The sequence below is a fragment of the Polyodon spathula genome, chromosome 5 (assembly GCF_017654505.1).
Source record: "Polyodon spathula isolate WHYD16114869_AA chromosome 5, ASM1765450v1, whole genome shotgun sequence".
NCBI classification, from domain to species: domain Eukaryota; kingdom Metazoa; phylum Chordata; class Actinopteri; order Acipenseriformes; family Polyodontidae; genus Polyodon; species Polyodon spathula.
The window spans coordinates 63,501,370-63,552,563 of record NC_054538.1 but is presented as its reverse complement, the minus strand read 5'-3'; the positions used below and the strand labels follow the sequence as shown (position 1 = coordinate 63,552,563).

General features: G+C 36.3%; 1 protein-coding gene across 2 annotated transcripts; it reads right to left on the bottom strand.

The window, feature by feature from the left end:
- Positions 1 to 13,198: 13,198 nt before the first annotated feature.
- On the bottom strand, positions 13,199 to 45,921 carry LOC121316146 (EGF-containing fibulin-like extracellular matrix protein 1). 2 transcript variants are annotated; one of them, XM_041250968.1, is made up of 9 exons: positions 45,826 to 45,921; positions 44,715 to 44,805; positions 43,904 to 43,952; positions 40,747 to 41,019; positions 18,683 to 18,802; positions 17,918 to 18,037; positions 17,502 to 17,628; positions 16,982 to 17,177; positions 13,199 to 16,338 (listed from the first exon to the last, which is right to left on the bottom strand). In XM_041250968.1, exons 2-9 carry the CDS (start codon positions 44,793 to 44,795, stop codon positions 16,177 to 16,179), a joined length of 1,128 nt encoding a protein of 375 aa, XP_041106902.1. In that variant the 5' UTR covers positions 44,796 to 44,805; positions 45,826 to 45,921; the 3' UTR covers positions 13,199 to 16,176. The 2 variants fall into 2 exon arrangements, with proteins under 2 accessions (XP_041106902.1, XP_041106903.1); XM_041250969.1 differs by having other exon boundaries at positions 43,904 to 43,949.
- Positions 45,922 to 51,194: the final 5,273 nt, after the last annotated feature.

Sequence of the window (51,194 nt, the reverse complement as noted above, 5' to 3'; positions counted from 1 at the left end):
GAGATGCCCTGTAACATCAAAAAACAATAAAAAACTTTTCAATGTTCACTGTAAAAGCATGTACTTTATAACAGCAATATGACTAAAAGCCACTGGGGTCTAAAATGTTTATCTAAATGTGGTAGATCTAAATTTAGCCATAATATCATTCCTAACAGTATGTGTTCTACTGGCATTTGAGTCTGTAAAAGTAAGTGAAATGCCTAAATAAGTGAATACACTGGCAACATGTACATCCTCCCCCTGTTGAATTAATTGAAAAACGCAGTGTCTTGGCTAACATTTAAAGGTAGAAGACAGGCCTTGTTTCAGTAAAATACTGATGCAATACTGGTGAAATGTGGGACTGTAATGACCTTATTTACTTAAGTTAAATTAAGAGAGGCTCTGAAAGCAGGGTGATTAGTCATTAATCATGGGTTATCTTATTAAGAAAAATAGAGTCTATTGTAGGTTGTATGCAAATGTTTTTTTTTTTTTTTTTTTTTTTATTATAATAGGCCACAACACTAATTAATAATTAGTTATTGACAGGTTTAGTGTTTTGTTTTCACCCAAACAATCAGTGGCCCCTGAAGTATCATGAATGCCTCACTTTGTAGTCAGAATGGCTTTTATTGCATAAACCCCCCTCCAATTAGATCAGGAGGCATAGGCAGTAACACTACACAGAACCAACACAATGCTGCAGAATCCAAACAGCATGTTAGCTTTTTTATTTTTGGTCGATTAACATATGTGAGATGAAAAGTTATGATATGACATTATTATTTTTTTGCCTTTATTTGTCCAGTTGACTTTGATTTTATTGGTTGCCTTAATATTAATGAACTTTCCAGAAATTGTTACTGTTCTTTCACACACATAATCTAGTGCTATTTTCTTATTTATATGAACCGGTGATTCATATGAATTTATTGGGTGTAACAATACATATTTAATAACATATAAACAAGGACATTGACTGCCACCTTACTGAAAAAAAGAATTGGAAGAATGTAGAAGGAATCTAGCCTTTAGATGCAGTAATGACTTAAACATGACAGTGAATAAAGCAGGGACTGTACAGCTGTGGCCAAACGTTTCGCATCCCCTAGAATTTTATGACTGAGACATAATTAAAAAATAAGTAAATAAATAAAATACGAACAGGATTTAAATATTTTATTTAACATCATGTAATCAAAGAACTACAAAATGATATTGCAAACGTCTACTGGAAGCAATAATAGTAGCACAGTATTTCATGTTAGATTTCAAAATGTCACATCTTTCAATTTTTGTCAGTTTTTCGTTAAGTATTCTTTCTGTGTGCTTAAATTAAAAACTAAGCTTAAAATAATAAAAAATAAACATAGCAAATCATTTAAAACAGAATAAACGATTGAGTATTCACTGTGAATTCGCCAGGTTTTAACCATGTGAACAATTTCTTCTTGAATTATTGAATCATAAAAATCCATCTATTCATTGCACACCACAATTCGATGTTATTTACTTGCTAATGCAGTGTAAACTTTTACAGTCTTCTCTAGTATATGATATTGATGAGTTCATGTCCATCTGAAGACTTTAGGATCACAATGTTCCTCCTATCCATACCACACTAATGTGGAGCCAGCAAAAACCCAATAAGGACACTCTGCTGTAGCTTGTCGCTGACTCTACCCCCCACGAGGGTCCCAGTCCCCTACTCTAAACTGAACCATCACATTCATAATGTCATCAAACTCAGCACCACTGTGTTATCCCCCTAGCCTCACTGTAAATAAATATCATAATATAAATAAAAGTGCCACAAAATTACTAGAAACTTCAAATTATCAAGCTTTACAATCCCACATAATCTGTAATTTCAACAATGTACATATAGATCTGAGTATTTCTGGTGTTAAAGTGAGGCAGACTGCAGTTGTGTATAATTGCTTGGCTGGGTGCATCTGCATATGGTGGACAGGAGAAAGGCAACTGGTTTATAATGGGGCACATCACTTCATTGACATTATAATATGGCTGTATAACGAGTAAGGACTGTAACTGACCGACCAGTGACACTTTTGTGCATTACGGTATTTTCTTCATTATGTTAGAATTAAGTCTTGTGTTCCCATTCATATAGGGCCAGGCAGTGTTTTTTTTTCTCAAAGCAAAAAGTCTGGCACAGGTATATCTTTAATATCGGAATGAAAAGAACCTCTGTGTGGTATGATAATATCTTGTTCTGGAAGAGAAATGACAGTATTTCATACCATTTCCTGAATTCCTGGAAATACTAGCATTTTGTTGAACACTTGCATGCTGTAATTTAGTATCCCTCCTGCTCAGCATAGCAGAACAAGAGCTGAATTCTTTCCATTGTGATTGAGGATAATGTTACTGATCTAGTGGCTTAACGTTATGTACTGACAGCAGAATACTAAGAAATTATAATACCCTGACACTGCAGAAATGTCACGATCGTGCCAACATTTTTGGTGTGGGCTCTACAACTAAAGGCTTAAACAATCTTTACAGACAACATCTTAATCAGTAACACATTTGGCTAAATTTTTGGCCAATTTTGTCCTGTTTTATTTGGTCTTCCATCACTGGATTCCATGGATATGATTCGCCAGTAGACACACCCACATGCAAGAGGTAGGACAGGAGCAGGCGAAAGATCCCCACAACCTCCAACTGTAATAAACCTTCTCCGGGTTTAATCTCTGTCAGTTTGTAATATACACAAAGAGGCAGTAACAGCCTGCTGTCACCATATCATACCTCAGATCAACCCTCTTGTTTCCAGGGCAGAAAATAGAAGAAAATAGTTATCCTAATATAATGTGAAAGCAAACAATCATGTATTCAACAGAATGAACACTGAATTTGCAGAATTTAAAAAATAAAAATAAATATCAATCCTCATTTTCTCTCTTTAGTGCAAGAATATATACAGTAATTCTTTGCTAAAAGCTCTGTGACATACACCTGAAAATGCAAGGACCCCTGGAGGCTGCTGAGGGAACAGCAGGTTCCAGGTGTTCTGGTTGCTTGCTATATTTAATGTAGGTTTTATCAGTCAATGTCTTGTTACATTAGTAAACACCAGGACTGCATTGGTTTTAACTAAGGTATTTGGATACATTTATAAAATCCACTATAACTATACTGCCTCTTTTCAAAAGTCACATTACTAAACAGCTTGAAAAGGGGGTTATACTGTTTATGAAACTGAATTTTACTGTTTGACAGCCATTTGTTTCCATACTAAACAAAACTTAAGTCCTGTAAAGTAGTATCGTATTTTTCAAATCGCCTAATGTAGCGATCAAATGGCACAGTTTAAGCTAGTTTATACTGTAGCGACAAGTTAATACACTCATTGGGATGCTATGCATTTTTGATATTGAGATATATGAGAGAAGAACGTAATTATATTGGGGGCTAAATCCACAATTTGCTTTGTTTTCCACATGGCATTTGAGCGCTGTTCCACACACACACCCTAGTTTACTGAATATTTCATGTGCAAGTGATTGCTCAAGATGTTCCCACACTTGGATGTAAAAACACAGAAGAAATTGTTTCTCTGAGGTTGCAACATAAGAATCTAAAGGGCATGAAAAGTAGTAAATCCTAAGGCAGCAGCCTTAAATACGAGACAGATGTGAAATGTATTGCAGAGGGAAAATCACAGATGTTTAACTGAATCTAGTAGACTCTAATGACAATATAATGGTTATTATGACAGTGCTTTGTGTGAGTGTGTTTGTTTTAGGTCTGTGATTTCATAGTATTCCTTGTGGGCGACTCATTGATATCCATGGATATAAAATTTGCAGAACACGCTTTATTCGCACCTTATTTCCTAGGATGGTTTTGAACAACTGTTTAGATTTGATAGTTGCAATATCTGAAAACCTTAAAGCTGCAGTGTCCCTGTGAACTGTGCGAGTGGTGTGGTGAATAAAATAATGTCCAAACAGTTCTTTTTCCCACAAATGTCTGTGTTTTTAATAAAAGAACAAAAAGAACCACCCCTCTACTAGCAATGGTATCGGGTGGGAACACTGCTGGTTGGCAGTCCCAAATAATAAACACAACACTCCACAATAATCCTGTGCACGAAAGTGTGCTTTTAATCAGCCGGGTGGTGCTGGTGTCGTGTGGTGAGGGTAGTGGCTGCAGCCGCTGGCTCCGTATTTCTCCTCTGCAGACAACAAACAAACACGTAACAAAACAAACACGTATCACAACAAATGCAGTCCTCCGGCCGGTAGTTTACATTCTCAGCGCAAAGCAGCGTACCGACGTAGCTGCAAACAACCTGTCACCATGGTTTCTCCAATAGAGGGCCGTCCCGCAGCTCCTTGCAATGGAGTCATTCTGGGTAGTTGCAACTCTGTGCCCCTCCTACTATGGTTACCTTCCGATTTCCACCTACCATCAAGGCGGTCCATCTAGGAGGCAGCGTACCGCTGTCCTTACACGCCGTCCTTTCTGGTTGGGAGGGAGATTTGCAACATCGATTTCTTTTTCTATCACAGTCCCCCAACCCTGTTCAATTTTATACAATTTTTTTTTTGTCTGTTTCTTACATTCTTCCAGTTCAGCCTTCTGTTTTCATCAAAAATTTGTTAGAGACACAGGATTCCTGTCTCTTGAAAGAAAGTATGCTCCTGCTAATACTATTACTTCGAATCATTGTCAGTTCTCAGGAAGCTAAGCAGAAAAGTAATTGTGTTAGAAAAGTAGTTATAGAACATCTTATAAAATATCTAAAATGAATTAAAATGTAACGGTATGCTTCCTACGAGAAACAACTTATACCACGTTTCCATCTGAACCAGTCTGTAAAACTCAATCTCATTTCAGTCGAATAACAAACTAGCCATAGACGTAATTTACACAGGGGTTGTGGGGGACATGCCCCCCCTCACTTTTCCAGTGATGGGGAAATGTCTCCCTCACATTGCAAGAGTACTAAAACTTTTATTTCGTAATCATTTATTGGTATAATCACTAGTCAGTATAGAAGTCAGTGGGAAGAAAAATGTGATTGGATCCGGGATCACTGGAGCCAGATCATGAGATGGTGTTTTACTACAAGGATCTGGATCAGGCTCCACTGATCCGTAATGTTGATCCGATCCTGGAGCTACACACGCCTTAACTCAGGAAACTGACCAATGAGAAGTGGACATACATGACGCGTACTTTAAAGACCCCGGCTGACACATTTGTATACAACGTGAGATCACAGTAATGTTGGGGGAAAATGGCAAACGGGGTGGGCAAAGATAGAGGAGTTTACACTACGTTGCTGTATCCAAAACACAGGAACATGGTTTACGTTTTTACTCACCATAGCTTGTGTTATTTACTAATGTAATCAGACTGAGGTTTCCTTCTTACAGTTTAACTTTTCATTTTAAATTGAAACAGTAAACTTAAAACAGCAAAATGTCCTTTGTGCAAATAAATATAGTCATCAATAACAACTAAATACATTACCTGATAAGGTTTTACACAATTATTATACCACATTTATTACAATATATTACTGATTCTAAATTATTTTGTGTTTAAATACATTGCACAGACTGTAGCATCTATATGGATCAATGTTCCAAAAACTCACTCTTGGTCACTGTGGAAGGGTGTGGGTATTCACTGACACGGGAGACAGAAGTGTATTTGCAAACACCGCACAGGTGCCCAGTTTTATTTGTTTCTCTTTCTATTCTTTTTGCAAGGATTTATTTCAGCCCGCAGAGGGCACTGTTGTCCATGGCCTGAATACCACCGATGGTAGACAGGTCCACGGGAATACCAACACAGGTAGACAGTTCAGTGCTGGTGCACTCACAGATGCTCAAAAAGAATAATGAAAACAAAAGGCAAAAGAAAAAGGGAAAATAAAACACAGTAATAAAACTACAGAGCAAAAGTGCTGCTTACGTTGTGCCCCCACTGCCTTTATGCTGGTCAGCTCAGGTCTCCAACCTACACTTCGCTGTGCACTAAACACTGGGGTGGCCAAGGTTTCCCTATCACTACACACGTTATAGTTTTGTGGGGGTATAATTACCATTTATAAATTAATTCACTTAAATCCAAAATTCTCAACCCTCCTTTAATTTTTTTACATTTTAAAATGCGTCTCCTTTGCCTTAGACACTCATTATCTAAGTTCCTCCATCAGTATGACTGATTGAGTTTATCCATGCCACAGTCCTAATGGGCTGATAAGAGTCCTAATTGAAATCAGTTTGATATTGCTGATGATGGCACTGAACAGGACTGATTAAATGGCTTTCAGATTCCTGTGGGAACATGGGATTCATTGTAAGAGCAATTCCTTTAGTGTTGTGAGTAGTTTCTTTCTAGCTTCATAACATTCAAAGTGTTGTATTTCTTTCAAATAATCTGCCTTGGCCTTTGTACTTTATTTAAAACAGTTCCCTTACGGTCATAAAATTAAAGAAAATGTAACAGGCGTTTACATTTAAGGAAATTAATTTTTCTGAAAAGGCTTCAGAGGTCACGTGGGTTGAGAAAAAAAAAATTCCACAGTCAGATGTTTTTGGGATTAATACTTCCTATTTTGATCCTACTAAATATTTGGGGGTATTTTTTGCAAATCTGTGGCTGTTTACTTATTCATACAGCACTTATTCCACTTTCTGTTTTCACTGAGTTTTTAATCCTCTCTTCAGCTGTTTGTGGATTTATAAAACATGCATTTTGAGTATTCCAAACGAACAAAGTTGTATAAAACATGCCAGGATTTTCAAACAATATTAGAACAATATTCATGTTCCGAGCAGAAATCAAAAATGGACAGGAAGGATAACCCCAATCCCGACAGTATGAGGAAATTAAGTGGGTACCTAAATAACATACCCCCCATGCAAAAATCTAAAGGTTTGATGTGCTCAGAATGAGTATTTTCCCTCTAAAATGGTTCCGCCTGTTTCAAAGAATTCTAATGGAGATGGGAACCTATTTCAAACAGGCTCCATCTGTTTGGACCTAACAGAAGAGCAAGTGCTACGAAGATATCAAATGCAAAACATTGTATTTATGTGATGACGTTAAAGAAGGGTAATTCTTTGCCACGGTTATTTGTATGATATTCTATTATACACTCACGTGTTAGTAATTTTCATATGAGCAGCTGGGTGTGGAGGATATTTTATGACAAAATGAAAAATAAATAAATAAGCAAACAAATAAATGCATATCTATATATTTATTTATGTATTTCTATATTTATGAAATTGTTTCATTTATTCATTTATTTTTCATTTTGGCATAAAATATCTGCCAAAACCAGGTACATGAAACTATAATTGTATTAATACAGAACATATGTTCAAAATTAGACTACATTAAAATGAGCTCTATAAGTTTCCTTTTTTTCCTCTGTCCTGATGCACCTGCATTATTATTATAGTCTATTAAATGTATCTTCTCTTGTTTCTCCATATCTCCTGAAACACATGTCTGTTTTGTTTTTCTCCGCCATTACTACCTTTCAGTCCCACCTGTCCATTAATCAAATTCTGAAATGAAGTAAAAACTCTCACTGGCGTCATTAACATATAGGTTTCTCATTTAAATACTTAATAGTTATTCCGCCACCTTTATGTAAATTGCACCCATCCCACCTGTTGGAAAACAGTAGAAAACTGTTTAATTTTGTAATGGAAACAACGTTCAAGATAAGAGTCGGGTTAAAACAAACAGAGGCAGCACGTTTCCGACTGTCGGAAGACACCTGATATTCAGGGCCACTCATTCAGCTAGCATAACATTTTGATTGGCCCAAACCGACATTGGTCTGCACCAATCAGCATAAACCAAGTCTTCAGCAAGGGGCCCTTTTAAGAGCATTCGATTGGCTGAGCGGTTTAGTTCAGCCAATAGAGGAAGCCCCCATAAAACAAGGGTTTTTGTTGCAGTATTCTGCTTTTGCATAGTATGTATTTGACAAAATGCTTATTACCTTGAAATAAGTAACAAACAAACAAACACAAAAAAAGCAGAAGGCGTGTTTTGTGTACATGTAGGTGTTGTATCAGTAGTCTGTCATGTTAATGCCTTTACTACCTCAATAGAAAGAGTGAAGTAACAGTATCAGCAACCAATCACATATTTGAAAAGACTACACAGTTCCTCTTTTTTTTTTTTTTTAGCATTTTTTAATTTTAATTTATATTTTTAACAATACAGAAATTACAATACAGAATAGGGACATAGTGGAACGGAACATGAGAACAAAGAAATACAGTAGGCATTGATACATTACATTCAGATTGCATAAATGTTAGGGAGATGAATAACATGCAGAAGCTGTAAACTGTTTAACCTCATTAAACAAGGAGGCATTGGGTTATCAAATCATGTGATTTACATGCTAGTTTAGAATTTACCATTTTTAGAGATAAATTACTTAAAATGTTATCTCATGAGTAAAGGCTATGACCAAAAGCTTCAAGCCTCCCCATTTACATTTGTGAATAAAAAAATTGCTTTCAAAATAATTTTTTTAATGATTTACAATAAATAAAATCTCACTATTATAGGTTGCATTAAAGTACCATATCATGTCACCATACAGTATTCATTTGTTACATATGTATAATGGGGATTGATAGTATTCTTAATACAAGGACGGTAAAATGCAACTGACGTGTATCTGAGTGTTGCATATCCGAGTGCTGACTGTAGTTTTAAGTATTACTATATTAATCATAAATCACGGTTTTCCTTGATCTCCTGTTAGTTCATAGTAATGTTATTTGTAAAAAAAAAAAGTTTGCTTCAATGCTGAGTGGGGAGCAAATTCAATTCAACTGGAAACCATTTCTTTGGCCATATAATATCATATTATGGTGGACCTCATTGAAAATAGCACTTCTGCTGCCATACACTGTGGCAAAGAACAAAAATCCCTGACTCGCTGCAACCCAGAATAAATAATTGAGGGAGAAACTAATGATGTGCCACAGTGGAAAAATGTTTAAGGAATCCTGATGATTGCTGAAGTAATATTGAATTAACAGTACCGCATAACTGTGCAGAACGGCACATGGCCTTAGTATGAGGATGTGTGCGTGTACACATGGCAACTGCATTGGTTTGTATTTTTTTAGAAAAGAGAAAGAGCAAAGTAAAAATCTATTAGAAATTCACTTTCAAGGCTTTAATTTGGTCTTTTATAAACCAAACCTGGCATGCTTTTGTAAAGTAATGCCCCTGCGTCCTGTATTTGCTCTCATCTTCAGCCATTATACTGATGTAAGGGCTCATATATGAAACCAAATGAGTGACTGCATTTTACCACAAAGCAGCATATACCCAAGTATAAGCACTTGCACCTGTAAATACGATAACAGTACTGGAATGGCTTTACAATCATATGGAATATCAATAGTGTTTGATTAGATTTAAAAACAGTACTGTTTTACTCTCAGAAATTTTGAGAGCCCATCATTTCATAGGATTGTGAAAATCTCAAAACATCCAACAACCGAACGGTCTGCAATAACAGGTAAAAGCTGACGACCACGAGTGAAAGCAATCAATCAAATCTAATCTTAATATTGAGGTAATGAAATAATTCCAGTCTTCCTCATTGAGGAGATCATGTGAAGTAACCTACCAATTGCAGAGACATTGAAAGCAGTTGAGTCAGAGGAAAAGCAATGGTCGGTTACTGAGAAGAGCAGACAAACCGTTGAATAGCTGCAATGGCTTCTGGGAGGAAGTGTCTGTAACCAATCACCACATATCTTTTGTGACACATGCTTCCAATGTCTCTGCACTAAATTGATCTCAAGTAGGAAGACTGCGATACGAACTGGAAGGGATTGCGTTTAGCTTCATGTCCTTTTAATACAGGTAGCGAGCAAGCTGTATTTGACTGAAGAGCATGCAGGGAGTTTTTCCAGTACTGCACAGTACAGTGATTTTACTTTAAGTTTATATTTTGCATGTCAATTCATAGGTTTGCTAAAAAGCAACACCAGAGTTGTATTGCCATTGGCAGCATGTTAATTCATTGGTGTGGTTTCTTTGCATGAGGCTGAATTGCACAGCTGTCCACTGTATATTTAGTTAAATTTGGTTTGAAATGATTGTATGTTCTGCATAGTCTCATCATTTCAGTCCTTACCATATATTTTTTATATTTCTATATATTTATTGTTGACATATTTTCCGTTTGAAACAACTCTTTTTGAGCTAAGCTAAAGGCAGAGTTAGGTCTTAAGCTGGAAGTTGTGATGTATGGATTTTTCTTTCTGGCTGCAATTGAAATGTATACAGCTTGCACAGGCAGACAGCTGAAAGGATAAACACCAGTGTTTTCTCTACCTGAATAAACAAGCTTGCAGACGATGCACTCTTTCAGACTGATATGACACCTTTGCTGCAAAGAATCTGCAGGCCAGATGAGAGTGGGAACTGCCCCTTACTGTATTAGAACTATATTCTGGTTTTTACCCCACAGGCTTTCCCCAGGGTGAATGTAATGGAACACTGACACTGAGAGAGAAAAGATTTAAAAAGGTTATAAAAATTTTTTTTAAAAAAATCCTATGACAACAATGGGTTTTGTCTCTGGTGGGCTCCATATGCCTAGCACATGACAAGTCCCAATGCAGCTGCTCTGCACTTTTAACAAATTGGCTGTTAAGTTATAAATATGCAGGAAAGTTGAACACATAAACAGCACTTGCAGTCATGCAAATAGGATTGTACAGTAAATTGTTATTTGTGGCCCCATACGTAAATAAACTCAGCCTTGAGGTGGTCTCTATGACCTCAGTCAACTTTGTTCTGCGCTTCTTTTAGGAGATCCCTAGATGTCCACTATCCTGCTGGTTTTTAGTAGTCTAACTGAGATTGCTAAGGAGGAAAGCCTGGACATTTGTAACATTTCGATCTCTTGGATACAAGGCAATAACTAAACTCAGCTCAGTAACTCAATAACAACATCCCATAATTTGAGGTCTCCGTCCATTCATGAAAGAAAGAAAAAAAATCTTGACCCTGTAGTAAACTTTTACGTGCTTCAAGCTGACATGGTTTGTATTTTTTTAATTTCAAAAAACAGTTCAAATGGATCCAAATCCTTACATCTAAACTGAACATTGTGAGGAATCAGACTTAAGCTTTATGTTGCAGTTTCACAGTTTCAAGCTTTTGAATGGCGAAGGGGAAGCATCCTGGGTTTTGTTAAGTTCCCACATGTTTCCGTAGGATCAGACATGTTCTGTAGGATTTCTCACCGGACACCCTGCTGTGGTTGAGGCAGTCCTTTGTAAAGTGTCAGTGCTTGAATAACAGTGCTCTTCAGTGAACTGGGCTCACTTTGAACATTTGTGAATCAAAACCTATTTTGCTAACTAAGTTATTCTTGAAATAGATGATGGGATTGGCTTACCTAAAAAGCCAAAAACAAACACACATAAAAAAAAAAAGTTACAAAGTTATATTTCTTATAACATTTAAAGAATAGGATGTGCAGGTACATTAGGAACACTTTTACATCCAAGAACAGAAATCATTTTAGCAGAACCACAATATCTGATAACTGATGTTGTTTTCAAGATGGTCATAACAAGAGTTAAATACCTTAATCCTGTATACTGTTTCAGCAGTTTTTGCATTAAGAAACTCCCTTGCCGCGTGCATTAACTAAGGTGCCAAAAGCGCAGTCTATATATCTGGCATGTCAAGAATTAAACGAAGTGCAATATTTTACTAACAGCTTGTTGAAAAGTAAATCATCAGCTACTAATAAAATAACCCAAACGCCCTGTGTTTCAAAAAACTGTTTAGCAGAGAGTTTCGAACAGGGACTAGCCTGGCATCCTTTGAACAGGAAAAATGGAGGAGCAGATTTGGGTGAAATATTAACCCCTAACATCATTTTAAATAAAAAAGTGCTGTGCTGTCTCACAGGGAAACGAGCAAAAATCACATGGTGTATACATGCACTGATCGACACCTGAAACGTTTCTTCATTTACCACATTTCGACTTTAATCTCCGTTTAATGCAGTATGTCTGCTCTCATAATGTTACATTTAGCAGCTATGCCCCTCTTTTTTATGGGGGCATACTTGAGCCACTGTATTGGGTTTTCACCTTACATTGGCATAGCAATTTCCACTCCTCTCCTCACAACAAAAATCACAGATGATTCCAAACTTCCCTTCCTGTGCTACAAGAAACGAATTCCTTTTGAATGGAATCTGTTGCATTAGAACATGGCTCTTCGATGGAACCAGATTCAGCTATGATGTGTTTCCCAACTGATGATATAATAATAATAATAATCTTTATTTTTATATAGCGCCTTTCATAGCGGACCTCCATTACAAAGCGCTTTACAAGATACGAGACTAGGGTGTGTGAACTATGCATCAGCTGCAGAGTCACTAACAACAACGTCTCACCCGAAAGACAGGTGAGACGTTGTTGTATATAGATGAGCTAATAGGTTGGAAATCCGATGACATGCATACTCTTGTGTTTTGGATGGAAGGGATACATTTTGAAGTTGCCCATTGTGATCAAATTGAAGTGCACGAAACAGTTATCAATCTAGAACCATTGTTTTTGGTGAGAGACTGATTCTGAACAAAGGGGCTAAATATGAGTCCCTGGTAAACTGTGGATGTAAGAAACATCTGACTGGGTTATCCATGATAAGGTCAAAACCCTGCCAGGACTGCAGCCATATGGTTAAGCACTGCTGGAATATGTAGTGGCCCAGAATGGATTTCATTGTCACACACACACATTTTTTAATTGGTCCGGTGAACTGCTTATCAAATTGTCATGAAGCTTGGTGATTCTTATTCTTTACTATTCTGTACATGGTGATGATCAACTTTTTCATCATACCAATAGCTCATACTTGCTGTATAAGTCATCTCATGCTGTTTGAGCTCTGTCTGCCCAAACTCTGAAATGGTGTCTTTCATAATAAAAGACACCCTACACGTGACATATTAACTTATTATAAATCACAAAAGAGATCTTGTAGCCAGGAACTACTATTAAAAAAAAAGCTGTTTTAACTTTGAATTTTCAGTATGTTATATGCACGGGATGACTCCTGTTCACAGGGTAAAGGTACTGGAATTTTGACAGAACCTGAATAATGATTCAGAACACAAATAAATCCAAACAGTAAGTTTCAAGTAAGATTTACATTTTATTTAACGATGAAATAACTTTGTACATCAGAGTAGAAAGTTTTCAATATCAGACAAGAAAAAAGAAAAAAAAAGTTTTAAATATTATGAGGGAATGTATACGCCACTTATTTATCATAAGACAATCTGTAGATTCACAAACATTTAGTACTTTTCATAAAGAAAAATAGTTATTATTTGTTATAAATAGCTCCAAGCTATTACTGTAAAACAAAACACAAAAAGAGCACAGCAATCAATATACGATTATGTAATGGGATGGCATTAAATCTCTGCTTTATGTATGTGTCGACCCTGGGATAAGTTGGCTCTGGAAACATTTTGAAGTTGGGGTTGGACAGAGGGGGACTGGGGAGTTAATAGCTGCTGTTCAAAGATTTGCCCTATTCACAAAACTTGTAATGAATGTTCTGAGGAAATGTAATCGCTTAAGAGAATGTTTGCAAACACTTTAAAAAAAAAGTCCTTAAAATATTCTAAAAGTCCATAAAGAATGATTTTTTTTAGTCTGTACTATATTTAAAATCTCTTGCCGGGTTTACTAACATTTATGTTAATCAAAAGAAGAGGAAATTAAGTTCTAACGCAAGTGCTTATTTTCTTGACTGTGAAACCAAAAGAGAAATTATACAATCATAATCAAAAAGATCAAAATGTTCTCAAAGAAATTAGTCTGGTTTCAGCCAACAGTACCTTGACTCATAATTGGAAAGGTAAACTATATGCATCTGTTTAAATGTAAAGAACGACAAAATATACAGTATTAAAAGACTGCTCTTTAATTCACCTTTAGTTTTATTTCATATTCTATCGCACTCGTAATGTGCTGTCATAGGCAAACGTGAAACTAGGGTTATGTCATGACCCGCTTAATATCACAAATTAGACTGTGAAGTTATACAATCATTATCAAAAAGACTAAAATGTTCTCAAAGAAATTAGTCTGGTTTCAGTCTATGTACCTTGACTTATAATCGGCAAGAAATTCTGCCTTCCATTGAACAGGTTTTGGATTTCTGTTTCTCCGACTCTAGGGATATTTCTTTAACACTGCTCCAGGGTAAGAAACACTTTCAGTTTGCTTTTTTTATTTTTTGCTTCCACGTTGACTTCTTTAAGCTTTAAACTGTAACTTACAGTAGTACCTTTTATTTCAACACGTTCACATCTTCAACACGACGTTCACAAATTCAAGTTTCGGTTCCGGTTCATGTTGGGTATGAAGCCATATAATGCAGAATATTTAGCTGGAAACTTCAAAGAAACAAGGACAGAGAAGCGGAGATTGGTTTCTCCTACAGGTTCGTTTTTATGGATGTTAGTAAGAAAATATGGTCGCTGGTTGCAGATGACAGGTGGTCAATCTTCACAGTTAAATTATAATGGAAAAACATTCCATGGCCTATGCAAGCAGTCGCTTGTGACAGGTGTCTCTCTTCAGAGGTGGTCGCTAAGGCAGGTTTTACTGTATTCTCAGATACCTTAGGGACTGGGGATGTGACATGCTTAGCATGAGGAAATGTAGGTTGGATTAGTTGTGGCCTGCCAAAAAGGTTTATGAAATTAGAAACAGAATTGTTGTAGATATTGTAATATTATGTGTGTCCCCCATATTATTAATTGTGAGGGTACCTTTATGTTAGTTGTTTGATAATGATAGCTCCCTTACCGTTTAATGGTCCTGATGCTATTTGACAAATGCATGATGAGAGAGATGTCTTCCTAATGCTCTTGATGAGTTTATGTTTTTTTTTTTTTTTTTTATTATTATTTTTTTTAATATAGTTTATTGACCATTAGCTGGGGTAAATCCAAAGTGCTATCACATTAGCTTTGAACAGAATGCAAGGCCAGCGTGGCTGTAGAATGTTCATGCAGCATTTCCTTAGGGCAGAGCAGGGATTCAAGGAATATTTAATTCTGTTAATGGTTTGGGAAAATCAAGTGCTCTGATTGACTGATAAAGATTCCAACCCAGTGCATCACACAGTAATATACACGTCACACTAATTTATTTTTAGTATATATATATATATATATATAATTGATCTGTCATTGTATACGCACAGCAATGCACTTGCAGTTGTACTGAGCCTTCTTTTTTTAAATGTTGCATAATTGTTCATTATACAGAATCTTGCGTGATGGTACAGTGCTGCAGTTGGCATTCACTTAGAGAAACTTTCTCACATTCACGCTGTACTTCAGTACCAATGGAAGTGTTTTAAGGAATGTTTTGTTAAAGACGATTATGAATTATTAAATCCAATTAACAATACCCTTTATTAAACCCTATTTTAAGTTTCTTCAAATTTTTCAAGCACTGTTTTTAAAAAATACTCCTAAATAAAACACTCCTGAAAACAGTCTGTAATGTTTTAGGAATAGAGTTCCCAGTGACTCAAGCCAAATATGCTAGTAGGGTTCATATGAAATACTGTGAGTTTCTACATCTCAAAAGACCTTACTTGGTCTAAATAAAAAAAGTGTTAAGACAAAACTAACAGATCAGCGAAACAAGTTCAACAAAAAAACACATTTTGGAAAACCTCGCTGCCAGGAACAATCTACCGTCTATATACATTAAAGGTTATTACTGGATTAAACATGTACAGCACTGCCTACTAAATGCGGTTACCAGTCTATAACATTTTATTCGCTAATAGCAGCTTGGTATCTGATCTGGTTTGCCAAACTGTTGATAAGTTCAGTGTCTGATCTCCTTGTTAAGATGAGATGGATGTGCTTGAATTTAAGATTTACTGAACTGACAGGTGTTCAAACTCTTTGCCTAGTATAAGTGTTAGTGTTTTATTATGACAAACCTTCCACTTGCCCTTAAACCAACTGTTCTCTTTTGCAATCATTGTATTGAATGGCTATATTGGCAGACTCTTAAGAAAATTAAGCAAAATAAAATAAAGAAGTGCTTTTTATGTTCTTAGAGTGCAGACTGGCTAAAAAGGATAAGGTCCCACTATTATTGTCAGCCTTAACAAGGAGCTTGAGCGATAGTTCAATACGGTGTTGACTGTAATCATCTCCAGGTCTACGATGTACTCTCTAGGTCCTGATACAGGATTCGTCAGGACAAGCATTGCACTGACATTACTGGATTGCTGTGAAGAGACAGAGACCACACATCGGCATGGGTTATTTCTGTGCCAAGATCATTAACACTTACTGACAGTATACAAAGTACATGTTGCTCAGAATTCATGGAGCACAACCTCCTTGGCATCTGGATCTAAACACAGAATGTTCCAGATGCACTGGCCAGTGTTATAAAAACACTGAGACTCGACAGAGGATCGTGCAAATAGCAACACTTTATGGCTGTACAGCTGAAGACATGTCCTATATTGTAGTGGTTCTGGTGTCTGCCAGCAGGAGGCGATAACGGGTAACCCTGTTAAGTGAATGCACTGCTGTCTGCTGTAAGATTTGATTTCCTGTCTAGTCCCATACCCCCCCCCCCCCCCTCCCCCGACCTACAATTTAACAGGAACACTTAATACAGAAAAAACATTTCAGCCTAGTACCACCCTTGTTCACTAAGACTATCGTTTGTTACTACTGCAGTATTAAAGTATCTATTATCTGCACCATGTGAAATACATGTAGTGCAACTGCTATAAAACCATTACCAACAAACATCACAGACAGTAGTTTTAGGGAAGAAAGCCATTAAAAGCATATCCCCTGATGTTTGATTAGCAAGCATGGTGTTACTGAAACAACAACAACAACAAAACCCCTTACCCTCAGGAAGAACTCTCCTCCTTCGTTTCCGGATTTGATCCGGAAGGTGTTGATGGTGTTGGCATAGATGTTGGTTGCCTGAATCTGGAAGATGTCAGCTGGTATAGACCTATCTGAAGGGATGCTCATGTATTTGTAGACAATTGAATGTGACAGGGCTCTGCAAACTGGATTGCCTGATGGACAGACACAGCGACTGTGCACAACAACAGAAGCGTCATGAGTAGTGCTTTGTTTTTTTTTGTTTTTTTTTGGAAACTGCAACAACAACAACAAAAGTTACATAATCCCTATTTTTATCGTGTAGATACTTGCATGTTTAGTTATATGAATCCAACACAAACAGACAGTGGTCCAGGATAGAAACGATTTACTGAATGCCACTATTTCCTTATACAAGTTTACTATTGTATACCATGGTAAAAGTATAACAAAGCATAAGAAAAAAAATTAAGTGCAAATGCACAGTGAAAATGTATAGAGGTCACCATGTCTTAAGTCTTTTTCAGTGTTAACTTACTTTTCAGATGTCTGAATGTAAGGCTCCTGACAGGGGTTCCTAGGATAACATCTGAATCCGCCATAGTAATTCCAGCACATCTCATCTTCTCTGCAATTATCAGTCCCGGTTTCACATTCATTTATATCTGCCCATTAAGAGCAAAGTTGCTACAGTTACTTTCAAATGCATTTTAAACCACATGACCAAAAAATGACAACGGAGAACATGGTAAAGGTTATCTAGTTTATTTGACCTAACAGTGCTTAACATTTTGCTCATGAAAGCTTGTCCAATTTCCACAATATATCTTAGTTTTATTGAAACTGAAAGGAGAGAGAATGCATCCTCCTCCCTTTTTGGAACAAACTATGGACATCGGAAGGATTTAATCAGATTTGATTTTTGCACTATTTCAACCCAAAGAAGAACCTCACCTTGACACATTCTTGTACCCTGCAGCTGGTATCCATCAGGGCAGACACAGGAGTACTTCCCTGGTTCATTTACACACTGATACTGGCACATGTAGTTGGAGAAACTGCACTCATCAATATCTGTTTTAAAAAAAGATGACAATATAAGATATGGTACTTTAAATAAAAGCAGGGTACACATGAAGGCACACTACACTATAAAACATAATAATATTATCTTAATAAATAATAATATGTGTTCAATCTGCTTGTTTGTGGAGTTAGAATGGAATCAGTTGAAAGACATCATGCCATTAAAAGACTGGATCCTTCAATAACCTGACTAAGGGGTATCTAAACTGACTGCTCTGTTCTGAACCATTTGCTGCCATTGAACAACTACTTGAGCTGGAATGACTCATTTCTATGAAACTAACATATAGCAGTAGCCAGTGCCATTCTCAAAAGATTTACCATCTGCTCTCGCTATTGCTACATAACTACTATATAACAGATCAACTGTCACAAAACAGTTTTATCTTAAGAAACTTATGACTGATCCAGTTAGAATGTCATTCTGATTACAATGCTGGTTCCTGCAAAAGCACATATGAGTCACTGGGTCACAAGTTCTTTTGGTTGAAACAAATTCTGTTCTAAAAATATGTACTATTTTTCTGGTACTTAGTCAAATGTTTTCTGCAAATAACATTCTGTACCTTAAAATCGTGGGCTCATTATATGAGAAAAGTCATGCGTCTTGCATCAGATCAGAAAATAATGTACCTTGACAAGTGACTCTGTCTCTGTTGAGCTTGTAGCCTTGATCACACTGGCATAAGAATGAACCCAGCAAGTTATAACACTGATGTTGACATGGATTACTGACCTCACATTCATTTACATCTAAAAGAAAGAAAACAAATATTAAAGCATTCTGCTATTTTGAATGGTCACTCCTTTATGAAACTAGACCATGTATTTGACATTTGAGATTACCAGCAGGGAATAACTAGGCGCAGGTAGATTTTCTTTTGATGCAATATTTCGTTACTAGCGCTGAAATTCTTCCTACTCAGTGGGTTTGACACTTGCACACAATCTAATTGCCTACATAAATGCTGTGCTTTGTTTACACTTAATAACGTTGCAATGCTTGCCCTTAGACTAGACAGTGGGCAATATTACTTGCATGTTCGCAGTGCTTAATTTCTAAAGAAAGAGGTGCCGGGGCACAAGCAATGACAAAAATATCGTTTTTATGAACCGCACATTCAAAATCATAACAGATTTATTTGAAAGAGTAAGTATTAGTGTTAGATTTTATAATCACATACAAAGTAGTAGTATGTGCAGAAAAACATATGTGTTTTGCCTGTCCACTTTTTTTGCTCTGTGTATATGCACTGTTATTGAGTTTGTTATGGTTTGGTATTTAAACAGTTTAAAATGAAATTAAATGAAAAAAGTGGAAAAGCACTAAGATGACTCGAGAAAGCCAACACAGATAAAAAAATATTTAAAAAAACTACACGTAAATACTGCGAATTCGCAGCCTCTGTCCTTCAACGAATATTTGCATGTGATGTACTAAACAGCTCTTTTTCTTGAACTACTGTAATATCCCTGCAAATTTACAAATAATAAATTATTGCTCATTATACAACAGATCATAACATGCATCTCATTCTAAACAGATTTGCAACGACAAAAGTCAAGATTTCGAACTTCATATTGGCAAATATAAACCAGTGGTATAGTGAACAGAAAGAAGTAGTAAGGATATATAATAGGATAGAGCTATGGCTTCTGCAGACTCTGGCCTTGATGCAACTATGGCACTGGACAAAAAGAAAAGGAAAACAAATTCCCACGAAGAAGAAATTGACCTTAGTTAGTGAAATGGAAAAAATCAGGTAATATTATATAACACTTGGAAAGACATAACTAATAAAATTAATTCACTAGGGCAAGTGCCGGCCCTAGGATTTACTGGGCCCTGGTGCAAGACTGTGAAGTCGCCCCCCCCCCCAAAAAAAAAACACAACCAAAAAAAAAAATCTTTTGAAAATAAATACATCAGCAGCAAAATCGGAATCGGCCAAAAAAAGGTACTTTTTTATTCAACAAAACATTCTAACACAATGGTAATCAAAGAAGTAACAGTATATCTAAACATTTTAATAAATCAGTTATGTAGCAAGATTAAAGGAGCTGGCTCTTTCGTGCAGCGGTATCGGCGCTATGCTTTAGTGCGGGAGGTTCCGGGTTTGTGCCCGCCCTCCGCCCGTGTGTGGATTGCCTTGCCCTGTGTAACCGTGTAACTGTGCCTGCGGGAATCGAGATCGCTGCAATATAAAAGAAAACAAAGTGTATTTATTGCCATTGTTATTTAATATAGACTATTAGTAAATACTTTTTTGTTTCTTTTATAGTTTAAGGTGCTTTATTTTAAAGTAACTAAATGCCCAGAAACGTTTAAACAGGAAGTTTCACATACGAACAGCTGGTTGAATCTACACCAGTGAGAGAAATGTAAAATAACAGGCGCAAACCGAAGTCGTAACAGTAAAAAAAAAAAAAAAAAAAAAAAAAAAAAAAAAAAAACGACAATACATCAAGGGTAAGCACGAAACTTCGATATTATAATGAGATTTGTATATTTGCATAATTAAACGAATGCAGCAGGGATGAAACTAAGTTAAGGGAGTGCAAATGACTTTAATACATCGCGGGTAGGTCTACGAAGTCACAAAAACCAACAAAAAGTCAAGATACGATAAAAAAATCAATGATACATAGAGCCCAGTGTATTGTGTGCAATACAGCACCAAATCCTGTTAAGCCATGTTGGGAAATCTGCTTATCGATCTAGAATGCTTGAAACAATGTGATTGGCCTCTTACTGTTGATATACATGTGTGACCACCAATAAATCAACGCTATTATTATTTAGACAATGAATTATTGGTTTGCCGTTTAATAAACAATTTAAATTGCCTTGCAAGGGGGTTTAACTCAGGTGAAATCAACCCCATTTTATTTATTAGCCATCTGATGTAAAAAGTTTATCCACTTCTATACCAAATCTAATCTTTTAATATTTGTGAATGACAATTGTTTGGGGATCAACTTTATAAGTCTGTCAAAGTCACATGTTTTTGTAAACTTGTAAACTAACTGCAGTTCCTTAATTTGTACTAGTTAATCGTAGAAGTGTAGTAAACGTAAGGAAGCAATGAAAAGTAAAACTAATGTTCAGTAACACTTTAATAGGTTTACTCTGCTAATACAATACGTTGTCAAGTAACCGCTCTCATTTTGAAACTACGGAACGCAATGCAAAACATTGCGTAAGTAACAAACACACCTCAATACCTATTTCTTAATACCTAAATCTTTTAGCATTTACAGTCAATACATTTTGGCTGTCTCAGCCCAAGTGCTTGTGTTTCAGAAGAGGAATTCTTTGACAATATCCTGAAAATTCCACAACCTTCTCGCTGCTCTCCTGCTCAAATAAATATTTTCAAACTAGTAACTCTCAAAGACACTAAATAAATCCACGAGAATCATGGTCCAGTGGACCTACCTGATTAAACTGATTAAGCTGCTCTGTCCATTGAAACATTTTCTGTGTAACATCTTCTCTGTTCAGCCATTCAAATAAAAAAAAAAAAAACACGGTAGTCCTGATGGTCTCTGCCTGCCTCCCAGATGCTAACAATTTTGTCATGCTTAAGGTGTATTCCTGGGTGTTCTGTGGTTACAGTGTTGCAAAGACGACAGCAACTACAAATAATCCTATCAAACGCATGCTTATTCTGAAGAATACACTAGTGTATGTGTCACTCGGTGGGTGTGCTTTTAAAATGTGAGATATGCTACCCAGATGCTGTTTAAAGGTAACAATTCACATATTCTGTTTTATTTTTTGTTTTAATGTAACTTTTTTGTAACCTTGTGGAACATACAATGAGAGGATTATGTCATACTGGCTTTGTGCCCAAGCTGGAGTCTTTAGTCTGTGTAAACAAATCCCCTTATATGCAGCGACTTCCAGTTTACAAACCGTAGCTGAACTTGCAGTTGGCATGCCCACAGGAAACTTGAACATCCCCAGTAGCAGTCCATGGGTGGTGTTATGGAAAAACTGATGAAAACTCCCTTTACAAGTCAAAGCCTTTTTGAAACCCTTTCAGCCACTTAATCCAAAGAAAAATCATCGACTTGGATTACCAAAAGGAAAAAAAAAGAAAAAAAAAGCTCTCTCATTCTTGACCTCTCTTCTCAAGCACCCACAAGGCTTTTTTTAATGCATGGTTAAGTTTAAATTAAAATCTGAAATATTGTTTTACATCTATGAGTGATTGCATTTTAGAAAATGAATCACCAGGTTTGTGTTTCTACTCGTTGCCCATTTATGCAGTGGTACTCATTTTCTGGGACCATCTTAGAATAACTAAATACAAGAGCCACTGAATCATGACTGAAACTAACGTGGCATTGACAGACAGCAAAGGAGCACTAAGACAACCTTTTTAATTATGTAAAACACAAATTATTAACTACATTAGTGAGCAGAAGCATTGAGCATATACCAGTACTTATACTGGTACAAAAAACTCAAGGGACAATACTAATGTTGTTATAGCTCATATTGCCACATTGGCAATGGTATTAAGTATGCAGACTTTTTAAAATGCATAACATACATGGCATTTCCCAATACAATGATATGCTTAATACATTACAGTGTCCACAAAATGTATCTAATGGCACAGGAAGTCATTTTAAGATATCTCTTAATGACTTCCTGTGAAGAAGTTATTTCTCGAAATGATTTCGAAATGTCTCAAAATGAACAGGAAGTTATTTCAAGATAACTCTAAATCATTTAGAGGTATCTCAAAATAACTTTGTTTATTTAGAGAGATCTCTAAATCATTTTAAGATATCTCTACATAACTTCCTGTTCATTTAGAGAGGAACTTGTTTTAAAGGCACAAGGTATGGTGGGGAACAGAAGATGTCAAGAGGAACACAGAAGTAGATGCTCTTTTCACATCTATGACAACTATCCCTACAAAGAAGAATAACACAGTACTTTGGGGTCACAGTGCTGTATGTGAAGGTTATCCCAGTTCAAATGTCAATCTGTTATTAAGTGGAATGACATTAGCATGTTTTTTAAACAATATGCTTTTCATATTTACCACCGGTTGACAGTTTATTTTCTTAATTTTCTGTAGAATTAACACATTTTTTATTCATAAAGTCAAATGAAACCTGCTAAATAATGTTACGTTAATATATTGAATCACATACCGTTTTGTAGTTTTCCATATACTTAATGAAAAATTGACAAAAACGTAAAAATGTGACTATATGGCTTCTGGTAGACTTTTGCGATGTCATTTTGTAGTTTCTTTGATTCATGATGTTAAAATAAAGGTATAAATTATGTTCATATAGTTTTTAAAACAAAATGATGTCTCAATCCTAAAATTCCAGGTGATGCCATTTTTTTGGCCATAGCTGTACATTACAGTAAAGTTTTCCAGCTCTTAAACAAACTCCCATACGAGTACAATCTTGGATTTCTTATAACTTAGTTCATAGGGAAATAATACAAGATGGCTGAAGTTTAGCGCTACTGTAAAGTATTGAAAGCAAGTACAGGAGAATGAGAAAATTCCATAAAAAAATGTAATGACTTCCTGACTGATAGAAATAACAGTATTCCTATTAGGTGAATGTAAATTCCAATTACACATTCCAATGTATATATATATATATATATATATATATATATATATATATATATATATATATATATATAGGGGTGAGACGATACACCAAGGTCACGATACAATACGTATGATACTAATGAAAAACTCATCTCCACTTGACGGACTTGAAAATAATTACAATTTCAATTCTAGAGACACAGATTCAGTTAATAATTTAACTAATTAAGTAATTTATATTTATTCCCCACAAAGTAGTAAACCACTGTTTTGAATTTAAAGATAAGTCAGTCTGTCAACTAGAGTTCCTGGGATATCCATTTTAGCTGAATTAACCAAATCTCCTTACCACATTTCTGAGAAAGCAAAACAAATAATAAGCAATGTGTTTGATAACTATTAAAGTACAAACTTTGTTAATGTGTTTCTTTAGAAAATCCTAAACATTAGCATTAACTCAGCATTAAGTTGTGATGTCTAATCAATAACAATTTCAATATTTTTAAAAAGTACATCAATGTTTTTGCTTGCATCATACTTAACTTTAATCCAATAGATTATTATTATTATTATTATTATTATTATTATTATTATTATTATTATTATTATTATTATTACCACACATTTTATTACTAAGTATTTGTATTTTTGAATTTAAGGTTGAGTATATTATTTCATTTTGTATACTATTCTAAACTATGATGTTTTTAAATTAGAAATAAGTTGAATTATTAGGTTAAATTTCATGACACAATTAGTATTAAATAAGTCATTTTCATCAGGATTAACACATTTCTTTAAAGAAAGTAAGATTCAACCAAATCAAAGTTTAAGGGTTATTCAACCATTCAAAAACATTATTAGGGTGCTGTGGCAAAGTGGTGAGTGGATACAGGTGAGTGCAGTGCAGAGCAGATTTATCACACAGACAATTGCTTTCAGGTGCTGGTGTTTTATTAATGAATGACAATATCCAGAGCCCAAAGGCAAACACCAGTAAATAATAAATGTTTGAGTGATACAGCGGCATGTATCACTTGTAATTGTAATCCCTAGGTTTGACCCGCAACCAAAAGTCTAGGTTTTACACACACCAACACTAAACACAAAACACAAACACAAGACAGTGAGTGAAATTAGGTACTAGTGGTGTGATTACAGTACTCCATGAAATGCAGGGGAGAAAAGTGATGTCCGGGTTAATACTGGCTTGTACTCCAGTTCCGGATCATGTTACTGGGAGTCTATTGAGACAAACAACCGTTACAGCCGACACTAACAAACACAAAACACACATAGTTTTTAGTACAGCATGGTATTCCTTCAAGGTCAAATCCAACCATTTACAAAGGAACAGATTACTTTGCAACGCCCCTATTTTATACCCTCCCTCATGACCCCTTGGTTAACGAGCGCATCTGCTTCTCCAATCCACGGATACCATACTGTTTCTGTCTGGGTCATTGAGTTCAGGTACCATAACTCACTCCCTTTTCTAGCCGGCCGACTTCCACCTACCCACGGGAATAAATTGTCATGCCTTTTAGTCCAGGGTACTCTGTTCCCTTTACCTAGTGCCCTCACAGGTCGGGAGGAAGATCTATCGCCAAGTGTCATGGGATCTCTGTCACAGGCGCACTGAAAGGTGAGCAAATATAAAATAAAACTCGTACGAAATGTACAAACGTGATATGTTTTGCCATCTATAATAAATAGCTTTACAGGAAACAGGAAACGTTCTTTCCGCAAAAAAAAAGTCAATTCTTATAGCCTATCCTGCGTCACAATTGACAGACTTTCATTGTGTGTGTGTGTGTGTGTATATTTAAGAATCATTTACACCGGATTATGACTAGGACACATAAAAGGAGAGCAAAACATTAAAACTGGTAAAACGAAAAGGAAAAACATATAGCTAACTATATGAAATAAAATGCTCTCTCACAAAAGGAGACAGAAAAATATAGAGCATTTGAATACAAAATCTAGTAGCTTTAATAAAATTGCAGCGAGTTTTTACAGACACTGCTCACTTCCTGATTCCTCTCTGTCCACAACAAACAAGGCAGGCTGCCTCCGCCTCCTCTACACTCCCACTGGCTTCAATTACCGCTGTCTCAACTACCATTGGCCAGGCAGCGTTTCTGCAGCCTGTTCTGAAGCCTTTAGTACAGTGTCAGTATTCCCTGCTTGCTAGCAATAGAATACTGAAGAAAAAAATGTTATTATTATTATTATTATTATTATTATTATTATTATTATTATTATTATTATTATTAATGTTTGTATCTAAGTTTAATTTTTTCCTCTAAATTTAATTTAACCTTTTATTATTGTTAAGTCATTTATTTCACGTTTTTGTCCGTATCAGTTTTCATTAACGATTATAACCCTAAATTAAATTTAATTAAAATAAAGAACTTGCCACTGTTTCCTCTACTCCCGCTTAAATTCCGGAAGGGTCTGGCCGGCTCATTGCACAATGGGATATGTCTAGGATCAAATGGAGTTTACGTTCAAACTTGCCAGACCTTTTCTTTCATGATTTACAGTTTAGTAAATGTGCCATATAAGCTACTCATTTCAAGCTTTTGATACACGAAGGTGTATCGTATCATTTTGTAAAGTATCGCGATGCATCGATACATGATGAATCGTCTCACCCCTATTAAATATATTGCTACAGGTTTAATCTGATAAGCGAGGAGTTTTACTAGTTTATTCAATTGGCCTTCAGGACCATTAGAAGAACAGCTCAGTCCCATCTGTGTGCTATTAAAAACTGAATGCCAATTATGACATCAGCACTAAATTAAACAAGGTGTAGCTGTGAGGAGTAGTGAACAAATGTACTTCATTCATTACAAATGTGCTGTGTCAAAAGCATCACTACATAGATTTACAGTTATCAGAATATGTCAGAATATATATCGCATATCCTGTGTAGTTTTGTGAGTTGGAAACAACACTGCCATAACCTCCCAGCTATAGAATCAAAATAAGTTTAACTTGCTAATAAGAGTCATTTTGGACAGCCGAAGAGCTTCTTTATTGTGCTGTCCAGTCAAACACATGCTAAGCTTTGTAATCAAGTTACTCCAATGGCTTGTGTCCAAAAGTGAAGTCTGTGTAGAGCAGAGGGTTAATGCATTGCTGCAATGCTCTGGGATCTTGGCTCACCGTGCCCTCTGTACCTGTTGTGAATTAGACCAAAGGAACTAGAAATGTATGTGGTCTGCTGGCTCTCTAGATTGCATGGAATCAGTCCATGTAGTCTTAGCCCTATCAACTGGTTTGCATGAGTGCACTTACCAAAGCAATTCCAGAGAGCTGGGTTACCACTGAGACTGACATGACTTACACGGAGATACACTTGGCCTTTGGATGAACAGAGCTTCAGTCTCCAGTGCTAGAAGTCTGCATCCTACACAAGCCCTGAATTCATCCCCAGCAAGGTATATGAAAAAGCTTGTAACCAACCTGAATCAGGTCTCCTTTATTTTACACATTATTAATGTTATGGCATTTACAGCCTGCTTGGTGTCCTGCTGATGTTTCAAGTGTTGTTTTATTTTAAAAAGCTGCAACAAGTTACTCGTCATCTTTAGCAAAGCCTTCTAGTGTGTCACACATCTAGTGAATCACACATACAAATGGAAATAATATCAAAAGTTATGTTGTCTGAAAAGCACGGGTTGGCACCATATCGAGTGGTGATGTACATTTAAAAAAACAAACATACTGTTCACAGACAAACAAAATGGAAGTTATATACAATTACATGCGTGTGTGTGTTAGATGTATTCACTGACACGGACACTGGTAACTGTGAGTCTGTGTATGGACAAGCTGCAGACCTCCAGGGGGGCTCCCGAGTGGTGCATCTGGTAAAGGCACTCCGAGAGGAGTGCAGGATGTGCCCTATATCCTGGAGGTCGCCGGTTTGAGTACAAACTATTCAATTGCTGACCGTAGACGGAAGCGCCAAGGGGCGGTGCAGAATTGGCTGAGCGCTGCCCGTGGGGGTACAGGGCTTTGGTCGGCCAGGGTGTACTCAGCTCACCGCCAACCACCGACCCCTGTAGTCTGGCTGGGCGCCTGCGGGCTTGCCTGTAAGCTGCCCAGAGTTGCGTGCTTGCCTGTAAGCTGCCCAGAGAGGCGGCTGCATGGTGAGTCTGCAGTGTGAAAAAAAAACGGTTGGCTTACGACACGCTTTGGAGGTTGCGGACCCTTGTTGAAAGGTCTATAGGAGGCTATGAGTCAACAAGAAAGCAAAACATTGCTTAAAGGTAAAGATTTCTTTAACCTTGTTTTTTTTTTTGTTTTCATGAAAATACAATTTTGCTATAAATTGGGTTTCTTTCAAAACCGCAGAGACGAGACCCAATGAAAGTGCACAACTAGAAGTATTTATTTTGTTAGCAGCAACTACTTTAATAAGAATTATTACACATTGGGACACGTTCCCTTTTATGATTAGTCTTTCTTTTCCTACACTGGACATCAGGGTAATGTATACGCTATGTACTGTACACCTGGCACATCAAATGCTCAATGGACATTACATTTTCCACCCGGGTAATTCAAGTTACTTACTTTTGGTTCTAGGTTTTGGAAACAGCTAACCTTAATTTCATCACCAAATAAATATAGCCATTACTTTTTATTTCCAATCCTCTATTATTGCATTGTTCTCTAATTACATCAGTAAAGTGGAACACTGGTTTGAGGCAAAATGTTGAATTAGCTTTAGATAAATGAATGGAAAAGTCAAAGGTTACAATCCAATCTGTCATCCCTTTTTATCAGCAACAAGTATTACAAATTGAGAATAACTCCTAGTACTTTCCAAAGACAGTTGGACCATGTATTTTTCTTCATTATGTGCATTATTAAAGGCATGCTTGCTACTATTATGTCTTGTTTGCAGGTCTCTCTGGAAACGCTGAGTTTTAAGAAACTGGCCTGACCAAAAAGGAACTGTACATTTTTTTTACATTTTCAAAAAAAAAAAATAAAAGTTATTTTAATCTCTAACTGGAAATCTGTGAGTTTGGCACAGCAATATCTAGGCAAGGGCTCTTTATTACAATGCAATGGTAACTAGGACAGTTCAATGTGTACAAGCTATATGTGGGCACCAGAGAATACTTGAAGCAGGAGTTACTTGCCCATGTACCCAATTGCGTACCACAGGATCAGTGCTGGAACCCCTGCTCTTTCTTATCCACAGGAATGACATAGACTGGGGGATAATTAGTAGGCTTGGCAAACTTGCACACAACACAAACTGAAGGTTATAGACAACATGTATGCAGTGGCCCAGGCAAATACTTGGTATTAATAAAACGCATGCCGGTTACAAAAATGTAGAACACAAACTAGCCTGCTATGGGAAACACCAGGCAGTGTGGGAAGGCAAACAAGAATGCTTGGCCATTGGCTACCAAAAGTGAAGTGCAGAGTACAAATGGTTTCGGTCTCTTTTATCTTGTCTAAACTGCCAAAGCTTTCAGTTCAGGGCACATTGATTATATAACTCCACATCTTAGTCTAGGGGGGATTGACTAAAAACCTCAACAACCAACACGAAGCTAAAGCCCTGCCTTTGTATCACAGATCAATAAGCATGATTAGGCATGTTCCAAGCCAGTTACTGGAGCTGTCACAAACTTGAGCTTATCTGAAAGATGATTTCTGTGCACGTCCCAGGATATCAGCTAGCTGTACCAGCTTGCTATGCTCTCCATAACTCCTTGTGTAAACAAGTGGATTCCTGGTTGTGTTCCAGCTTATAAAAATGTCTTTGAAGGTGTTATGCTGAATTATTGTGGAATGCAGATTTTCCACATGATCGCCTTACAAAGCTGTGTGCTGCACATTGATATTCTAAAGATTCACTTTAACGAAAAGGTTTTGACGTGTTCCTATAGAGCTGCAAATAATCAGGTTTCCTTCAAAGTATGAAAAACTGTATATGGAAGTCATTTGTTTATTTATAAAGATATTCAGACTTCTGAAATTCAGTCTTCAAGGAAATCCTGTTTTATGTGGCACATTTATGTGAATTTACACAGAACATGGTTTATTACTAAATATTTATTATTTAAAACTAGGTCTCAGCCAAGGGCTACAGGTGTGCTTGGAGGGAGGTGCTCTGCCAAGCATAACAAGGCAAAAAATATTTTAGCAAGGGGACCAAGAGCTCAAGAACATGCACAGTTTAATGATTAACAATACATAAAAATAGCCGTGAAAATAAATTGATTATCTAGTGCTCTAGCCCCACAGTGAAAAAAATGGTACAATCAATAATCCATCCTTTTCCTAGGAAGCCACACGAAGAAAATCCTGGGGCAGCCAACAGGAAATTGTGGAGTTGATGCTTATTAGATTAACTGAAATATACAAACACTAGCTTTCAAGATCTGAAATACCTCGTCTTGAAAGTGGGTCGTCCCCAGTCAAGACAAGTCAGCTTAACTAGGGAGCTGATTTTTTTACTAGGTGAGCCTAGTAACCATATGATCATGCTACTCAATGTTTTGATAGAAAAAAAGCAAATTTAAAGAAGTGGTATTGGATTTCACCCATATTAACTGTTTTATGCTTACAGCTACCAGTGACAGGCAATTCACTTGTGCACAAAGTTATCGAACAAGCTGCACCTTAATAGTACAGATTCAGAATACTGATATTAACATATCCTCTTCTTCACCTGCCATGAATCTGAATAAATACATGAACTACATTTTTAACTACAAAAGTGTGCCAGGAATGTGAAGACATGTCTTTTTATAATGCATTTACTTATACCTTCAAATACCTTTCCATTTGTTTTTGTTTATTTAGTTATAAAAATGATAACGTTAAAGCAAAGTTATAATATTTGGTAGCACTTGATTACAGGGCATGAATAGCTATGCATTAACACTGCAATAAATGGTTAAACTGCAATGGGTGTCCATGGTAACTATTGTCTAATAACATGGACATGGCCTTGCGAACAACATATTGCTACCCAATGTAAATACATGGTAACACTGTGGCACAGGCACATTTCATATAATAGCAGGAAGCACTGGTAGTTACCAAGTTATTACCATGTTATTACATGGATATTTATGCCCCATAATCTAAAGTGCAACTTAATATCCTAATAATGGTACATCAGGTTGAAAAGGATGATGAGGAAAATTACATTTTAATGAGAAGTTAACAACCAATGCTACCATAAAGCTATTGAGCAAAGTGGGCCAAAATGGTTTCATATATCAGTGAAATGCCTTGAAATAAATAAATCGTGATCTTAATTTAGGTGCACCAATATTACCTGTTTTGATACATTAATACTAATGCAATCTTTTCACTGGAGGAAAATCTTACCAAAATCTAATCTTTAAAGTTGGCCCTAAATCTACATTTCATTTAAATTGAATACAGAAAAATCTGAATCATCTGGTCAGTAGAAAAAAAAAGATGCTTGGGCAGCCACAGTTTGTGCCAAAAGCTCATAAAAAGAATGCCGCTTGAACCTCCTACTTAGAAGTTTAAAAAAGAGATGCTGTATGAGGGGTCTATATTTAAAGGATTTTAAAGTCTCCAAGCATTCCCAGTTTAATTGGGCCAATATAAATACATATAACAACATATTCCTTACTATGCATTTTAAAAAAGCAATGTACACTCAGCAGAGCATCAGTAACTAACTGTGAAACATATCAACATCAAGGTTGAATCCATTAAAGACGAAAAAGCGCACTACTGTATGGAAACACACACTAACTACATTCTTCATTTAATTTCATACTGGCACCAAAACTGTGAACTTACACCCCCAAAATGTAAACACAACAAAATCACCACAGATTTTATTTGTTTTTAGACAATTTATTCATTTGAAGACGTGCCTTTAGCATTTAGAAGATGCTTGCACAGCGCCTTTTGTTATTATCTGCTTTGCCAATAAGTAACACTGGACTGGACTGTTGTTAGTAAATGACAAGCACATATTGAAATTCTGAGCAAACAGTCACATATAGTTACAGTACTTCTCAACTGGAGAACATCCACTACACCTAAAAATGTACACCCACTTTGAGATGGGATTTGTGCAAGCAATCCACTTAACCTTGTTCAACTGAGACGTAACCTATACAACAAACACGCAATGTGCCGGGTATGAAGATCATAGAGTTCTCTCGGTTGCATACTGTAAATAGCCTACCGTGAATTGACGAAGAAGCTGCAAAATAGCTAAAAAAAACCCAGTCCATAGCATTCAATTTTATAAAGATTTGTAAGGAAAAAAAGACACAAAATTGGTGTTATCGTAGTATGCAAGTTTCCGGACGTTCAATAGTTCAACATTAGCTAAGATTAGAGCAGAGGGTCATAGGTTCCTACCTGTTCTTATGAATATTCATTCAGGGGGCCCATTGGTTACCTCCTATCCAGTCCTTCATTTTTGGATATTTCCTAACTAGATGTGTTCCAACAAACAAGTCATGTGTATCATCTTTATTATGTATATGATGCCCTTACCCACCACTCTGGAACAGGCGCGGTTGCATGGACGCATTTTACTACTCAGTAACAAGCAGCTCTAATGTGTATGACAACACACCCACCTATCACTTGTAACAGTAAAATGTGCACAGCTAAACAGGGGCTACTTAGGTGGGTATCATAGTCTTATGGCCCACAATGTAATACATCTTCAGCCTAGTTGCACGCTTCAGTTCATTTTTTTTTTTATGTACTGGCCTGCTTTTCAAATATGTCATCTGAAGTTTTTTTTTGATGTTCTCTTCCTAAACATAAATACAAAAAGAAGCACCTGCACAACTGTTATGCTTCACCAAGCCCTTGTAGTGGAACAAAGTCATTGAAGTGCATCACCATGCTTTGAGTGAGGCACTACAAAGACGCACGCAGGTGCTTCATAAACAATTCCGACAGGTGTTCTGTTACTTTGAGAAACTTAACAAGTTTCATGTTGGTCTATTATGAGTTCTGCGAGTTGAAAGCCACATGCACTAGAGCTGCTTTAATTATAGAACTCTATAAGTAGCTATGTAATTAAGGTTCAACCATTGTTTTTATTCTTTATTTTTAAGCTTATCGTATCCTCTGAAATACCATTGACCAAAATGTTTTTTAGAGCAGACCTAATCAACATCTGGAGCCTCCTCCCAGTAAAAAATACATTTGCTTTCAAATAATAGCTTTTTAGTGTTGGTTACATGCCAGGGATTATGGGAAGACATCCTTCGAGCTTCTCTGAAAGCAAATGCTGTACACTTAGTAGGGTAATTTACAGTAAATCATACTTTATGAAAGATCCCACAGTTTTATGTAAGACTTGGGGTTTCTCTTGCCTTCAGGAGAGCTACCATAAGCTTACGCATAGGATACTAAATGGACGTTCATGGTGCAGTGTAGTTCCACAGCACTGCATAACCTACGAGGAGTTTTCTGTTAATATAAGTACAGTGCATGAAAAAAAATATGTTTAAACCTAAATTAAACAGCCAAATTCAGAGAATTGCTTTCCTTAGATCAAGCACAACATTTGCCTGGTCATTCTGCTGTTGTATTTGAATGAATGCAATATACATCCAAAAATATAAAAATCACTTAGCTGTGTTAAATATGAAACAATTATTCAATGATAAATCTCTCAAAACTTGTATTAATAGTTTTACGTTGGACTTAGGATGGCTATCCCTCTCTAAGGGATTCGGTAACTTTGATCTTAGTGATTGTGTACAATAAAATTTTTGTTCCCTACAATAATGATTTTTAAAAAAAAAATATATATATAAATATATAATATAATATAGTATATATATATATATAGATAATATATCTATATATATATAATATTACTTTTAATTAATTTACTTAAAATGACAATACAATATTTTATTAAAAAATTTAAGTTTTGTTTGCGTGCTTTACTTTCAGGTACTCTTGTACTTCCTAGGTCATTTGACCTGGAGAGTGAATTTGTTCCCACACCAACAAAGCCTTCTTTCCTGTCATTTAACCAAACTGCTGCTTCCCCTAATGAATGACATGCTTCGGCCACGTGAAACGACATAGCAAGTGAAACAGTAACATTACCTGAAAGATTACCTAAGTCCTGCAAACTGAGCGCTTTCTTTAACCTTGATATGATACCAGAGACGATATTTTAAAATATTTTGCTAAAACCAATAGAAGTGCGAGATTTCAGAATCATTTCAGACACAACCCCTTTGAAACCGTAATGCCTTTCTATTCTTTCCATGTGAGTTACAGTTTAGCCACAATACTTTTATCTAAAATATAAAAATACAGTGGAAATAATACCACAAAATACTGTGGAAATAATACCACATAATATGAATATTTGGCTGTAGCCTTTTAAAAATTCTATACAGCTATTAACAAGTACCAAGGAGTATATTATTGTCATGCGGTGCTTTATACTGTAAGAGTAGGGTTTCCTTCTAATGAACAGTGATTAGTCAGCTAAAGATCCGTACAGCAAGACAAGACTACATTTACATTATAATATAAAACAGCTGTACTAAGTAATGTTTACATTACATTTTTTATTTAATTATCTGTCATTCAACAAGAAAAGAACATCAACAAAAAAATTACTGTTCCCTTCTACCATGGACTAGGAAAAGAACAAACAATCTTTCTTTGAAGTTTGATTTGGCTCAGTTGAAGCTTAACCCACCCAACCAATTATCCTGCGATCTATAGCGGCCTCTGAACACTGCACAGTCAGGGAAAAAAAAAAAAAAAAAAAAAAAAAAACTACACCTCAGTTAACTTGCAGGTGGGTGTGAGCATTTAGCTACCTGAACCACACAGTCACAACAAGTGCAAACACAGACAAACAAAAACAATATGAGAAGTATCCAATATATGGTTTCTACAGTTTTCAGTAAGATGCCTTATCCTATGACGGGGAGAATATCAGATATGCAGGCATTTCCTACCAAACAAAAGGGCATCTAAAGAATATTTTTTAATTAGTTTTTGCTCCATGAGCTATAACGGAGTATGTACAGTAGATGTTGTTCATAACCTTTAATGCTGCAGGTCCAATCTTACATTTGGCTCAAACTACAGTACCCTGGAGACTACTTTTAGGGAATTAAACGTGAAAAGTGGTAATGAAATGCTGTATTGCTTAATGTTGAATTGTAATACTCTATATGCAGGATTTATAGAGTTATAAAATCAGAATTTCACTTTGTAATACTGCTGTGGGACACCATTTACTGCAAACCAGATACAGCTGGTGAAAGTACCACATATTGGTGAACAAGATTCTAGATTTTACCACCATGGGTTATGGGTTATAACTGCTTAATACTAGATGTTTGTCTAAAGCTGGTGTTTCAGCAACAATATATCATAACATTTTCACAGGGAAACACCCCACCTTTATACATACTGTATGTCATCCTTAATATAGGATATGTTTTTCCACAGAAGCAGTTCAAAGTGGCATACTCACTGCACTGCGGCACACCGCTATTGTCTGCCAAGTGACTCAAATAAAGTGTTTCTTTTTTGAGCTGGTGTTGTGTGCTGCACAGAGGGACGTTATAAAAGGTTGTTTGTTCTTCAAGAGAGTGTGTGTGTCTGTGTTTGAGAAGCTGTCAAATTAATTTATATGTCCCTTTTACAATAACCCACCATCCTTTTTTATTAGACATCTGCAACTTTTCATTCACACCCTCACATTGCCATCCCCACCCAACTGGCTTCAAACCCACATTGTGTTCCATCCATTCATACTTGTGCTGTTATATTTTTCTTTAATCTCTCTCCAGATACTTTACTTCAAGACGTTAGTGTATTCCAGCTAATCCTCTTGCTCTCTTAAGCCCTGGTGAAGAAATACTACTTAAAATATCACTTAGAATCTTCCTTGGTTAACACAATTGTTTTAAAATTTCATTTTGGAATCTACCTGTATCTTGCATTCACTCAAATCCAAGTATATACAGAGCTTGATTGAAGGAAAGCAATGCTAAATAAGATTTTAACATTCGTGTTTCAAAAGAGGCTGCAAACATTTGAAAAGTAACACAGCATCTCTGTAGAATTCTGGTGTTTATGTTTATCAGAAAATTAAAAGTTAATAATGTGGTATTATCTTGTTGTCAGCAGTGATGATCACATTTACTTACCATACATCACCTTTACCAGATTGTAATGTGGAGTACAGCAGAGAAACAGGACACCAAGATTGCTTGTTCTCTACTGAAGAATAACTTGATTAATTTTTAGGAGACTGAACAGTTGACTCTTTGAGATTGTTTCTTGTTTTATGAGAAAACACTGTGCTGTACATGCAAAGCGTGCTTAAAAACCACTAACAAGCAGCTTCAGTAGAAGGCTGTGTAGACGTGCAGTCTAGTGACATGAAGTCTGCAGTCTGCCAGAGGTAAGATACTGCACTACAGGAACCAGTAGTGCTGAAAACACAAGGTTCTTGATGAACTAAGCATTATGTAGGTTTTGTAATATACAACATACACATGTAATGTGGTCAGTGCTGATAGCTGACATGGGGTACATGACATTAACTTGCTTGTGCCTGGCTAGATATAAGATCCAGATTTCTGACTTGTATCTCGCATTGATTCGTTCTGAATACTTTAAACCCACCCCAACTAGAGTGGCTGCACATTCCTAAATTTCTATTGGGGGATTGTAACATGCATGCAAGATTTAAAATGAGATTACAAATACTGGAGAGGAGGATTGTTCTTTCTCGCGAGATTTAAAGCTATTATAGTTCCACACATAAACCCCAGAAGAATAGGCCTGTGACCAGAAGGATTTAATTGCGGAAGACAGCAAAGGAAAGAAGGTATGTGCAGTGTACGGTAGAGTTAATACTATTGTGACAGAAAGAAAAAAAAACGTTCAAGAATTTTGGAAAGTAACTGAAAACGATAATTTCATCCAGTATGTTACTAATAAAAATTGAAAACCCCAAACTCAATAATACCAAATAACAAGCACAGAAAAATGAAATTTATAAAAACCAAAAAAACAGAGCCCTAATTATAATACACTGTATCCTACAGTATTTTTGCATCTTTATTTCAGCAAACGTTACACAACCTATTTTAACATGTGATCTTACTTTTACTGATGGTAAAACTTACAATGAATAAGTCAAGCTGACATATGTGACCCATACTGCAGCTCAAGCATTAATTTTGTGGGTCTAGTTGGTACACTAGTTTTACAGTATACTATACCTCCAAAATGAAGATGTATTGTATTCGTCCTATGACACCGTACATCTTTGAGAGCAATAAAAAATGCTGATTTGTGTAAAATGGATGCATTGCATGAGAAGATAACCATCAATTGTTATGCTAACTATCATAGATAATACTCAGGTCTTAACTTGTTTTTGTTTGTTTCACAAAGCTTTTGAAAGTTTTTCAGCAACACAGCCCTGTTACCGGTAGTGCTGTACATTAAAATATATACTGTTTGGAAAATAAAGCATATTCATTTATCTCTAGAGTACAGTTTGCGTGATTTTGTGTGGAAACAAAACACACTGGTAAAGATTTAAACAAGATTTAAACAAGATATAATTTAGAGTTCTTTTTTTAGCTGTTTGTAACATACCAGTTATATTGGTTGTTCTTTTTTTTTTTTACACATTCATTTATGAATTACTTGAATCACTAAGAACTGACTTGTGGTTAGACAACCAGCTCTTCTTTATAAACACCAACATTACAAAATGATCTAAAAATGAACTATGAACGACATTTTAATAAACATGTTCTTTCAATTAGGGAAAAACATTTAGCGTCACAAAAGACTGGTCTCATCTTTACTGTTACAACTAATACTAATCGGTGAGGTTCTGTTCAATGCACAAGCATGTATTTGAAAGTACTTTCCTGTTTTTCTTTATTTTTTATTATTATTATCATGATCATTCAACACCGGTTCTAAAGCCATCAATACAGGCCTTTGACACACTCACTACAAAAACAGTAAATCCAAGTCTAAATAAACACATGATTTCACAAATCTAAAGAGTACTATAACAGTAGTAATGGTATTGTCTAATATATACAGTATTGATGCAGTACTGTATCGTTCATACAGTAGTAATGGTATTGTCTAATATATACAATATTGATGCAGTACTATATTGTTCATACCAAACCTTTTCAAGCTGTCATACTGAGGTGCACACCTGGCCACAAAGGCTACAGATCAGACCTCTTGAGCTACAACTAAGAACACAATTCAATACTGTTGTGCCTTCTGCTACTTTTTAACAGTCTTAACTGCTGATAATATTGTGACAACTGCTGTGTTTGTTCTTTACCAGCTGTATGGTTATACTCACTGTACCTTTTAAATAAGTAACATACACAAATGAAACCATGCAGAAAACATACTAGAACTGCATAGAATGCCTATGCAGTTATACAGAGAAAATAAAGAATATTCCTACAAAACAGAGCATAAAAATTAACTTATCGAAAACAAAACGCAGCGTAACTAATGGTGCTAATGACAGCTGTAAATGTAACTCATGCCAAGGCAGCCTTTAATCCAGTCAAACAGATCTTAATAAATGGGGTTGGATTATCGTGTCATGACTCTAAAGGGAGTTTACATCTATATCAACAATGAAGGCCAGCCAACCTCCAACGTGATGTCAGTATCACAGGTCCTCTGAGTAGCATTTTGTTTTGAACAGAGGTTTTGAAACTTAACACTGTAATAAAATACAATTTCAAAAACACAAATCAGGTCCCTGAGGAGCTTCATGCTGCTGGATTGGAAAGAAAATGCAAAACATCTGCAAGTAATTACAGAACGGCCTGGACTGCCTGTTTAACAACTAATGACTTAAACAAACTGGAGTGGGCCTATGGCATATAACATCCGTGCCATAAGTCATCACACACACAAACTGATCTGCAGGTACAGTGCAGTAGGGATATACTGTACATCGGCAAGCAAATGCTCAACAATTTTACATATGATAAATAAGAGAAGTTTTAAAACTAAGTCCTCATCATTCATGATCCTAGTATATAGAAATATTTCTGTCAGTCATTTTTTTCTGACCACTTTTTTTCCCCATAAACACTCAATAAATACATATCCATTTGCAGACGCTCTATCCTAGCCAGCACTACCATAGTTAAACAACCAAATGCTTTGCTGCCTGAGTTCCTAATGTTTATTTATTCCAAATGTACTTGAAACTGTGTGAACTTCACTATTCAGTAAGCCTAGGAGGCAGGTGGAAGCAACATACAACACAGAACAGAAATACAGAAACAGACACACGCTGCTGCTGTGTCTTTCTGCTCACTAGTGTTTCTTACAAACAAACACAATCTTAAAACTGCACAGCTGTAACAGCTGAGTGCTCAAGCCAATCAGGGGGCTGTTTCCCTGGTAACAGTTAGTAGTTAATAAGGTGCAGTTCCCTCTGATCTACCTTGATGTATATTTTCCCAAAACCCCCTTGATCATTTAGCGGTCTAAGTGGGAAAAACAAACGTAGTCTTCTTCGATGATTAAGAGTTAAAGTCTGTCTTACGTACAGGGATGCTGAAAATGCAAAAATTATAAGAAGTAATTGTCAATAAGCTACTGCTAAATTTGTCCGGGACCATGTAGAAAATTTGTTGTATCAGGAAATTTGCCTATAACTGCTGATTCAGATATTTTTCCAACCAGACCCTAAATGTGTTAAATGAACAGACTAAGGGTAAATAAACTAATTTGTGACTTGATTCAGATTTTCTTGAGTCCTGGGCTAGAACCACTATAGTATTATAGTTTACTGCATATGAAAAGTTTTCTAATTAACTGATCTCAATATATTTGACAAGTTTTCTTTTTTTTTTTTTTAAATCACCTTGTTTTTCTCTTAGAGATTAAAATATCTAAGAAGGTTTTAGTCATGCCAATAAAATAATTTTAAAAAAAAAACAACGTGGATGACAAATAAAAATAATCGATTTCTCCCTACTGTATTCAGAATGCCATAGTCAGTTCCCCAAAAAGTATTCAACAGCATACCTTAGAACCTAATGTTATGCAGATGCTAACACTATAATAAATTATATGATATTTAAAGGAGTATGCTAAAAATAATAGTCTGGCTAAGACACTGGATTCCTAAAGTGGAATAGAATTTATAGATAGCATGAGTGCATCTCCTAGGAGAAACCTGAATGCATATTCATCATAAATCCAGAAGTTCCCCCAATGTACGATACTGGGAATTGTGACTCATACCCCTAACAATTCCCTAGAAGTAATTGTATGTCCATGTTTTGGGAGGAAACGTCAGGGTAGACAATAATATCTTACTGGAACATGCCTGGGTCAGTGTTATTTGATATCAGGTTATAGGCAAATCTACCTACAGTTTATTGTTCTGGTTTTGCCATTCACTCTTAAGGGTACTAACAGATCTTTTCTTAATATTAATTTGCACTGTATAATACATACTACTGTAAGTCAGCCCTTTTTAACCCTTTCTTCTAAGTATATGCAGAACTGCACTCGAACTGAATGCTGACCACCTTTGAATTCAGATACTGACACCTGTGAATTTTATTTGAACCTTATTAACTTTATTGTCTACATTTCTATGGAGGCCTTTAGTGTAATTATTTAGAAAAGCTGTGGAAATTGTACATTGTGTGTCTGTTTGCTCATTCAAAATGTGCAAACTTTGCCTGTGAAGAGCACTTTTTTTTTTTACAAAACCCAATCACATTTACAAGATGATGCTAGAGATAAGACTATTCACTAAGGATTTGCTCCTGTGTAAGATAAACTGTTATGTACATTTTGCAGAACACAGATCAGTAGGTCAGTGTGCTGTAGAAGAGCTTCTGCTAGGGATGTAACAACAAAAGCCTTAGAAATTTGGCCCTTGGTATTCTGTTTTGAGCTGAGTTTTGTCAACACATGTGAGTCTTTTAGTCTCTGCTTTACTTCTCCAGCTTTCAAGCAGTTAAGACAGAGGTGCAAAGCTAACACCAGCTTTAGCGAAATCAGGCCTACCTCTGCAATAATTCTGCTCATCCGGTGCAAACCCAGTATTACAGTGCGTGCGTCTGAACCCGACTTGGGGAGGGCGTCGGGTGGGAGGAGGCGGGCGCCTCGTGGGGACGACAGGGGGAACAATAGGCCCAGTCTGAGCAGGCAGCGAGGGTTCATTTCCATTGTTAATAGTGATGTGGGCAGTTTTGGGAAGGCAGAGATAGCCACCATAATGGTTCACGCACTTCATTCCACCTTTGCAGGCATCCGTGACAATTGCACATTCATTAATGTCTGAAAATAGATAAAACAGCACATCACGCAAATGAGAATCATATTCCTATAAATTACACATTGGTGCAAGTCTATTCAAATATAGCAGTATGCACACAAATATGCATCACTTTTCTGAGTCATTCATGATGTCATTTTCATGTAGTCACAGGCTTTAACACCTTAATGTAATTGAACTATAATGATACCTATTAAGAAGATCATCAGGCCCCATGAGACTGTGATTCAGGCATAGTATCTTAAACCGCCCATAGAGAACCTCCAAGTTGTTGAACTTATCAAGCCACTAAAACTCACAAAATCAGCTGGGATTGCTATTTTGTATTATTATAATTGCATTACTATCTTCAAAAAATGTAATGGTTACTGTTACAGGCTACTTTATCAATAATATCGGTGTACAGCAAAAATCTGACCTAAAAAACAACATTCATTGATCACTGCATATTCCTGTCAGAAATAAAGAGGATATGTTTTCAGCTATAAAAAAAATAAAAAAAAAACAAACACATTGACGAGATGATGCTAGCGATAGCACTATTCATTAAGCATTTTTTCCTGTGTAAAGTTTGTACACAAAAAAAAGCAATAAAATATGCTGTATGAGAGCTTCTACTAGGGCTATAACAAAATAAAGCTCCCTTTGCCCAATCACCTTTGTTCGCACTCTCCTTCCTCCCCCCTTCTCTCCTTCTACCCTATCATCTCCCACCCTGCTCACTCCTCCCCTCCCCAGCCATGCCTCAACCCAAAATGAGCTGCACACTGCTGAGCGTAGATTGGAGAGCTCCCCCCCTCTCAACTTGCATACCTCTATCTGACTCGGACATTTGCTCTTCACTCCTGGATTCAATGCCAATTACTTGTGCCCTGGATCCCCTTCCTACTGACACTCCACAGAAACTGCCCTCCTCTTTGGAACTGCCTCCCTCTCCTCCATCCTAATTCCCCTTGACCTCCCCTCTGCATTTGACACTGTCAATCATGCTCTTCTCCTCTCTCCACTGCTCTTGCCTGGTTTTCCTCTGTCTCTCTCACCAGTCCTTCCAGGTTCTGGCGTGGCTCCCTCTCTTCTCTTGACACCCTCTCTACAGGTGTACCTCAAGGATCTGTCCTGGGACCCCCCCTCTTCTCACGCTACACCTGCTCGCTAGTTACTCTCATCTCCTCTTTTGGCTTCTCCTAGCACCTTTATGCTGATGATGATGTGCAGGTCTTCCTCTCTTCCCCTCCTTTGACTCCCACATCTCCTCCCACACCTCTGAATGACTCTTGGCTATCTCAACTTGGACCCATTCTCACCACCTCAAACTTAACTTCTCTAAATCTGATCTCCTCTGCTTTCCTTCTGCTTCCTCCCCCTCTTCTGACCTTTCCATCTCAGTATCCATGAATATCACTTTCTCTCCATTCCCTTCTGCTAAAAACCTAGGTGTTATTCTTGACACCTCCTTCTCCTTCTTAACACATCTCTTCCCTGACACCCACTTGCCTTTTTTTTTCTTAGCAACATCTACCGAATCCATCCCTTTCTCGCTACTTATTCCACTCAACTCCTTCTCCAAGCACTTGTACTCTCCAGATTGGACTATAGTAACTCTCTCCTTGCTGGTCTCCCAGCTTCAGTTAGCCATCCCCTTCAGCTCCCCTTCGCTGCTTGTCTTGTATTCTCCCAACCTTGCTACTCTCAAGCTACCCGTCTGCTTCGCACCCTTAACTGGCACCTTCGCACCCTCAACACGCATTCAATTCAAAACGCTTGTTCTTGCCTAGCTCTCTCTTCACCACACTGCCCCCTCCTACCTCCAATCCCTCGTGTCTCCCTACACCTCCACTCGTGCTCTACGCTCCTCCTCTACTAGCCGTCTGGTCATGCCTTCCCTCCACTCTCCATTCTACTGTGCCTGCTCCTTCTCTTCCCTAGCCTCTCTGTGGTGGAACCAGCTACCAGAGAACTTCAGGATTGCTCCATCTCTCACTGCCTTCCGCTGCCTCCTCAAGACCCACCTGTTTTGTGCACTTGCAGATCTCTCGAGCTACCCCTCCTACTGTGCACTGGACTTGTCTGACCTAAGCGCCATGTTCTGGACCCTCACTTAATACACTACCCTTGCACTACTACTATGTTATTGTAGATATAACTAGTTGTAACCCTAACTTGTTGCTTCCTTGCTCATATTGTATTTTAGTCAAACAATTACACTTACTGTATACTACACTGCATATAAATATAGATTGCATTGTAACCCTGTAATGCTCTGTAACACCTTGGATAAAGGTGTCTGCCAAATAAATAAATAAATAAATAAATAATAAATAAATAAATAGTAATATTTTTTAAACAGATTGCAGTGATTTTCAACCCTGGGCTTCAAGTTTTCCTTTCAACCAGGAACCTAATATTTGTTGTAAACATGCACTGTTCTCCAGTGCATTGAAGACAGCACTTACAGACAGCCTTTGAGACATTCAACAGTGTGTAGCTACAGTGATTACTAGAGTCTATGTTCTCCAGCAGACTGCAATACAAATATAAAAAAAAATAAAACCAAAACACAACTGGCTGAATCAAAAACCTGGACAGTAGGTGGTACTAAAAGATGTGGTGCTCTTCTACAGTTCTTAGTTTCTTAATTTCATATCTAAAATAAATGATTACTGCTATTCCCTGTTGACTTGATTCAATACACCTGTCCAAATATAGAATAGCAACTTTTGAGGTGATTATTATTAGCAGGTTTTGTTGTTTTATGGGTCCATGAAAACAAAACATATGTGTTTAGAATTGTATGGAGGATAATAATGAATACAGCTGAAGTTACTTAAACAACATATTATTTTAATTGTATGAAAAAACATATGAGAAATAAAGAACATGTCTTACCCCGGCATTGCTGTCTCGCTGGATCAAATTCATAGCCATCTGTGCACTGCTGTTTACAAAAGAAGAAGAAGAAGAAGAAGAAGAAGAAGAAGAAGAAGAAGAAGAAGAAGAAGAAGAAGGTGGTAATATGAACTATTTAAATTGCTTGAAGCGAGGGTTAAGTTTTACATTGAAATAGGAATATATTATGTTTTTTTGGGTTTTTTTACATATACATTGTAGTATACATGCCTGACTAGTGTTATACAGCAAACAACATAGGGTTTGCGCATATACAGCAGATGCAAAATATTTCAAGGTATTTATATTTTGTTAACTATTTTTTTTTCTTCTTCTAAATAAATGTACTGCTTCTGATTTTGTTCATCAGGGAAACAAATACCAGGACAATATATACTTTGCACCAATAATTTTACTCACGGGACCATCCAAAATTCTTCAATAAATAATATGATTTAAAAAAATATATATTGTTAATAAATGCTTGCTTTTTAACACTTTATTATTCCTTTTTATAAGATACCAATACTGAAATATTTAAATCTTCATGTCAGCTAACAGTATTTTATTAAACATTCCTTGTCAGTTTTACTAAGCACTTAATTTAAAAACAAACAGACATGTTTACAATTACAAAATTAAATTGCTCTGGAGAAAATTATGCATTATATTATTATATTGTGGTCCTAGAAGTCCCAATTTTAAAACACCAAATTGCCCCCCACCTTGTCATGCTGAGGCTGGGGCAGTTTTCTTTTTAGACCCTCAATTTTTTTGTTTGTTTGTTTTGTTTTGTTTTAAAGAGACTTACTGTGAAAGTTATAGTTTCTTCAATCTCTTGTGAGAGAACACAATACAAAACCACACTCAGGAAGAACCAGGTCCTTAACATGGCTAAACTTCTAAAAGAAATAGGATACAAAGGGCATTTTTTATGTAACTATTCGTGACAATCAACAGTTATATTTAATTATCTTAAATTACATGAGCAGAAAAGGATTTAACAAGTTCAAACATCTCTCCGTGGTTTATTGCAATTTTGATAGTAGCTGTTAATTGAAGAAAACAAAACCTCAGCTATCGACTGACAGGATTAGAGAAATAATAATCACAAAATAAAAATAAAACAAATAAGCACATGAAATGGAAGTTATAAAGCAGATACCAGTAATCTTACACGTGACATTGTCTTTGGAGTATTGAAAATGTGCGTTTTATCCTCTGCATATGTCAGTGTAGTATGTTATAATTCAATACTTTTCTATTTTTTCATTTTCTGTCTAATACCATATTTTTCTTATTTATGTATTTATTTATTTTTTACAATCAAACTGTCTCTGGCTCTAACAGCCCTTCTAAAAGTTTGCCATAATAAACGCATAGCAAGGTGTAATAAAGCACAGTGAAAACATGGTAACGCACAGAGAGGCATGGTAAAGCATTTCAAAGTAAATAGTAAATGCATAGCATAATCCTTGGGAAAGTCATGGCAGTACTGCCACAATTACCTTTGAAATATACCGTGGTAAACATTTTCAACTGAAATAATTTAATAATAGATATATTAAAACTGCAACCACCATCTGTGTACTATATATATATATATATATATATATATATATATATATATATATATATATATATATAATATAGTTATGTATGTTTACGTACAATGACTGATCATTTCACAAGTTTAACACGAACATGTCATCTTGTGTAGTTTGGGCGAAAAATAACTACAAATGTACCTGTACCTGCGTGTTGTTTAGCTGGTTGTTACAATATAAGGAAAATTGCCAATTTACCCGGAGCCAGTCTTGTTACTCAGCATTCTAATATTAGTATATTATTAGTAGCCAATATCAATGTGCCATGCATAAATATGCATACCTCTTGGTCATATATCCCTTTCGTGAACTTACCTGTACCCAACGGCACGAGTTGCAATACCAATATACCCTGTTGCAGCTGTTGAAAACACTGGACAGGCTGCTCACTTTCTTCCTTCCACACAGTATTGTAACTAATGCGCGGTTTAATTTCAAGAGTTTATTACCAGCTATACAATCACTGTCAACATGTGGTTAACGTGGTATTTGAGGGGCAGCGCTCCCTGCAGGTTGAACACCAGTAATGTCTGAGATCTTTATTCTGCATCTTCTTGCTCTTTCTGGTACCTAAAACTAGGGTGTGGCTCCCTCTGCGGGTTAATATTATAAAAAGACCGAAATGTCGACCCATGCTGGCTATGGCTATTTGCATGTTCGTCTATACATATATGAAGAATATTTTGCAGTTCATTGTGTACAAAAGGTATAGAAATGAATATTGAACCATATATTACATTGAAAAAATATCTATCAAAAACGTTTGTCATTTAACTCATCAAGTATATTTTAGTACAGTAACACTAAATTTAGCACTATCGAGTGTTTTATAGTAGTGAATGAAAAACAAGCTCAGGGAATGTGGTCAGGGTCAAAAAAAAAAAAAAAAATCTGGTATTGTTTAAATTTAATGAGAACCTCGAGATATGCCATTTACGTCATTTATATACCTGCCTGCAAGAAAACCGGCACGGCAGAGTGATTTGAACGTACGCTTATTATACTCTAAAATGATATCAACTTAAATTCAAACCATTCTAGAGTGTTTTATATGTGTAGCGTTTTGGCCATTCCTACACCGGACTTTACAGTGGTTTCATTTTGTATGCACAGTAAATCTAATCTACAAAGGCAATGGGGTGTTCTAAAACATTTGCGCTCTACTGTATATCCCAATTTTCACCAAAATGTATAATATACAAAAACTGAATTGACGGGAGATGATGCTTACAATGGGAAACATTGATCAAGGACTGAAAAAACGACTGACGTTAGGTAATAATGTCCGTAGCCCGCTGTCTTTATTCGTCCTGGGCAGAAATGGTTGTTTTACTGCCGGGCACTGAATAGCATTGTGCTTCCTGGTACACTGGGTGGATATATTCCTTCATATATCACAACACAGTAATTATTCTATGTGTGTCTTTATTTATTGTATGCATGTAATACTTAAACAATTATTATGGAGCATAAAAAGTAACTAAACAAATCAGTCAAATGTTTTATAAAATGTGATTTAAATTGTAAATATTTTAAACACTTGAATAGTTTTCTTTAATCAATTAATGAATCCTAAAATAATAATTATTAATATGATTATCACTGATTACACATGTTATTAATAATAATATGTAACATATGTATACTCACCCTTTAACAGCAGTATACAATCAATCAATCTTTATTTTATATAGTGCCTTTCATAGTGGACCACCATCACAAAATGCTTTACAAGATGCAATAAATACAAGAAAATCCAATAATAAAATAGAGAAATGCATAAAACATGATATACAGTGGAAAGTACATAATGCATGATAGCAGCATAATACATGAAAATTGTACACTAAATACAGTGGAAAGAACACATGTGCATTTGTGAATACTAGTTAAATAGCATTATTGAGTGATGTTGTGCAGTTTAGAAACATTGCATATATAGGGTAAGGGGTTAGAGGTTAGGGGTCAAGGTTAGGCTTAGGCTTATTAATCTTGGTTATAAATCTACCTCCCCACCTGTGAGGGTGCTGTGCAAAGGAAAGAGAGTGCCCCGGACTGGATGGTCTGACAATTCATTCCAGGAAAAGGTGGAAGTTGGCTGTCTAGAAAGGGGGTGGTGCCCTGGTACACCAAGTCATCACCCCAGAAGAGAAGCGATGTGGAAACTGTAGATTGGAAGATAAACGATTACACTCACTAACCAAGGGGGCGTAACTGATGGTACAAAAGAGGACGTGGGTAAGCGATCTGTTCCTTGTTTCTGGTTGCGACAAATCTAAAAGGACAGTGTGAGGCGTGTGAGTAAAAATGGATTTTCCAGACAGTGATTTACGTGTAAAAATTAAAATTTTATTTAATATTACATGGAAAAAAGAAAAATAATAAAGAAGGATGTGAGGGAGGGAGTGCTGGAGTAATCAAAAATAAAGGAACGGAAGCCTCTTAGTCCTCTTCGCGTTCTGCTTAAATCCAAAAATAAAACAAAAAGGAATAAAAACAGAAAAGAGCCAAGTTAGTAAAGCCTCCGTTCGTGACACAGTCCAAACTCCCACGTACTTCCCTCCAGCCTTTTTTCCCCCGCCTCTATTCCTTAGGACCAACCCCGAACACAGTAGCACGTTCCCTTTAGTATGCAAACCCCGCCCCAGTAGTCAGTGGATCACCAATCCCAAACTGACAGGTATCCTTAATTTCACTTGACTCCAGTGGCTGGAATTTACATACTCGTACTTCCGCCCCTCACCAAGGTGCCGCCCCTCAAAAAGATGACTTTTGTCATGGTCACAAGACCTTGGTAAGGGAAGTCCCAAGTTGGTTTGATGCCTTCTACTGTTGGGAGGCTGAATTGCAGACCGAAACCCCTTTGACTCATCACAGACAGAGTATAAAATTACTGTGAGTGCTCAGTGTTTGTTTGTTTTGTCAATTTCTAATTGTACTTGCTTGTTATTATTAGATGGCTAACACGAACCGGGAGCTGTCACTTGTAAGGCCAGCACCAACCGGGACAACACTTCACCACAGTACACAGATAAATTGTATTTCACTACTTGCTCATAAACCACTCACTCTAGACTTGAGATTGTGTATGCCTTTGGTGTGTTAATACTTGTAATATTATTTTGGGACTGCAACCTGTTGTTTAGAAACATTGTTGTGTATTGCCTGGGATTATTCTTTGTGGTCGCCAGACAAGGATTATAAAAATAAAGCCCGTTTGGATCATTAACTTTGTTATCTGTTTTCTGTTTCATAATCACATCACTTCTACACCTACGCATTGCAAGCCATTTTCCACACTTCGTATATCATTTTCTGTTTCAGTCATGTCATGGTAATGTTTTAGAAGTTTAAAGCGCTCATGCAGCCTCAAAAGAGCTCTCAAACATGTCTCCTCTTTCAGTTCATGCTATACCAAAGTGAAACCATGAACCTGTCCCCCTGGAACACTCTGTCTCCCTGGAACACTCTGTCCCCCTTGAACACTGTCCTGAGTGAATGTCATAAATCCATTAGTAAGAAATACCACCTTGAATATATTGAAGTAAACCCATTAAAAAACACCCAAATAATTAATACGTGATTCATTTGATGATAATTAATGAAATTACTCCTTCAGACATTTCATTTAAGATTTATATTTTAGTTTTATATTGATCATATATTTAACGTCAAATACTGTACTACTCTTAACTATAAGAGTGATTAAAATATGATGAACCACAAAGAGATGCATGGTATAAAAATACTAAATGCATACAGAATAAAACAATAGCATTTAGTTGATTTCTGTAAAGAATAAATGTGTGTGAGAAGCTGCTGAATTTCTTGGTCACACTGCCTGTTGTATGCTTTCCTGTTTGTTGATGCTTGTTTTCTTTACGACTCAAGGTTTCTTTTTCATTATTATTAATATGTTTTGTTAGTTTAACAAAGTAAAAAGCAAAAATGCTAAATGGTGTTTCATAAAGTCTTTATTGCTGTAGACCTCCAGTAGTAGAAGTGATATTAAGGAATGGGGCGTTCCTAATATATTAGCAGCATCTGTGTAACTGTGTGGATGAGCACATACTCGATGATGCAGTTAGTCTATGCAGCTGGTTCTCTAACTTCATTCAGTGTTTGGAGATTGTGCCTATCAATTGATGTGTTTTTAGATGCCACAATCCTCTGCAGAAATCATCTGCAAAAGTCACCCATTATTTTTGAACACATATAGTAATTGATTTCCCAGTTGCAGTATCAGTTTGGGATACAGATATTCTGACTCTTTTTGAACACCCACAATTATGCTTCTTTTACAAATGAAACTAATACATATCTAATTCTACTGATTACACCATTCTGCTCTAGAATTACACAACGTACTGCTGGTCATGTCACATGGGTTGTCTTATTAAATTAAGCATTACTGTAATTCAAAAAGAAAAAAAAAGAAAATAAATTAAATTCTTGCCCACTATAACTGGAAACTTGAAACAGACATATTAAACATGTATTTTATGAAAGTGACAAATATCATATGTATGCATTTTATATGTTCTACATACAGTATATTGCTATTCCACTTGGTTCTGCAGTGAATGTGTAAACCAGGTGCATGTGATATTACATGAACCTGAACTGGACTCATGTAGTTCTTTCTTGAGTATCAATGCATGTCATTACATAGAATCCCAGTTGGGGTCTTTGATAAAGCCCTTAATGGCAGGGTTTTCATGCAGCTTAGAAAGCGGACACTCCCTCCAGAGTCATTATTTATTTGACGTAGCATGCACATACAATGCACATTCCACACCCTATAGGAAGTGCGCATCTAAAACATTGTACGACTTTAAAGCTACTACAAATAAAAAAAATGCCATGTACAATGCATAAATAAATAGATAAATAAACAAGCTCTTTGCAAAGCACAGATATTTTTTCATCATTTTACACTTTTGTTATCTTTAAGCTTAGACTTTTCTGTCGCTCAAGCTATAAACAACATGAAAAAGAAAAGTAACTGTTGCTTCCACGAATTTGTTCAAGACATGAACTTGCGGCAAAACATAACAGAGTTCCAGAAAGTTCCGGTGTTATTTTCAGGTATGCAGTAAAAAGCTGTAAGCAGTGCACTGCGCTTGCTCATGCATAATTAAACAACCTTTGCTAAGAAAGCAGAGAAACGCCCATTCAAATCTTATACTTTATGCTGTTTTCTGTCTTACATCTTTTTAAATTTAATGTATCATATTTTCCAATCTTTTACATAGTTGTTAATATAATGTATCATATTTTTCCACCATTAAGAAAATAGTATGCAAATATTTGTCATATGCAATACATTGGGTTTTGTACATTTTTTTACTTGTGCAACTTTGTGGTGGACTTCTCATTCTGTCTTGTTCATCGTCAATTGTTTTTTCTTTTTACAGAAATTGATGGTCTGTTTCCAGTTTAAGTTTGGAAAAAAATTATGTATAGTTAATGGTAAATGTACCTCTGTTTGACAATAGGAAAACACCCATCAGATCACAATTGATGTACCAAAATCTGACAGCGTAACACTTTTACTATAAAAACATACAACTTTCTGACATTACATGGGTCAAAATTTGGTACTCGTACCACATTCTGACGATGCACCACTTTTTAACACTATATCAGTTTTCTACTTGATCCCCAATTTATATAACTCAATT

Coding starts and splice junctions, on each gene's coding strand:
- LOC121316146 (XM_041250968.1), bottom strand. CDS start 44,795: ATGTTAAGGACCTGGTTCTTCCTGAGTGTGGTTTTGTATTGTGTTCTC. Junction 18,803..40,746: donor TGAGCAGAATTATTGCAGAG/GTAGGCCTGATT, acceptor TCTTTCTTTTAG/ATGTAAATGAATGTGAGGTC. Junction 17,178..17,501: donor TACATTCAGACATCTGAAAA/GTAAGTTAACAC, acceptor TGTTGTGCACAG/TCGCTGTGTCTGTCCATCAG.